The 72,089-nt window shown below is 36.4% G+C and overlaps 4 protein-coding genes across 5 annotated transcripts; 3 read left to right on the top strand and 1 right to left on the bottom strand.

Moving 5' to 3' along the window:
• Positions 1-3,870: 3,870 nt before the first annotated feature.
• LOC110624022 (caffeoyl-CoA O-methyltransferase) lies at positions 3,871-5,729 on the top strand. The gene is made up of 5 exons (XM_021769073.2): positions 3,871-4,049; positions 4,130-4,209; positions 4,314-4,458; positions 4,584-4,715; positions 5,249-5,729. Exons 1-5 carry the CDS (start codon positions 3,960-3,962, stop codon positions 5,540-5,542), a joined length of 741 nt encoding a protein of 246 aa, XP_021624765.1. The 5' UTR covers positions 3,871-3,959; the 3' UTR covers positions 5,543-5,729.
• An 11,323-nt stretch (positions 5,730-17,052) lies between these two features.
• LOC110624108 (40S ribosomal protein S16) lies at positions 17,053-17,734 on the bottom strand. The gene has a single exon (XM_021769198.2). The coding sequence runs from the start codon at positions 17,652-17,654 to the stop codon at positions 17,211-17,213; it is 444 nt and encodes a 147-aa protein (XP_021624890.1). The 5' UTR covers positions 17,655-17,734; the 3' UTR covers positions 17,053-17,210.
• A 2,716-nt stretch (positions 17,735-20,450) lies between these two features.
• LOC110624207 (protein IN CHLOROPLAST ATPASE BIOGENESIS, chloroplastic) lies at positions 20,451-44,860 on the top strand. The gene is made up of 8 exons (XM_043960686.1): positions 20,451-20,556; positions 21,290-21,330; positions 21,811-21,894; positions 23,233-23,307; positions 23,437-23,479; positions 23,613-23,670; positions 41,255-41,306; positions 44,829-44,860. The coding sequence occupies exons 1-8, from the start codon at positions 20,495-20,497 to the stop codon at positions 44,858-44,860; spliced, it is 447 nt and encodes a 148-aa protein (XP_043816621.1). The 5' UTR covers positions 20,451-20,494.
• A 2,744-nt stretch (positions 44,861-47,604) lies between these two features.
• Positions 47,605-55,553, top strand: LOC110625227 (probable E3 ubiquitin ligase SUD1). 2 transcript variants are annotated; one of them, XM_021770825.2, is made up of 9 exons: positions 47,605-48,088; positions 48,807-49,499; positions 50,161-50,928; positions 51,027-51,238; positions 51,335-51,697; positions 52,947-53,107; positions 53,192-53,355; positions 53,469-53,615; positions 54,895-55,553. In XM_021770825.2, exons 1-9 carry the CDS (start codon positions 47,741-47,743, stop codon positions 55,396-55,398), a joined length of 3,360 nt encoding a protein of 1,119 aa, XP_021626517.1. In that variant the 5' UTR covers positions 47,605-47,740; the 3' UTR covers positions 55,399-55,553. The 2 variants fall into 2 exon arrangements, with proteins under 2 accessions (XP_021626517.1, XP_021626518.1); XM_021770826.2 differs by having other exon boundaries at positions 47,606-48,088; positions 52,950-53,107.
• The last annotated feature ends 16,536 nt before the right edge of the window (positions 55,554-72,089 follow it).

The raw sequence follows: 72,089 nt of genomic DNA, 5'->3' as shown, positions 1-72,089 counted from the left end.
GTTATTCAGTATTCTTGTGATTTCATGCTTAAGGACATTATTGCTTTGTTATTTAAGATCTCCATTGATTCTTTGTTGCAAGGTAATATATTGTTGGTTTGAGTGATTTTAAGTCCGAAATTGCTTGATTTATTCAACCATAAGAACACTTGGTGCATCACCAAGGAAATCGCATGATCTAGTGTTGTCTCCATGCATGTGGGTGACTAGAATTGGTTCTCTCTATATCTTTATGCAATTGACTATTGTAAAAGGCCTAAGGCTCAAAGACGTTCTTTGGCAATTGTTAATTAGTAATTAATTGGAGGACTTTCCCTAATTGATTTAATCTTAAAGAGAGACAATGGATGTGAGAAGCTTCTTCAATCTCCATGGCCAATTTATTGAATCAACAAAGGAACATATGAGTCAATGATCAATCCTATCAACTAAAGTGAATCTGAATCTTCAACTAGAGCTTTTATCATTATTGTTTCCTCTTTATTTTTATTTGCTTTATTTATTTGCTTTCACCATTAGATTAATTGAATCAATCCCAAAACCCTTTTTTTTACTTTACTTGCACTTTATTTTCATTGTCTATTTATTTTCTGTTTGTTTATTTGGTCTTGACAAGAAAGATAGGTAAGTATCAATTCCCTGTGGATTCGATCCTTTCACCACTATCTACAGTATTTATATTGTTGATAAATGAATTGATTATTTTGACCGGCTTCGACAACCGCTCTGTCACTAGACCAACAAATAACTAATCTACAATGAATTAGGAAGGTATAATAATGCTATGAATGATCCAAATACTAGTAATAATATATGCAAAAGAACGCTCTCATGTGTTTCTAAACATATTGAGCTCCACATATTTTTGTACAACAAAAAAGGATTGATTTTGTAAAGGTGAGATCAGTAAATGAAATTTCATCTTTGTGAGATTGTCAATATTGCACCAAGGGTTTGTTTCATTGCTTCCTCCTAAATTGCATTGATTCCACCTAAAGATTTCATTTTAATTGGAATTTGGTTATTTACTATGTACAAGGATCTCCACTAAGTATCCATGGCTGAATAGTTAAAGTGTCCAACTCATAAAAAATTGTTTTGAACTTATTCCAAATTGAAAAAAAGGTTAAATATTGATTGATCAAACTATTCCTTTTAAAGTATGATAGATAACTGATTAATCGGACTAGAATAGAGATATAATCTCATTCTACATGTCAATATGGACAACAAGAAAATTTATAGTAAAAGAAAAATTCATGGACTTTAGAAATCGTGAGGGTTTAAGTCTCTTTAGGTCTGCTCGACCCCCTAATTATTTTTATTATACTCTCCCTTTTCCTTAATAGTTCAAATCTCATTATCCTTCTTATTCATTTGATTCTTTCACAAACATATCTAGTTAGATTTTTTTTTTCACAAGTATTGTAATTGATATGATAAACATACAAATGAATATCTTTAAGCAAAATAAGTCTCTAAGCAAAATAAGAATTCCCTATTAGGAATTGGAACGATTAACAATCCAAATTATTATTCAAACTGAAGTCATACTTTTTATTCATTTTATTTTAAAGATACAAAACATTTCAGATTTCAATATAGCTTTTAGAATCCTAGAAAATTTTATTCTAATTGGATTTAAAATTATAACATTAGAATAAATATATGGGGGATAGAGCTTGCTTGGATCTGGCAGAGCTTGCTTGATGGCCAATCTATTCTTCGTCTTAGGGCTCATTTGAATATTGGAGATGGCATGTCTACTTCTCTATGGTCTCATCCTTGGTTCCCTCTACCATCCAATTTTCCTCACTAAGGTGGCCGATCTCATTAATTGCTAACTTTTATCTTGGAATCAACTATTAGTGCACTGTTTGTTTGATGTCTCTCTTGTACTGGTCATCCTTTCCATTCCCGTTGTTCCACTTGTTGTATATGTCCAATGGGCAATATATGTTCCGGTTAGGTTACTATCTTCTTATGAATAAAGATTCTGCTCATGCTAGTTTTCCATACTCAATCTCCTCTTTGAATCCTCCTTTCCATATCTAGAAAAGCATTTGGACTACTCAGGTTATACCGAAGTTGTGTATTTTTCTCTGGCATTGCATTCATGGGGCTCTACTTGTCCTAGCTACTTTAGTTAATCAACGTCTGGTACCTACCTCTACTTGTCTAATATGTCACTCTCAGCTTAAGGCGGTGAAACATATAAGTCTGATGCTTTTGGTTTTTCTAGTTTTGCTTAATGGTGGGAGGATATGTTGGCTTCCTTGCATTCACATTCTCAAGGTTCTTATCTTCTGACCGTGGTTGTTATTAGGCTTTGGCATATTTGGAAGGCTAGGAATAGCTGTGTTTTCAATAATTTACAGCTTGATCCTTTCTTTATCTCTTGCCAAATCTCTCTTGACCTTCAGTAGTTTCAGCTTAGTGGGGTATTTTTATTCCTCTCCTTTAGGTAGTTCCTCTAGAGTGCCTTCTAGTCTGGTTTAGCATCCTCCTTCTTTGGTTTTGTCAAACTCAATTGTGACGTGTCTTGGAAAGATCAATTTCCTTTGGCTGCTATTGTTCTTATCACGTCTGATTGTACGAGTACGATACTTTTTGATTTTACTAAAAAGTTATGGTGTTCTATGTTATTGCTGGTGAGGTTCGAACTGTTCTAGAAGGCATTTTATGGGCTTTCCATACAGGTTATTCTGCCTTAAATGTGAGACAAATTTTTTTATTTTGTATACTATTCTCTGTGGTAATCCTCCCTCTCTACCCTGGACAATTAGTTTATCTGTTTTGACTATTCTTCAATTTCACTCTTGCTTTACATCCCTTATCTTTTCTTGTATTTCTCATGTGATTAATTATTTTATTGATTTAGTTGCTAAACATTGTCTACGTAATTTGTTGCCTTCTAATTAGTTTCTTTCTAACTTTTTAGATTTGTTTTCATTTTTATAATCTTTGCTATCTTTTTAGTTTTATAATGCAGTTTTTGTATGGTAAAACATATGAAAAATAAAATTTTAAAAAAATAGAAAAATAAATTACATCATTTCAATCGAAAATAGTATATATTATTTAAGATAAAATTCTTATGGTTCTCTTGCATTTCATTTTAAATTAAAATATTTATTTAATTTAGGAGATAGATTAGTTCATTTAATTTAAAGGTGGATAGTGATTATTAAAAAGTATTGAAGTTTTAAATTTTCAATTAACTTTTAAAAAATAAAAAAAATACTTTTACGTATCTGACAAATGTCAAAATTAAAGTATATCTATTTTTATTTTTAGTACTTAATAGTTTAATATCTATTTTTTCATTGCATAAAATTATTAATTTTTAATTTTTAAAAATAAAACCTAAAAATACAAGAGCTAATTTTTTATATAATTTAATATTTAAATAATATTATATTTTAAAAATATTTTAATTATAATTAATTAAAAATTAGATAAAAAGATCTTCCATTTGATTACAGGGATTGCCCTGTTAATTTGAAAAATATGAAAATATATACATTAATTTGGATGTAATTCAAAAACCTACAAAATAAATTTAACATTAAAAAAAGTTTCGCACATGGGAGAAGCTGAGCACATATATATTATTATTATTATTATTATTTATTAATTATTACCATAAAATGACGTCACGTTGTCAGTACACCAACCGCGCAAAGGCAAGACGCCAAGAGGACCATGAACCTGTGAAATTGAAAATTCAACGATTGCGCATCGATGAGTGGGCTCCACATACCAACACTATCACTATACCTTACCAACCCCCGATCGGTTGGCAGCCGGTCCAACAACTCTCTACTCCGATTCGAACCGGCCTCTCATCTCCATAAATACATCTCTCCCGTTTCCCATTTCAGAATCAGCTCTCCCTAACCCAGACATTCATCCTCTTCAACTCCAATCGTAGAAACAAGAAACAAAAGCCCACATCAATGGCTTCCAACAATGAACAGCAAAATCAGGCAGGCAGGCACCAAGAAGTTGGCCACAAAAGCCTTCTGCAGAGCGATGAACTTTACCAGGTGAACCTTCGATTTCAAATTATCCTGATTTCTTCTTCTTCTTCTTCGGCTTCTGATCTTTTGTTTTTGCGGTTTTTTAGTATATACTTGAGACTAGCGTGTATCCAAGAGAGCCTGAACCTATGAAGGAGCTCAGGGAGCTAACTGCCAAGCATCCCTGGTTTGTTCTGTTCTTGATCCGGATTCTCAAAAACTTATTGAAATATTTCTGGGTTTTTGTCTTTGGGGTTGCTGATTGTATTTGATGTGTGAATGAATTTATAGGAATATTATGACTACATCAGCTGATGAAGGGCAGTTCTTGAACATGATTTTGAAGCTTATGAATGCCAAGAATACCATGGAAATTGGTGTCTATACTGGATATTCTCTCTTGGCAACTGCTCTTGCTCTTCCTGATGATGGAAAGGTAATTTGGTTTTGTAGAATCAAATCTCACAAACCCAGATGGAGAGATTGATTATATTACAAAAATCTGAAAAAACCACTCATTGAGTTAGTTGATTGATATGTGTGTTGATTTGATTGTTGCAGATCTTGGCCATGGACATAAACAGAGAAAATTATGAGCTGGGTCTGCCTGTTATCCAGAAAGCTGGTGTTGCACACAAGATTGATTTCAAAGAAGGCCCTGCTTTGCCTGTGCTTGATCAAATGATTGCAGAAGTATGATTTTTTAATATATATTTATATAAATTCTGAAAAAAGGAATTATCATATTGTCTTTCTTTTCTTATTTTCAGCAGGATACGAATTTATCAAGGAAAAACTTTTTAAAAAAAATCTAAGATTAATCTTATGGTTTTATATTTTTTTTCTTGAGTCAACTTTAAAGATGGAAATTGAAACTTTTTTGGCAATTTTAGAAGTGCATTTTTCACATAAATATGATATATTTAAGATAAATAACTTTAAAATGAATGTTACATTATATTTTTATAAAAGTAACCATATTTGGCCTAAGTGATATGATTTTTTTTTTCACCTTAAATGAAGAACAGAGGAGGCCAAATTTATTAGAACTTTTTGTAATTTTTTTATTTTGTCATAATTAACTTCAAATAAATTTAAATTTGAGACCTCCATTGGATAAGGCCCTAATATTATTGAATTAGAGTTTATTAGTATTATTCTTTTAGATTTAATTTCAACAATCAATCAATAAAATTGGAGTAATGCTTTGGTGTTGTGAACCACAGGGCAAGTATCATGGAACTTTTGACTTCATATTTGTCGACGCTGATAAGGACAATTATCTGAACTACCACAAGAGATTGATTGAATTAGTGAAAGTTGGAGGAGTGATCGGGTACGACAACACACTGTGGAACGGGTCTGTGGTGGCCCCACCTGATGCACCCCTAAGGAAGTATGTCAAGTACTACAGGGACTTTGTGATGGAGCTCAATAAGGCCCTACCAGCTGATCCAAGGATTGAGATTTGCATGCTACCGGTTGGTGATGGGATCACTCTCTGCCGTCGGATCAAGTGATCAACTCCATTGTGATGTATTTGATGTTAACCCTTGATCGGCAAAGCACAAAACGATTTATATGTATTAACTTTTATTTTTCTTTTTTTTTTAAAAAAGAATATATTTTCTGCTTCAATGTTTGTGCCTGAATGAATGGCCGATGCTTTGACAAATTTCAATTGAACGCATCCCAAATTCTGTGGTTTTTTTTTTTCTTAAATTGCATTATGGCTAAAAGATTAAAAATTTTGCCCGCTAATCATAGTTGAAAAGGCAAAAATTCATATTGTAAATCAAATTTATCATTGACCGTCACTTATAAAAATTTTAAGTGTGAGTTATGCTTTTTCGACCTATTTAGTATCCTTTAGATTTATTTAATATTTTAATAATAATATAGAGATAAATTTAAATTAAAAAATAAATTTTATATTATTTACCTTTATTATATTTTTAATACGTAATTTTGCTATTTTGCTATTGCATTATCATGGCTCAATTGGCTAACAGTAAGGTAGATATAGTGAAAGATATTATAATAAGTTTAAGAGAAAAGCCCAAACCTACTCAATAACCAAAAAATTAGAACCAACCATCAATATATCCAACCCCCACACCAGGAACTCTAAAAACACCACTGATGTGTTGTAACCATGTTACCTAGAGAAAATCTTTAATATGCTACTACCAAACTAGGGATCTAAAGCTATTTTCAAAGAGAACTAGCAACTTAATTGAGACTACATCTTTACAAATCACCAAAATCTCATTTGCAAACTTCTCCATCTCTTCATCATGTGAACACGCAAATAAAAGGGAACAAGTAGAATTTGATTTCTTAGTCTTTTTTAGTTTGAATATTGCGATTAGTAGTGTAACGTCCTAAAAAATCAAACTGTTACTGGCGCTAGAGTTTAAGTCGATTTAAGGTCGTTAGAACTTGTATCAAGTATATTCTATATCCTGGTACATCTGATATAATCCTAATATGATCTTAAAACATATAAAGAATATCATCATGAATCAAACTTTGTATGTGTATAAAAATATAACTTTATAACATAAACATATACTAGATCTCTCATTAAATACTTCGGTATAAATATCATAACATACCACATATATCGATTCAAACATAACATGAAAAAAAATTTAAAACATTTTACATACTAAGATTATTGACAAAGGGATTATAAAATAACTTTGGACAAAGCATAATACTAAACCGTAACAATCTTACATATCCATAACTAAGTATTATATAAAGAACTAAACCCAAAGGATTCTGTTGAACTCCCACGCTAACTCTGATCTTACAAACTTATGTTAGAGAAAAGAGATAAACTATGTTAGCCTAGTAAGTAGAAACATATTATAAAACAGTTTAATATAACATATACTCAAATGTATGCATCGTAACATAAATAATTCACAATAAAATGGACTTGTCACTAGTAATCCTCCATAAAATTTAATATTGTTCGGCCTACAACGGATACTTATTAGGACATTCTCTTAAATATAATATATCCATAGTGTCAAAAGGTATAGAATGGACACCCTAATGTTTCTCTTATATAATGACAGGGGTATAGAATAGGTCTCGACTTGGACTTAATATCGATTATACATAAATATTTCATATCATAACACAAGGACTAGTGGATTATCTAATATCCATCCACAGTGAAAGTTAAATATGCAATAGATCATATTTGTGAATCTAATGCAGAATAGCCTATTCAAATATAAATACTATTCATGATGCATGAGCATACTTAAAAATATTTGATTTGATTAAAATAAAATTTTAGTTTAGTTCTATTCACCTCTTGCAGATACAACTCTTGCTCTCTAACAGTTACCTTATTGTTGGTCTCTGCAATCTTCCAAGTCCAATTCTACACAAATTGACCCAAATGAAGAACCAAACGTAACTTTTAAAAATCTTAAAACTATTCTAAAAAATCCCTAAAAGTATATGGAAAACATGCAGAAAAACGGATTGGGAACAGCTTAACAGGAGACTTATAGCGGTAGGTTCAGCGGCCTAAAGTCTCTGTATAGATCTAAAAGTTTAACTTTCGGAGGTAGGTTAGGTTGCCAAAGGTGGCGCCTACACAAGCAAGTTCGGTGGCTAGATCTGGGTATTTCTGCAATATAAATTTTGATTCTGCCATGGTACATTAGCCCCCAAACTAGACCACACACACATGCAGAAGCTAGAAACTATTTAATATAACTCATAAGGTCTAAGATCACTCAAAGCTGTCCTAATCTTCAACATGCATTTATTAAAACAAGAAATTTTCAAACTATTGAGGCCTCAACACTAGCACACAAAATAACAATCTCACATGTATTGCTCAACTATAAACTAACATAAAATGGTTCAAAAATGATTTATATGCATTTTAAAAGAACTTAAACACTGAAGTCTTTACCTCTTTGAAGAGCCAAACCCCAACAATCCTAAAAGAAGGAAGAGGAAAGTTGTAGAAAAGAAAATTTCAATTCTAGATATGTGCTTCATCAATTTCTAAAGGGTTTATGGAGGAATAAAGCAATATGTATTAAGAATTTAGCATATGCTCACCTTTGCTCGACAATAGAGAAAATCTCTTTCCATTTTCAAGTTGAGCTCAATTTATAGGTGATTAGAAAAGTCACCATCTGCAGCCAAACTTACATTTTTGATAATTGAAGGCGTAATTTTAATTAAAAATTATTTTTAAAAAATATTTTCAAAAATACTTAAAATTCTTTTTATAAAAACTCATTTTACCCTTCTAAAATCTCTAGTTTCAAAATTTCAGATTTCAACATAAATGTATTAAAAATTTAAAATCTCGATACCGAAATTTAGTCGAGTATTATAACTGGCAAACACGACCTATCTAAAAAATGGGTAGATTGATATGCATACAAGCCTCCTAATAAGAAGAAACCCAACCCTTTAGAGATGATTGCAACTTATGATAAATATTGTCTTCTCATATCATCTGCTTAAACTCTCATAAATAAAGCACATATCTAGAAGATGAAAACAAATAGAAAGAAACTTAGACACAATCAATAACACTTAATAACACTTGATACCGGTAGAAGAGAGGAAGATTTCACCACCAAAGAGGCAAAACTATAAAAACTTATAAATATTGAAGTGGGCTTCGGAGGTCACCAAATGTTTAAGATTTAACCATTAACATTTTCCTTTAAGCAAAAAAAAAAAATTATGTAAAGGATAATTAGCTACTAATAATAAATCATTTTTAAAATTATAAATATTAATTTTACTTGAAATTTTAAAAAGGAATGATTAGTTGTTTGATAAATTAAAATTAATGAAAATTTTCAATGCTAAGGGTGTGTTTGTCACAAATTTAAAAATTAGAGATTAAATGTTATCTTATATATTTTAATGGAGTAATTGTTATAGGAGAAAAAAATAATTAATAGAATAACAATTAATAGTGTTTGATAGAAGGTTAATAAGAAAACTTAAATAAAATCATATAAATATCTATTATTATTTTTTTTACAACAAATAGTAAAATTATTATGTATTTATAAATTAATTAAGTTTAAAAATACAATCAACACTATTTTAATTATTAATTATATTTTTTAAACTTAAAAATAATAACAATAAACATACATAAAAATATAACTTGAGATATTATTTTAAAATTTAAAGATGTAATTCAATAATATTAATAAAAAAATTTCATATTAGTATTTGTTAAGTTTTATTAACTAATGACTAATATTTAATAACTGATAATGGATGATTAGTTACAATTGTAACGATTTAAACATTTTGTGATTATTAATATGTAAAATAAGAGTATATATCATATTATTTATTTATTTATTAAATATATCTAAAATTAATAGTTATATAAATATAACATTTAAAAATATGATTTTCAATAAAAATATAATTTATTTTAGATGTATATGCATATTTTTATAATATAAAATATAAACATTATAATTTATACCATTATTATTATTATATTTTATATTTATTTATATTTATAAATAATTTATTAATATATTAAAATTTATTTGAATACTAAAAGAGTTATATGATTCAAATAAAAAAAATAATGCATCATCTGACAAAAAACTTTACAATTAGAGTCGATCGAAAATGTAGTCGATAAGTATTTATTATCTATCATTGCCAAATATTTATCAGTTATCATCCTCTTTGTTTTAAAGAATTCACCAAATAAAAAAATTAATTATTTAAAAATTTATTATTTATCAGTTGGATGCTAAAAGGTAATTTAAACATTATCTAAATTTTAATTTTATCGGATCGGTCCAATAAGAGATGAAGTGCACATAATGAGTATTTGCTCTATTTATAAGGTAAATTCAAATTCTCAATAATATTTAAGGAAAAACAGTGTTAAATATTTCAATATTTATTAGTTATATAAATATTTAATTTACTGAATTTTAAATTAATTATTATGTAAAGTTTAGTTTATATTATATGCATTTGTATCTATTTATTCATTCATTTTTTTTATGTTTGTAATCAAGAGTTAATGCAATTGAGAACATGAAATACAAAGCTAATTGAAATGAAAGATCAAACAATTTTGAATATCGACCTACAAAATTAGTTGAAAATGGTTAAGCTACAGTGGAGATCATATTTGGCAAGTTATAATGAAAAACATTCTTCTTCAACCTCATAGGATTATGTATAGAATGGTGTTGGAGAATTACCTTCTATTTATACAAATTGAGTCTTCTTAAAAGAAATTATTGTTTTTTGGGTTGCATAGTGACTTCCCAAATTGATTACTATATTTAAGTTTAAATAAAGATGAAGATGATGCATATTGACGTTTTGGCTTATTAGTCTTGCTTCTAAAAGATTGAGGCAAGATTTAACCGAGAATGTATAATTCTTTTTTTATGTATTTTTTTAAAAAAAATTTTGTCATAAAAATAAGAATTCATGCACAATAAGACCATAAGACCTAATAAAATTCAAGAACTGATTTTGAAACACCAGCAGAAATTAGGTAACATAATAAAAGACTCGAGGCTCACAGCTAAGAGCCCACCCATCAAGAGGTGAATTCAAAATAGATTATCGAAATATCATTGAATTATCACGATAACCTGACTCCAAACACCCATTACTAAACAACTAAAAGAAATCCGTTTCTTATTTAAAAAAAAAAAAAAAAGAACACAAAGAACACCAATAAAGTACCGAGCCAAAAAAAAAAAATAGTATGAAAACTAAAACTCAATGCCAAAATATTAAAAGAGGACCACTTCATTCCAACTATGCCAAAATTGGTCAAGAACTTATTGAAGGACAAAGAAGTGTCCGCATGCAAGCCGTCTCCTCCACTATTAGATCTATAGCAAGCCAAAACTCCATAAGCAAGTCTCATTTGGTTGAGCATCATTGGGCTACAGTATATCCTTCTAAGTAGAGCCCTTAACATTTTAGTCCTTTAAGAATTAGCCAATTAAGGAAGGCGACAATATGATCTTAGGATTATTAAGGACCTAAAATATTAAAATTCCACCATAGAAAAATAAGATAACTAACCACTTGAAATGTTTATAATTGATGAGGAAAAAATTTATAATTAGAACGCATCTAAATGACAATTCAAAGAGTGTAACCAACAAAAAAAAATAAGTGGCAGTAAAAAAAAGTTAAATATTTTCTTTTTAGGACTTTTTGCAAAATTAGGGGTGGGAGAAGAATTATTTGTGGATTTAGGGTTAGAGAAAAATTATTTGTAGATTTGGGGTTGGACTACTAGGTGGCGGCCGAAAAGAGAGCCTGGCGCCTATTTAACAGACGCCAGCCATTCTTTTTTTTTTAAGAATGGAGTGGCGCCAGGCTATTATTATTTTTTTATTTTTTATTTATTAAAATATTATAATTATATTAATTAATTAATATACGAGTGTATAAATATTTAAAATTATAAAAATTAAATTTATTTTTATTGGACTGCTATTATGCAGTCGTATATAATCACAGAATAATATTAATGTCTTAATATTTTGAAGAGTTATGAAATATATTATTATATAATTTGATAACTGCCGGACTTTTCTCACTTTAGGAGAAGGTAAACCCGAAAAAGTGAAATAGGTCTAAGGTATCAGAAACCCACTTCATTTAGCCGGTCTAGCATTTAGCCGGTCTAGCATTATAAAAAAGATAAATATGTCATTCTTAAAAATACTCTCTCTATTAAATGGCGCCAAGGATTTATTCAAGTAAAAGGGATGAATATATCAATGCATTAGAGGCTAGAGGAGCTATACTATTCGAAGTAGTCAGATAAATTCTTTGCAAGACTTGCCCAAAAATAGGCCTATTGGCTCCTGCTGCAGAAGATTCTAGTGATGTTTCAAATGACCAACTGTTATGGAAATTTAACAATAATTATCAAAACAATAAAAACTCATTGTGTTTCAAAAGACTAGCTGTATGGAAATTTAACAATAATTATTAAAAATAAAAACTTATTGTGCAGAAACTCCACAATTTTCCTTCCATTTTCTTTTTTATAGAAAATTTCCTTCCGATAATTGATTTAATGAGTTTGTGCAAGGAGGTTACGGTTAAGGAAAATATGTTGATAAAGGTGCTTTTAATTGTCATGGGCAAAAAGTTTAAACAAGTCCTAAATTTTTCATTAACATGTAAATAAGTGCAATTTAATTTTTTGACAAATAAATCTAAATTTTACCTTGGATTTAATAAAATATTATGTTTGAATAATAAATACTAATATTGTAATATTAAATATTAAAAAAATTAACTATTTAATTAAAACAAAAATTATGATAAAAATTCAAGTATAAGAATAGTATATATTTTTTAGAGTAAATTATATTTTAGTATCTAAATTTTAGCTTAATTAATAAATTGTTTCTTATATTTTTAAAATCGAATACTTAAATTTCTTTATAATTAACCTGTCCAAACGAGATGTTTTTCGATTCATAATTCTGCTAGTCAACAGATAAAAGGAAAAATAAAAATTTCAAATACTTAAAATACTCTTAATAACACTTGAATCCTTACCAACATAGGTGAAGTATTTTATATTACATAAACTATATTTTAATCCGTAAATTTTAGTATAATTAACATAATAGTCTTTGTATTTTTTAAAATTGAATTTTTAAATACCTTTATATTCAATCCATCCAAAATTACCATTTTTCCATATATTATAGATATTAATTTACAGATAGTAGGTGGTTTAATTTCTGAAAGTATAATTTCTTTTTAAAATATTTTTTATAAAATATTTAAAATTTATTTAAAAATTATTTAGTATCACGTAAAAATGACTAAAATTGTAAATATTTTTTGAATATTTTGAAATTATTAAGTACTAAAATATTTTAATGAAGGAAAATTGAAGAATAAAAGTTAAAATTTAGTTAAATATGATAATCTGAATAAACGTTAATGCAGATTTGAATGTTTTTTTAAATGAAAAAGAAAAGATTGAAAGTTTAAATTTTAATAAATAAGAAAAAAATGAATGAAACGCTAACATTTTAATATTTTTAATTTAAAAAGGAACAATAAATACATTTTTATGTTTTTAATTACAATAAATATATGATAAGATTAAAATCTAAACATACTGATTATAGAAGGATTTAAGTGTTTGATTTTAAAAATATAGAGATCAATCTATTAATTATACTAAAATTTAAGAACTAACGTGTAATTTATCTATTTATAAAGAGTAGTAATAAAGACATTATTAACGGCAAAAATAGATGTCACCTCAAATTTGAACGGATTAATTAGAAAGAGATTTAAATATTTAGTTTTAAAAATATAAATATTGATCCATTAATTATATTAAAATTTAAAAATTAAAGTGTAATTTAATTTTTTTTTAACATTTAAAATTTAAATGAAATCACAATTTATTATAAAAAATAATATTATATTAAATCAAAACTTAAATTCAAACTTAAGTGTAAAATTAAAGGTTAAATTGAACTTATTTGAACTTTTATGAAATGTTAAGGAATTTATCTAGAATTCTATTTTCATCATCTTACATTATCTATTGAATTGATATGGGACTTTAAATCGCTTGATATGGATAAATGGGCACGAGTTCGTAAAGCAGGCACTGGTTGTTAACGATGTTGAAAATTGAGTTGTTTTTAGATTCAATGTGGAAAGAAAATAAAAATAAAAATGTATGATTATAGAAAAATATTTATAAAACTAAGGTGATATAGTCATATTCAACCCTTATAAATAAGTTTCGAACAAATTGATCATGTGGGACGTAATAATGAAGTGACAATTTGATATTTATAATATTAAATATGTCACATCAATTTTTTTTATTTTTTTTATTTTAATTTTCAAATTATATTTTATAATTACTTTTATCGAATTTAAGTGATATCTGTAAAATTTAAAAAATATATACATAATTTCAAAGGATTATTATTGATAAATAATTAATTTTATTTTACCATTTTATACATTTATTATAGCATAAAAATACATTAATAAGAATATACAATTAGCTCCATTTTTATATACATTAATAAAAATATAAAAATAATTTTCAGGAAACAAATCAACATATCTATTTGCTTATATGAGGATGGGAGCTTTTATTAATAAATATATTTATTTGTTTTATAAAAATTATTTTCAATATAAATTTAATTAAATTTTTATATTTTTATTTAAAAACCAAATACGTCTAATTTAAAATTTTAAATTAATTAAATTCATTTATTATTATTTAAGAGTCAAATAAGCTCTCATTTAATATAATATTATATTTTAATAATAAAATATTATTTTAATAATAAAAATATTTTTTATATAATAAAATTTTATTTTTAAATTTTTATAAATTATTTATTATACTATTATTTTTTAAATTTTTATAGTAATTAAAATATTAAAATTTTAATTTTAAAATTATAAAAATAATATTTTATTATTAAAAAAATAATGCTATATTATATTAAAACTTATTAAAATAAAAGAGCTTAATTGGCCTAAAGTTTTAAATTTAATTTATTTAGTAGAGTGTTTACTTGAACTTATGTTTAAATTATTTTTATATTTTTATTAATATATATAAAAATGAAAATAATTGCATATTTTTATTAGTATATTTTTCTGCTAAAATAAATATATAAAAATAGTAAAATAAAAATAATTATTTACTAATAATGATTGCTTGAAATTATTTTATTTTTAAATTTTAAAAATACGGCTTAAATTTGATAAAAATAATTATAAAATAGTCTTAAAAACAAAATAAACAATGTTTAAAAAAATTTGATGTGACGTGTTTAATACTACAGCTGTTTAACATATCACTTCGGTGCTAAACACCCTTGTTTTATAAATACTTTTCCTACAAACCATGAATTTTTAATATTTTTTTCTCGACGTCAATCTAAAAAGCTCTTGAAAATTAGCAACAAATTGATGGAATATATGGGAAACTTGGGAGCAAGAGATACGCACACCGAGCGTTTGACAGAATACTTAAAGGAACTTGGGTTCTTGGCAATTGTTGATAAGCGAGCATGGAATGCATGGCCAAGGCGATAAGAGTCTGTTCATCTGTTGTTTAAAGAGATGGATACCAATGGTGAGTTGCGATTATAAGGAATCCAGTTCCTTCACAAGGTTCGCATTTATATCAGATGTGTTTGTGCTGCAATGGAACAATTAATACAGAAAGAAGTGCTAAAATGGGCAAGCAGCGTGTGACAATGGTAGTAAATGATAAACGTTCCAACAGTTGGGAGTTTTGAAGAAATAAAACGTAAAAGAGGGTGTTGGGATATTAGGGGTGATGTCTTTAAGCTAAGCTCCTGCAATCAAATAATGCTCAGACAAAATCAGTATGAAATGGGGCGAAGACAAAACTTCAGAGTTCCTCGAGGACAAGTAACTTTCAAGGGGAGGATATCAATACGAGATCATTTAGCTTATTGATACTAGTGTCATCTCCAAGGCGAAAAGTTCTTGAGTTTGAACGGCCAATGATACCAAAATAAAAAAGAATAAAAGATTTTAACCAATATCAATCCAATTCCAATCCAGCTACAACACCCTACCAATTCCTAGCCAGGACATCTCAAATTTACACTTTCAATTCATACACTGCTTACTATATGTAGAAAAGATTGTAGAAAAGATTGTGTGCGCGCGCGCATGGATTCAGGCGTGTATAAAATCGTTGCAGCCATAGTTGCTCACAAGTGGCTTACCCAACTTGACCACCATTCCTAGTTTCAAGGTGTTGAAATTCAATCCATCCAAACCCAAACAACCAATTACATATACACACATGCATGCACAGCCAGAAAAACACTAGGCACTATTACACTACTCCAACGCAAGATCCATTGAAAACAACAACCAATAGATGGCAAGAGAATAATGCAGTTTGGAGTTGCACATCTTAAAAAGCGACATCAACCTAGGCTCGGATTACTAATTTACTATATAGAAACACAATTATACTTCCCTCCACTCCACCTCCAACTCAAAATTATCTTGTGGATATACAAACTTCCATAAGAGATGACAATTTCAAGCAACATATCAAATTCAGTACCATCAACAGGCTGATCCACATGAACAAATCACCAGTGCTTGATACTTCATATTTGGACAGCTAAACTTGAATCAACAATTAGCGAATTCATTATATGCTCCATGTAATATACATGTTAAATTCTGTCCAACATTGATGCAAGTTGCAAAATCTAATGTATTAGAATGTGCATCATACAAACCATTTAATATGACACTCAAGAAGTGAGCTTAGATGTGTTGAGTTCATAGAATGAGATTCAAAGAACTCGAAACTACATTAGCAGCTACAGAGAAACCTCTATAACATATCATAGAGCAAAGCAATATGTATGTGCTCAATGATAATCGACCTGAACCAAAGGGCATCACTTGGTTGGTAGACCTGACTCGAATACAAAAAAAACAGAGAAGAAGAGGCATTATATAATATCTTAATGCTGAAAAGGCATTATCGTTCCTTACTAAAGCACAGCATAACACAACAGTTGGCCCCTGTATCACTGGACCAACAAGGTATAGACATAACCAATAAATAAAGCAGATCCCCACTACCCAAAACCAAACAAGTAATACTAAAAGAACCCACCAATATCCTGAATTCGATGTAACCCATCACTTCCGCTAGTGGTATGACAGAGTCAATACTGCAGAAAGCAGCAATAAGGTTACAGTGGAGAACCATTAAATTTAAACATATCAACTTTCCCGAGAAAAATAGAACAGGGCACACTAATATACAAATCTTAGAGGCTGTAGAACCAATTGCAAGGACATCTAAATAACACCAAAAACTAACAGAATCATCAACATTCAACACATGAGAGAATGGGCATAAGGTCTATAAGGAGAAATGGCATTTAAACTCTACTAGCTATGGCGATGAATTATCCTGACAATGAAAATAGGCACTCAAACAATCATACGATCTATTCGTCTATGAGGAGAAATCTCTTCATAAACCAAATCAACAAAAATATCCGTTAACAATTTAGTTCTAAAATATCAAGATCAAAACCTCAAAACAATTCCCAAAATCATAAATGCATAAACATAACCTCCATTTCAACGATAACTCTTCTGAAACCTGGCACGAGCACCACGACCACCAAACTTCTTGGGCTCGCAGCGCCTAGGATCAGCCACAAGCAGAGTCCTGTCGTATCTGACCAAAATATCTTTGATCTCCTTCTTGCTCTGCTCATCCACGTACTTCTGGTAGAAGGCCACAAGGGCTTTGGCTATGCTCTGACGGATGGCATAGATCTGAGAGGTATGCCCGCCGCCCTTGACGCGGATACGCATGTCGACACCGGCGAAACGATGGCGTCCAAGAAGAAGGATGGGCTCATATGCTTTGAAGCGGAGAATCTCCGGCTCCACCAGCTCGATTGGGCAACCATTGATCTTGATTAAGCCTCTCCCACGCTTGCAGTAGGTGACTGCCACCGCCGTCTTCTTCCGCCCGAAGCATTGGACGGACTCTATTGGCGCCGCTGATGCTGCCATTTTTAGGGTTTGAGATAGAGAAAAAGAACAAACCCTAGCTATGAAGAATGACAAGAAAGAAAATGTAGGGGATAGTGAGGGCTAGACTGCTGGGTGTTAGGGTTTTAAGAATGAAATGAAAAAACCATTAAATTTAGACGTAATTACGATACTGCCATAGCCCAAGTCTGGTATATAATGGGTTTCGGCCCTTGATGGGCTTTATACATCTTCGAATGGGCCGGGTTGAAGGTTGGATTCTTTTTAGGGTTCCTATTCCATGATGAGTGCAAAAATTAAATATTTAAGGAAATTTTATTTTTTAACTCCTGAAATACTTCATTCATTATCACCTGTTGGGAGCTCAATCTTTTTGCAGGAAAAAAAATCTATTAATAAAATTCAATTATTTTTATTAATAAAAAAATTATTTGTTTGTAGTATATTTAAGGTAATATAATTTATTAAATTTTTTTATTTCAAATAAATTAATAATAAATTGAAATTAAATTATTTACTTAATCAATCATTTTTATTATTTTTAAATTAAATACAAATATTTATTTTTATAAATAATAACATTTTTATCACATTGAATTGGAAAAACCATTATTAATAATTTTCACATATTTAACATTTAAACTTTACATATTTTTACTATTAAAAAAATATAAATTAAAGTGGATTCTTCTTTTTTAAAATTAATATAATAATATAGTTAATTTCTTAGTATCAATGATAAATACCTTGAATATTAATAATCAATATTAAATAAAATTATTTTAAAAAAGTAATTATTAATTAAAAAGTATAAATAAATTTAAAATTAAAATAAATAAAAAATAAAAAAATTAAGGAAAAGAAAAAAAATCATAAATCTCTTAAAATCCGACAATTTTGACAAGATTTTATTTTGAAACGAGTCATTTCAAATAAGGATTATAAGTAGTTATTTATAATTTCAAGTATTATTCTAATTGTACTTAATCTGTTCATTAAAAATAAAATATTTTTATTAAATATTTATTTAATTTAGAAGAATTGAACTCTTTTTTTTTCTCAATATATATAAGGTTATATTAAGAAAATTGAAACTGAGTCAAAAGTCTTGTAATATTAAGAGGGTGTTTACCTTACTTTCTGAAAATGAGATTTTTTAAAAAAAAAATAGAATCGGAGATTGTGGAGTAAAACCTGACACCTCTTAAATTTACTCAGATGCAGTTATCACTAGATTAAACATATGAGTGTCGAAAATGAACTTATAAATATTAATTGCTATAATTTACTTAAAATTTATAAATATTTAAAATTTTAAATAATTATATTTAATTAAAATAATTATAAGTAATTGATAAATTGAGATGTTCGATAATAATTAACTTATAAATAGTATTTATTATTAAAATTATTTAAATTAATATTAAATAAAATATATGGTGAAATTTTAAAATTAAACAATAACAATATAGTAATTTATTTGATCAAATTAACTTTTAAGCTTAGTATTTATAAATACTAAAATAAAAAGTTGTTTTCCCTATTTATTTTTTTTCATTTTATAAGTTTAAAAAATATTATAAACAAGCTATTCAAATTAATTTTATAACTTATATAAGCTAAGAGAAACAATCCTAAAAAGCTTTTATGACATTTTAAATCTAAAATAATGGACGTAATTGGCCAAAAAATTTAAAATAAATGTATTTGGTTCTCTAATGAAAGCAAATAGAAATAGCTTTGAAGCTCCTAATCACTATGAAAAGTAAATCAACCACACGCAAATCCAACTTTACTCGGTGAGCCCCAATGAAAGCCTCTCCTCAACTAGAAGCTCTTGAATGACAAGAACATCACATTAGTAGGGAATGAGCCAGCAAACACAATATCAAGCATTTTACTGTTGACAAATTTTAGAATACAGTATAATAATTATAGTAATTCATTATATTGTGGAACTTTTTTATGGCATTATATTTGTCATACGGAAAAATTAAAATTTTAAGTTGCAGTCCATATTTTTGTTTCGTAGAGAGCCGAAATCCAAATTCAATCAAAGTCTGGGATTTCAATTCTTTAGAGGCAGAATCTTAGGGTTTCAATCCCTTGGAGATCGACACCCATGTTTTTTAACCTTAAGATTGAAACTTTTGGAAAAACTTATTTGGTTGTATTAACAAGATGGATGTTTTTTTAGTTTCGATTTTTTTTTAATTAATACTTTGATTGTATCAATTACATTTTAATTATTAATCTAAAATTTAAATAAAATTTAAAAGGAGGAGATAAGTAACTTATAAAATTATAAATGTACTAATTTAAAAGTAAATAAAATAATTTTAAGAGTTTGGTTATAATTATAATAAATGTAAAAAATAGAGCTACAAAATTTATTTTCTTTTTGCTATAATAAAGATTAAAGATCAAGTTTTAAAATTTTTTATTTTAATTAAAAATAAATAATAATTGTAATAAATTTAAATGATAAGTTTTGTTATTTAAAACTAAAATATTTAGGTCATAATTATGAATAAACTTTTATCCTAAAAAATTTGATTAAAAAAGAAAAATTTATTATTTAATTCTTAAATATTGTAATTGTTAACAAGTTAATTTCTATATTTTTAGATATTTATTAAAAAATTTTTTCATTAATAAAATGATTCTTTCGTTCTCTTTTGTGTTAAAATTAGACGAAACTGTTGAAAAATTTTTTTAAAATTTAATTTTAAATAAAACCTTTTATTTAGCCTCATAATGTTATCATGGTTCTAGTTGAGCCGTATGGGTTGTGGTCTTATCCCACGTGTTAAAGAAACCAAAAAACCAATTGGCAGGCAAAAATTACTGGGCGAAGCAAAATGAAGATAGGAGCAGCGTTTGGAGTGGTGCACGCAACCCCTCCCATTACCGCACTCTCTCTTCCCCACCTAGGGGTGTAAATGAGTCAAGCCGTTCGTGAGCTATTCGAGATTTGATTCGATAAAAACTCGACCGAGCTCGACTCGATTTCTAAACGAGCCAAGCTCGAGCTTAATTTTTAGGCTCGTTTGGTAAACGAGCCAAGCTTGAGCTCCATAGTATTCGGCTCGTTAAGGCTCGTGAGCTCGACTCGTTTCTGAGTTTATGAGCAGGCTCGCGAATAGGCTCGTGAACAGTCTCGTTAAGTAAACTGAAATTACTATCATAAGAGAAATAAACTAAACCCTGCATATACTTTCATGAGCCAAATCTGAATTTTTTAAAATTCATCTCTATATAGTTTAGTTACACTCTTAAACTTGCATATATTTAGATCATTAAGATTTAAAAACTCATTTTTATAAGTTTACATGCTAATTTGTAGATATACTTATTTATCTAAAATTATTTTAGTTTTAAACTTATTAGTTTTAAACTAAAACTCATTATACATTTAAATAAATTAAATTATTCGTGAACTATTTGAGATTCAGCTCGATAAAAGCTCGACTCAGCTCGATAAAAGCTCGACTCGTCTAAGCTCGTTTGCTAAACGAGCCAAGCTTGAGCTTCTTAATACTCGGCTCGAGTTCGATATGAGTAAAGCTCGAATTCGGCTCGATCTCGAAAAAATTTTAACGAACCAAGCTTGAGCTCTTCAAAGCTCGGCTCGGCTCGGTTCGTTTACACCCCTATCCCCACCCAAGGCCCAGGGTTAGATGCTTCTCCTCTACTGGTGATCAATACTCTTCACTCCCCTTCTTTTTCCTTTTCTCTAACGCTCTTGCTAGAATTTGAATTTCAGTGCTATGGCTCCATCCCCATTTCATTAGGAATCTTTCCTTGTTGTTGAATTTGGTTTTAACATAATGGTACGGTGGGTTGGATTGTTTGAGATTTAAATGCTGGGTAATGTTTTGATTAATTAATACCTATTTATTAATTCAACTGATTAAGAACCTAAAACTACCAATTGAGTTGTTTCATGATTCTTTGAATGAAGTTTGGTGTAAATGAATTGAATTTCATTCAATTTAGTTATATTACTTGTCATATTAATGAAATGATACTGAAGAGAGAAAACCATAAATAGGAAATTGATTTAGTATCCCAACAGCCACCTCTAACTTGACTTTAGACTAGGATTAGTTGAATTCAACTAGTCTTGAGTATTTATAGTTTGGAGGCGTTGAACAGTTTGTGAACTGAAATGCAGGCCATGTATCATTCATCAAGGATGTAGCTGCAACTCAGCCTCCTGAGCATCTTCCTTCCTTGCTCAAAATCCTTCAAACTAAAGGTATTTGTTATCCAACTTCATCAATTCTTCAATGATCTTTAATGTTTCAACAATGTGATACTTTGTAAATTCTAATGGTTTTGACCATATGTAATTGTGAATTGATCATGATATGTTATCATTTGTTTAATGCCAGTTGTAGAGCTTTTTATTGTAGTGTTTTTGTTTTACATTCTGAATTATGTGATTATGAGTGGTTTTTGAAAGGTAACCAATATAAGATACACACATTTACACACAAGACCAGAATAACAAACATAGAACATAGAAAAATAAAAGAATAAGAAATTTGATGTTGTTTGATTATGTGTTTATATCCGTAGAAAGCCACTTGCTATTTTTCACCATGAAGGAAATGTTACAAGGACCAATTTAACTGGAGTAGCTTTTTCCTTTCCAAATCACGGATAAGAGAAACCCAAAATACAACAATAACCTTCCATACTTAGAACTACCCTAGCTAACAGTACATACCATTTTATTGGGGGAACACCCCTCTCCCTCTCCCGGAGCTTTCAATTTGCAGTATATTCTCTGAATGGGATCTACACTTTCAAAATAGTATTGTTTCTACTTATTGTTCAGGATGAACCTTTTTAGCATGCTTGTCATTTCTTTGATGTAAATGCTTGATGAAATTTGGTCTTTTGTATGAATCTTTGAATGCTCATTTGGGCCTCTTGTCCCTCTGGTTTTTGTTATTCTTGCTACCTTGCCTGTAAATCACTATACTAAAAAGGGGCTGGTTTTAAATAACTAGATTTCTTATGTGGTTGGCATAAATTTCCAAGTATCATCTAGGAAATGTTTGTTTCCTCATTCTATCTGCAATTTTGGGGTTTGATTGAACTAACATAACATTCTATTATGGCAGAAGGCTCTGTTTCTTATGGAATGCTCCCTTGTCCTCTATTTATAGCACACTGAATTTTGTTTATTGTTGATGGAGTAATTTTTCTTTTTGAAAGTTTGGTTATTTTAATAATAATATTGTTTTAGTCTCTTTATGTGGTGTCACCTGTAAAAACTGTGAGGTAACCATGGAACAAGTATTTTCTTATCAGGCTTTGCAATTTATTGATTTCTCATCGTCTCCAATTGAGAAAGAATTTTATTCATTTCAAAAATGCTAAACCTGTCCTCAAAAATTTATTTGGAACTGCAAGTTTACTTAACACTAGTTAAATCACTAACTCTTGGCTTTGAACTGGATTATGTGTTATCTTCTAATGTTATTTTGCTCTGCGATTATTTAACCTCACAAGTCACAACCTGCTTGTGCTTTTTACACTCAATTGATTTATGAATTGCTATGGTATGTTAAATTTTTTATTACAGGTGAAACAATTATCTCTCCTGGATCTAGGCAAGGAATAGTCCCCCTTGTAATTCTCCTATCAGAAAATTTGTCAGGTTAGATGAATATCATGAAGTGTTGACAAGTAGAGAGCAATTCTATGACAGACTCTATCATAATATGCAACTTAGTCATGGGCATTCATTTGAAAACTTTCTATTTATCATTTTTATCTTTGCCACTAGGTTCTTTAACTGCACTACTGCGCTGGCCAACAGCTCCACCTGGGTAAGTTATATATTTGAATGCATGCCAATATTGTACATTGAAGAGCTCTCTCTCTCCCTGCCTCTGTTTGCTTGTGTGTGTGTTTTGTTTTTTGCCCTTTATTTATCTCCTACCACTATTTCTATTGACACAGAATGGAGATGCCTATTGTGGAAGTTTGCAAGCTTGGGGTGTGGCTTTTAGCCAAGAATGTAATACATTAAACTGAAGCATGCCTTGATGTGCATAATTTGATGGCCATATTATACAATTATGTGCATAATTTTATGATGTACTTGGCATTTCCATTATACTTTTTCCCATTTATTTTCTCTTATTTACTTATGTATTTTTGCTATTCTTGGTTGAGAAACTTTTAAACATGGGATAAAGTATGTGTTTTACTTGCATGAAGCTGACTGGTACTTCACAGTTTTGGCAACACAGGTAGATCAATAATAAGTTTTGAAACAGGTTGAAGTCTAGTATGAGAATGGATAGTGGTTCAAGATTTGGTTCAGATAGCTTTGGATGTGTGAGGTGCGGTAAGCCGCATAAAGGGCTTTGTCGGTTTAGGACTACAGCTTGTTACAGATATGGTCAAGAGGGGCACATGGCACATGAGTGTCCCAATGCAGCTAGAATGACACAGTCCCAACATACAGCTTCTGGCAGCGTGACTCAGCCAGCAGCTTTAGCCACATCACAGGGCAGAGGGCGAGGTAGAGGGAGAGGGACAACCTCTTCTTAACAGGTTCCCAAGGGGAAGGTCCTTCAGTTCCATCACAGATCTTCACTATGACACAGTAGGAGGCCAACACATCGAACACAGTGGTGTTAGGTAAACCCCACTATTGAGTGTTCTAATGTGTATACTCTTATGGACCTTAGTGCCTCTCATTCTTTTGTTTCTCCAAAAGCCGTAGATAGTTTGGGTTTGATAGCTTCCAGGTTAGAGTGTCCTCTTTGGGTCAGTGGGCTCAAGTGTGATCCATCTGTGACAGAGATAGTCTGCCAGTTTAGCCCAATTATAGTTGAGGATAAGTGCCTTCCAACCGACCTTGTGGTTCTAGATTTGACTGATTTTGACGTCATTCTAGGGATGGATTGGCTCTCTACTCATGGTGCTACCTTGAACTATAGAGATAAGGTAGTTAAATTTAGAGAACAAGATGGATTGGAGGTCGTCTTTCGAGAAGACAAAGCAGGTATGCCTAGAGGTTTGATATTGGCTCTACAGGCTCATATGTTGCTTGGAAGGGGTTTTCAGGGGTTTCTTACTCATGTTAGAGAGTATAATGGTCAGGTTAGGGAACCAGTTTCAGTGTCCGTAGTCAGAGATTTTCTCACTATTTTTCCAAACGAGCTACTAGGTTTACCACCTGCTAGTGAAATAGAGTTTGAAAATAAAGTAATGCCAGGAACCAGACCCATCTCTATTCCTCCCTACAGGAAGCACCTGCCAAGTTGAAAGAGTTAAAAGAACAGTTGCAAAAATTAGTATATAAGGGTTTCATCCGACCTAATACCTCACCTTGGGGTGCTCCGATTTTGTTTTTGAAAAAGAAGGATGGATCCCTAAGACTTTGTATCAACTACAGGCAGTTGAACAAAGTCACTACCAAGAATAAGTATCTGTTACCCAAGATTGATGATCTGTTTGACAAGCTAGCACGAGCCGGTTGTTTCTCCAAGATAGATTTGAGATTCAGATACCATCAGTTGAGAGTCAGAGAAGAAGACATGCCTAAGACAACTTTTAGGACCAGATATGGGCATTATGAGTTCCTAGTGATGCCATTCGGGCTGACAAATACCCCTGCAGCATTCGTGGATCTCATGAACAGAGTTTTCAGTTAGTTTTTTGTTCACTTTATTATTGTTTTCGTTAACGATATCTTGGTATATTCCAGAAATGCAGAGAAGCATGCCCACCATCTGAGGAGAGTGTTGCAAACCTTGAGAGATCACGGCTTGTACGCCAAGTTCCATAAATGTGAGTTCTAGTTGAGGAGTATATCTTTCTTGGGGCATGTAGTGTCAAAAAAAGGAATCGAGGTGGACCCTAAGAAAGTAGAAGCTGTAGGTAATTAGTCCAAACCCACTACAGTGACAAAAATCAAAAGCTTTTTGGATTTGGCAGGTTACTACAGGAGATTCGTCTAGGATTTCTCCAAAATAGCTGCTCCCATGATTAGGTTGACCAAGAAAAATTAGAAGTTTGTCTGGTCAGATCAGTGTGAGAAAAGTTTTGAAGAGCTAAAGAGAAGACTGACGTCAGCACCAGTGTTGGCTCTACCTACAAGTAATAAGGATTTCACAGTGTTTTGTAATGCATCTCGAGTGGGACTAGGTTGTGTGTTGATGCAGAATGAGAGAGTAATTACTTATGTTTCTAGACACTTGAAGAAGCATGAATTAAATGATCCTTCACACGATCTAGAGATGGCAGCCATGATCTTTGCACTTAAGATGTCGAGGCATTATTTGAATGGGGTAAAGTGTGAGATATTTATAGATCATAAGAGTTTGCAATACATCTTGAGTAAGAAAGAGTTAAACTTGAGGCAGAGGAGATGGGTAGAACTGCTTAGTGATTATGATTGCAAAATCCAATATCATCCGGGTAAAGCAAATGTGGTGGCAGATGCTCTTAGCTGGAAATCAATTGGCATTCTATTCCACATCACAGTGGAAACAAGACCAATAGTGAAAGAATTTTACAGGCTTGTTAGCGAAGGCTTGCAGTTGAAGCTGTCTGGTACAAGTGCATTAGTAGCACAGATGAAGGTGACACCCGTGTTTCTAGAGCAAGTGGCATAGAAGCAGTACGAAGTCCCCGAGTTGGTGAAAATAGCGAGAGCTATTTAGAAAGGCAAGAATGGTGATTTTAGATTCGACAACAACGAGAATATTCGTTACGGGAATAGATTATGTGTAATACCCGGCTAGACTCCAGTATCGGAATTCCTACCGTCTGGTGGAATCTCGGATGTCGGAAGCCTCTAGTAGAGTAGAATCATGTTTTCATAAAATGTTTTAAGGTATTTCATGGTTTTAAGTAAAATGGAAATGAGTTTTTGCATAAAAACAACCTTGGAGGAAAACTTAGGTTCGGCCGCCGAACCTGAGGTTCGGCGGCCGAACATGCATGCCTTCGGGAGCGCCTTTAGGCCCCCGAAAGCATAAGTGAGGGAAGTCCAGGTTCGGCCGCCGAACCTCAAGTTCGGCCGCCGAACATGGCATGCATGCGGAGGCACATTCGGCCCCCGAACGTGGCCTGGCCAGCCACTATAAAAGGGTCCCTTAGCCGAAAACGGGCGAGCTTTTCCCCATTTTCGGCCAAGGTGAGCTTTCCGCCGCCCCTCACCGATCTTTGATGTTTTTCCTCTAGATCTTTCAAGTTTTTCACTTGTTTTAACTTCGTTTTGAAGATTTGAGCTTTTGAGCAAAGTTTTGGAGCTTTGAAGTTCAAGAACTCAAATCTCTCCCAACTCCAAGTTTGGTCGCCTCTACTCTCGATCTTCAAGAGGTAAGAGTCGATCTCTAGCTTACATTATGTTTTAAGTAAGTTTTATGAAGTTCATGGGGGTAAATGCATGTTTAGGTCATAGTTATGTTTATGGGGTTTTGAGGTGATTTTGAACAATGTGAGTTGCTTGTGTGTTGTAGTTGGGGTTTTGATGGTTTGATGCCCCCTAGGAACTTGTATGTTTGCTTGTGTATGGTTGGGAATGTTGTAGAATAGGTTTATGTATGTTTGGATGAGATTGGAGGCATAAATGCATAAGGGAGCTGAGTTTCTGCCATTCTGGGCGAAACCAGGTTCGGCAGCCGAAGGAACTTTCGGCCGCCGAACATGCTTGTGGAGGCAGCCTTCGGCTGTCGAAGCTTGCCCCCGAAAGGAGACTTTCGTCTTTGTCTGGGACTTTCGGCCGCCGAAGGTGCCGCCGAACATGCATGAGTTTCGCCTCTGTCTGGGAGTTTCGGCCGCCGAAGGTGCCGCCGAACCTGCCTGACTTTCGGCTCTAGAGGGACTTTCGGCCGCCGAACCTGCCGCCGAAAGTGCCCTGTTCAGCCATTTCTTGTATGTTTTTCTATGATTGTTTCATGATGCTTTAGGGGGTTTTTGGGGAATAGTTTAGAGTTATGTTCAGGTATGTTTGGTCCCTCATTTGAGTCCACCTGTGTAGGTTCGGACCCGAGGAACCGAGATCCCCAGCAGTGAGTCTGTTGCCCCAGTGTCTGGTCAGAGCTATCCAGAGGTGAGTGGAATAACTTATTATGTTTTAAAGCAAAGAATGAACTTTTCAGCATGTTCCACGCATCATGAATGCCATGTGATGAATTAGGTTGCTTGCATTAGAATTCACGAATATATTGCATTGCATATTTTTATGTTGATGTGGATGAATGTTGGATGATCCATAGCCCTCGATCTATGATATGACGATGTGATATGTACGGTACGGAAAGTAAGACCAGTGGGACCCATTCTACGTTCGCTGGCACTATGTAAGGGAAAGACCAGGACCCATTCTACGTTCTGGCACAGTTGGACCATGTAGAGGGCTATTGGTGACAAATTCATCCTTGACGTGATTAGCTGTGATGTGATGCATTCCATGATCCATATGATTTAAATGTTTTTATTATTTTGCTCACTGGGCTCTAGTAGCTCATCCCTCTCCCATTTTCCCCAGGATTGCAGGTACAGGGTAGACCAGGAGATCCATAAGAGTAATGAAGTCTGGTATATGTAATAGATAGTGTGGACATGATAAATGTATTAATGTTATGTAAAAGTACAGTTTCAGTCATGTAATGATATTGAGGTTTAGAGATTGTGCTTGACATTGTGTATGAGGTATCCCTTTTATTACATGATCAAAAATGTTTTATAATGTTCATGAAAGCCAACTCATCTCATGTTGTATCGCCCGTTGGGGCATTGATGAGATCCCACAGAGGGATCACGATTATGATCATGACTATGTACATGTATGTTCAGGTTGAGTTGGATGTTTGAAGGAAAAGTTTTAAATTTTTATGTATGTTGTTGATCATGTATGGGATTAAACAGGTTTTCAGGATGAATGTCAGGCTTGCTACGGGTCTTGGCGGCCTTAAGCCGACCCGGATCCTAGTGCCGGTAGTGGTCCGATTTTCGGGTCATTACAGAATGGTATCAGAGCCCTAGGTTCATAGGATCGGACCTAGAGTGTCGGGCTCATAGATGTTCTAGAAGGTCAAGCACAATAGGAAAGATCATGTCCACTAGGATAGGATGTGGAGTCCTGTCTTGTATGATGATGTGAAATGCCATGATTATATACATGTGCATTGATGCTATGATATGAATGATGAATATGTGATGAGGGTTCATGTGTGCCCACATGAACCATATGATGCTAATGTTGTATGATGTGTACTGTTTTTTAGAAAACAGGATGAGAGGAACCCGTCGATCGGCAAGATTGACTGGAGTACCACCTGAGGATGAGGGCACGAGCGCCCGTCCTCCTACATTGCCTAGGGCAATGTCTTGTAGAGCCAACAGAGAAAGAGTGTCAAGGGACCCTAGAAGGTCTTTTGATGCTAGCAGAAGGGGGACAGATAGAGGAGGAAGTTCTTCAGATGTGAGGGAGGTTATGGAAGAGGATCAGAGGAGGGATGGGAACCTGGATGTGAGCATGGAGGAAGAAGGGACAGGGGAGTCTCAGGGAGGCGTTCAGGCCTCGGGGTATGGTTTTCCACCCCATTATCCACCCTTCCCACAGGGTTCAGGGTATCCGATAGGAGGTACATCGGATTACTCCAGCTTTAACCCCTACCCTACCTACATGCCTTATCCACCTTTCTATCCACCTTACACACAGTACCCAGCTTATCCACCCTCACCCTTCTATCCAAACCCGGCAAACCCCACCTCGGGGAATGCTGCACCCCCACCTCGGGGAATGCTGCACCCCCACCTCCACCACCTACAGAACCAGCAGCCCCAGTTACTCAACCTCCCAGACCTAGCTCAGCCGATGGGAGCAAAGTAAAGATGACAGATTACCTTAAGCTGGATGCTCCCAAATACAAGTCAGGGGATGACCCCTTTGAGTATCTGAGAGTGGTGAAGACAATAACTGATGAGCTAGGGGCGAATGATAGCAGGGCCATTCAGATGGCAGGGTTCACCTTAAAGTGCAAGAAGGCACGGGAATGGTTCAAGTGTTATATGGACCCGAGACTAGACGGCATGACATGGGAGGAATTTGCGAATGAGTTCGCTGGATGGGCTTTTCCAGACAGTTCCAGAGAACTGAAAATGATTGAGTTTGAGCAACTGAGGCAGTCAGAGCACATAGGTGTAGAGGAGTTCACGGATAAATTCTTGGAGCTATTGCCTTTTTCAGGGCAAGCTCTAGATACAGATACGAAGAAAGCCAAGAGGTATGTTATGAAGCTGCATTCCAGGTACTCCTCGTTGATTCAGTCAGCTGAGAGAGAAAGTTTCCACACTGTGGTGGATATGGCTCGAAGAATGGAGGCAAGTGCTATAGTTGAGGGGTCAGTGAAGCAGTCAGTGACCCAGTCTTCAGGGGTTAAGACCCCAGGCAGAGGAGGGCCAGGTCTCTCTTCTCAGAGCTCAGGTAAGAAGAGGTGGGATAACACCACCAAGAAGTCGAAGAAGAATAAGTTTTGGAATAAGTTGAAATCCGGTCTGGGATTTGGCGGTGGCTCGAGCTCAGGCTCAGATGGTACAGAATGCCAGAGATGTGGAAGACCGCACAGGGGAGTGTGTCGAGCTGGGACTAATACATGTTTCAGATGTGGACAGGAGGGACACATAGCTCGGGAGTGTCCTAGAGCGCCTTTTATGGGCCAGCCCCAGCAGACAGCTTCTGGTAGTGTGGCACAGCCAGCAGTTCCAGCCACAACTCAGGGCAGTGGCAGAGGTAGAGGGAGAGGGGCAGCCTCTTCTTCTGGTTCCCGAGGTGAAGGTCCACCAGCTCCAGCCAGGATCTTCACCATGACTCAGCAGGAGGCTAACACATCCAACACCGTGGTGTCAGGTAATCTTGTCATTGGGTGTTCTGATGTGTATGCATTAATGGACCCGGGTGCATCTCATTCATTTATTGCTCCGAAAGCCGTCGAGAGGTTGGGTCTGATAGTCTCTGGGTTAGAGTGTCCCCTATGGGTCAGTGGACCCAAGTGTGACCCATCAGTGGCAGTGTCAGTCTGCCAGTACAGTCCAGTTTTTGTTGAGGGAAGATGCCTCTCCGCCGACCTTGTGGTTCTAGATTTGACAGACTTTGACGTCATTCTAGGGATGGATTGGCTATCTACCCATGGTGCTACCTTGGACTGCAGGGACAAGGTAGTCAGGTTCAGAGATCAGAACGGGTCAGAGGTCGTCTTCAGAGGAGACAAGAGGGGCACACCTAGAGGTCTGATATCAGCTCTTCAGGCTCGTAGGTTGCTTAGGAAGGGATGTCAGGGGTACTTAGCTCATGTGAGAGAGCTAGACAGTCAGGTCAGGGAGCCAGCCTCGGTGCCAGTTGTCAGAGAGTTTCAGGATGTCTTTCCTGATGAGCTTCCAGGTTTACCACCTGCTAGAGAGATAGAGTTCGAGATAGAGTTGGTGCCTGGAACTAGACCGATCTCTATCCCTCCCTACAGGATGGCCCCAGCCGAGTTGAAGGAGTTGAAAGAGCAATTGCAAGAGCTGGTAGAAAAGGGCTTCATCCGACAGAGTACCTCACCTTGGGGTGCTCCGGTCTTGTTTGTGAGAAAGAAGGATGGGTCCCTCAGACTTTGTATCGACTACAGGCAGTTGAACAAAGTCACTACCAAAAATAGGTACCCTTTGCCAAGGATCGATGATCTATTCGACCAGCTAGCAGGAGCAAGTTGTTTCTCCAAAATAGATCTGAGATCGGGGTACCATCAGGTAAGGATAAGGGATGAAGACGTGCCAAAGACAGCTTTCAGGACCAGATATGGGCATTTTGAGTTCCTTGTAATGCCGTTCGGGTTAACCAACGCCCCTGCAGCATTCATGGATCTCATGAACAGAGTGTTCAGTCAATACCTGGATCACTTTGTTATTGTCTTCATAGATGATATCTTAGTGTATTCCAGGAATGCAGGGGAGCATGCCCATCATCTGCGGTTGGTCTTGCAGACTTTGAGGGAACATGGCTTGTATGCCAAGTTCTCTAAATGTGAGTTCTGGCTGAGGAGCATTTCGTTCTTGGGGCATGTAGTGTCAGAGAATGGGATTGAGGTGGACCCCAAGAAGACAGAAACTGTGGCTAACTGGCCTAGACCCACTTCAGTGACAGAGATTAGAAGTTTCTTGGGTTTGGCAGGTTACTACAGGAGGTTCGTTCAGGACTTCTCAAAGATAGCAGCTCCTCTGACCAGGTTAACTAGGAAGAATCAGAAGTTTGTGTGGACCGACCAATGCGAAGAGAGTTTTGAAGAGCTTAAGAAGAGGTTGACTTCAGCACCAGTTTTAGCTCTGCCATCTAGTGATGAAGACTTTACAATCTTTTGTGATGCGTCCCGTGTGGGACTGGGTTGTGTACTGATGCAGAATGAGAGGGTGATTGCTTATGCTTCTAGGCAGCTGAAGAAGCATGAGTTGAATTACCCCACACATGACCTAGAGATGGCAGCAGTAATCTTTGCACTCAAGATGTGGAGGCACTACCTCTATGGGGTAAAATGTGAGATCTTCACAGATCATAAAAGCCTGCAGTACATCCTGAGTCAAAGAGATTTGAATTTGAGACAGAGGAGATGGGTGGAGCTGCTGAGTGACTATGATTGCAAGATTCAGTACCATCCGGGTAAGGCGAATGTTGTGGCAGACGCCTTAAGCCGGAAATCACTCGGTGGCTTATCCCACATATCGGCAGAGAGGAGGCCAGTGGTGAAGGAGCTCTACAAGCTCATTGAGGAAGGTCTACAGATGGAGTTGTCTGGTACAGGTGCCTTAGTGGTCCAGATGAGAGTGGCACCCGTGTTTCTGGAGCAGGTAGCTCAGAAACAGCATGAGGACCCGGAGTTAGTGAAGATTGCCAAGACTGTTCAGTCAGGCAATGATAGTGAGTTCAGATTCGACAGCAAGGGGATCCTCCGCTATGGGAGCAGACTATGTGTACCAGATGACATAGGGCTCAAAGGAGACATTATGAGAGAGGCTCATAATGCAAGATACAGCGTTCACCCCGGAGCCACCAAGATGTATCAAGATCTAAAGAAGGTTTATTGGTGGCCAGCTATGAAGAAAGAAGTGGCATAGTTTGTGTCAGCCTACGAAGTGTGTCAGAGGGTGAAGCTGGAACATCAGAAGCCGGCTGGAATGCTTAACCAGCTACCTATTCCAGAATGGAAATGGGAAAATATAGCTATGAACTTCGTAGTGGGGTTACCGGCGATGTCCAACAGATTGGACTCCATATGGGTGATCGTGGACAGACTCACCAAATCTGCTCACTTCATTCCTGTCAGGAGTGGCTATTATGTGGACAAGTTGGCGCAGGTGTATGTTGACGAGATCGTCAGGCTGCATGGGGTTCCTGTTTCTATAGTGTCAGATAGAGGGCCCCAGTTCACCTCCAGATTTTGGAGGAGTTTGCAGAATGCCATGGGTACTAGGTTGGATTTCAGTACTGCCTTCCACCCACAGACGGACGGACAATCAGAAAGGACCATCCAGACCATAGAGGATATGCTCAGAATGTGTGTGCTGGACTTTGGGGGTTCTTGGAGGCAGCATCTACCTTTGGTGGAGTTTGCCTACAATAACAGCCATCATGCTAGCATCGGGATGGCTCCATATGAAGCTTTATATGGAAGGAAGTGCAGATCAACTGTTTACTGGGAAGAGGTTGGAGAAAAGGCCTTGGCAGGGCCTGAGCTTGTTGAGATCACCAGCAGGGTGGTACCCATAATCAGAGAAAGAATCAAGACTGCTGCAAGCAGACAGAAGAGTTATGCAGACATCCGCAGACGGCAGTTAGAGTTTCAGGAGGGGGATCTGGTATTGCTCAAGGTGTCTCCTATGAAAGGAGTGGTTCGCTTCGGAAAGAAAGGTAAACTAGCCCCACGATACATCGGACCCTTTGAAATATTGCAAAAGATTGGGAATGTGTCGTACAAGCTGGATTTACCTGCTTCAATGGAAAGAATCCATCCGGTTTTCCATGTTTCAATGTTGAGGAAGTTTGTGTCAGATCCGAGCAAGGTTCTTAGTGAGCCTAATGTGGAGGTCCAAGAGGATCTCACCTATGTTGAACAGCCAGTACGGATCATAGACACCCAGATCAGAAAGTTAAGGAACAAGGAAATCCCGATGGTGAAAGTCTTGTGGAACCACCACAATTTGGAGGAATGCACTTGGGAGACACGGGAGTCTATGCTCCAGCAGTACCTTCATCTCTTTTAAGGTTAGATCTCTATGTGTTTATGTGCTATGTATGTATGTTATGTTTTATGCCATGCTATATGCTAGTTGAGGAACATTCGGGGACGAATGTTCTTAAGGGGGGGAGATTGTAATACCCGGCTAGACTCCGGTATTGGAATTCCTACCGTCTGGTGGAATCTCGGATGTCGGAAGCCTCTAGTAGGGTAGAATCATGTTTTCATAAAATGTTTTAAGGTATTTCATGGTTTTAAGTAAAATGGAAATGAGTTTTTGCATAAAAACAACCTTGGAGGAAAACTTAAGTTTGGCCGCCGAACATGCATGCCTTCGGGAGCGCCTTTAGGCCCCCGAAAGCATAAGTGAGGGAAGTCCAGGTTCGGCCGCCGAACCTCAAGTTCGGCCGCCGAACATGGCATGCATGCGGAGGCACATTCGGCCCCCGAACGTGGCCTGGCCAGCCACTATAAAAGGGTCCCTTAGCCGAAAACGGACGAGCTTTTCCCCATTTTCGGCCAAGGTGAGCTTTCCGCCGCCCCTCACCGATCTTTGATGTTTTTCCTCTAGATCTTTCAAGTTTTTCACTTGTTTTAACTTCGTTTTGAAGATTTGAGCTTTTGAGCAAAGTTTTGGAGCTTTGAAGTTCAAGAACTCAAATCTCTCCCATTATGTTTTAAGTAAGTTTTATGAAGTTCATGGGGGTAAATGCATGTTTAGGTCATAGTTATGTTTATGGGGTTTTGAGGTGATTTTGAACAATGTGAGTTGCTTGTGTGTTGTAGTTGGGGTTTTGATGGTTTGATGCCCCCTAGGAACTTGTATGTTTGCTTGTGTATGGTTGGGAATGTTGTAGAATAGGTTTATGTATGTTTGGATGAGATTGGAGGCATAAATGCATAAGGGAGCTGAGTTTCTGCCATTCTGGGCGAAACCAGGTTCGGCAGCCGAAGGAACTTTCGGCAGCCGAAGGAACTTTCGGCCGCCGAACATGCTTGTGGAGGCAGCCTTCGGCTGCCGAAGCTTGCCCCCGAAAGGAGACTTTCGTCTCTGTCTGGGACTTTCGGCCGCCGAAGGTGCCGCCGAACATGCATGAGTTTCGCCTCTGTCTGGGAGTTTCGGCCGCCGAAGGTGCCGCCGAACCTGCCTGACTTTCGGCTCTGGAGGGACTTTCGGCCGCCGAACCTGCCGCCGAAAGTGCCCTGTTCAGCCATTTCTTGCATGTTTTTCTATGATTGTTTCATGATGCTTTAGGGGGTTTTTGGGGAATAGTTTAGAGTTATGTTCAGGTATGTTTGGTCCCTCATTTGAGTCCACCTGTGTAGGTTCGGACCCGAGGAACCGAGGACCCCAGCAGTGAGTCTGTTGCCCCAGTGTCTGGTCAGAGCTATCCAGAGGTGAGTGGAATAACTTATTATGTTTTAAAGCAAAGAATGAACTTTTCAGCATGTTCCACGCATCATGAATGCCATGTGATGAATTAGGTTGCTTGCATTAGAATTCACGAATATGTTGCATTGCATATTTTTATGTTGATGTGGATGAATGTTGGATGATCCATAGCCCTCGATCTATGATATGACGATGTGATATGTACGGTACGGAAAGTAAGACCAGTGGGACCCATTCTACGTTCGCTGGCACCATGTAAGGGAAAGACCAGGACCCATTCTACGTTCTGGCACAGTTGGACACTGTTATGTTATGATATGTTATGTAAGGGAAAGACCAGAACCCATTCTACGTTCTGGCACAGTTGGACCATGTAGAGGGCTATTGGTGACAAATTCATCCTTGACGTGATTAGCTGTGATGTGATGCATTCCATGATCCATATGATTTAAATGTTTTTATTATTCTGCTCACTGGGCTCTAGTAGCTCATCCCTCTCCCATTTTCCCCAGGATTGCAGGTACAGGGTAGACCAGGAGATCCATAAGAGTAATGAAGTCTGGTATATGTAATAGATAGTGTGGACATGATAAATGTATTAATGTTATGTAAAAGTACAGTTTCAGTCATGTAATGATATTGAGGTTTAGAGATTGTGCTTGACATTGTGTATGAGGTATCCCTTTTATTACATGATCAAAAATGTTTTATAATGTTCATGAAAGCCAACTCATCTCATGTTGTATCGCCTGTTGGGGCATTGATGAGATCCCACAGAGGGATCACGATTATGATCATGACTATGTACATGTATGTTCAGGTTGAGTTGGATGTTTGAAGGAAAAGTTTTAAATTTTTATGTATGTTGTTGATCATGTATGGGATTAAACAGGTTTTCAGGATGAATGTCAGGCTTGCTACGGGTCTTGGCGGCCTTAAGCCGACCCGGATCCTAGCGCCGGTAGCGGTCCGATTTTCGGGTCGTTACATTATGTGTACCAGATGATATAAGCTTGAAAGGAGAAATTATGAGAGAGGCTCATAATGACAGGTACAGTATCCACCCGGGAGCCACCAAAATGTATCAGGATTTGAAAAGAGTGTATTGGTGGCCTTTGATGAAGAGAGAAATGGCTCAATTTGTGTCCGTTTATGAGGTATGTCAGAGGGTGAAGTTAGAACACTAGAAGCCAGTTGGGATGCTCAACCCACTACCGATTCCAAAGTAGAAATAGGAACACATGGCGATGGATTTTGTGGTGGGATTACTAGCAACGTCCAACAGGCATGACTCTATATGGGTAATAATGGACAGATTGACCAAATCTGCTCACTTTATTCCTGTCAGGAGCGGTTACTCTGTGGACAAATTGATGCAACTCTATGTGGAAGAAATTATTAAGCTGCATGGGGCTCCAGTTTCTATAGTATCGGATAGAGGACCCCAGTTTACCTTTAGGTTTTGGCGGAGTCTACAAAATGCTATGGGCACAAGTATAGACTTTAGCACTGCTTTCCATCCACAGACTGACGGACAGTCGAAGAGGACCATCCAAACTATAGAAGACATGCTAAGGATGTGTGTGCTAGACTTTAGTGGTTCTTGGAGGCAACATCTACCATTGGTAGAGTTTGCCTACAATAACAGTTACCATGCTAGCATAGGGATGGCTCCTTATGAAGCTTCATATGGGAGGAAGTGCAGGTCACCTGTCTGTTGGAAAGGAGTAGGAGAAAGAGTTTTAGCAGGGCTAGAATTAGTAGAGATCACCAACAGTGTAATACCCGGCTAGATTCCGGCATCGGAATCCCTACCTTCCGGCGGAATTCCCGTTGGAATCTGAAATTCTGAAGATGCCAGAGTCTTCTAGAGGGGTAAAATGTGTTTCTAAAATGTTTTTACTTGATTTTATGGTAAAGAAATGAGTTTTGAAAAGAATAGGCTAAGGAGGAAGGACCCAGGTTCGGCCGCCGAACCTCAAGATCTGCCGCCGAACATGGGGCTGTTTCGGGAGTGCTTTAGGCCTCCGAAGGCTTAGAGGGCAGAAACCAGGTTCGGCCGCCGAACATGGGATAGTTTAGGAGGCACGTTAGACTTCCGAAGGTGGCTTCCTTTCGGCCGCCGAACGGGGTGAAGTTTTGGCAGCAGCTTTGGCCGCCGAAGGAGGTTTAGCCGGCCACCTATAAAAGGCCCTCAGACCGAAAATGGGCGAGTTTTCTCCCCATTCTCGAGCTCAGGTGTGTTCATGTCCTCCTTAGGTTGATTTCATGTTCTTTCTTCAAATTCTTCACGTTTTTATGAGTTTCCTTTTGGGTTTTGAAGTTTTTAAGCTTAAATTAAGTTTTGGGAGCTTGGAGACCCAAGGAGTTTGTTTCCTCCCATCTCCAAGTTAGGATCGCACCAACCCTCGATCTTCAAGAGGTAAGTGTAGATCCTTGCCACCTTTTATGTTTCTAATGAGTTTTAAGTAAGTTTAAGGAAGTTTTAATGCTTGAGTATGGGTAGATATGCATGTTAGGGTTTATGTAGGTTTTGTAACGACCCGGAAACCGGACCGCTATCGGCGCTAGGATCCAGATCGGTTTAAGGCCGCCGGGACCCGTAGCAAGCCAAACATTCATCCTGAAAACCTGTTTAATCCCATACATGATCAACAACATACATAAAAATTTTAAACTTTTCTTTTCATTCAATCACCAAACTCAACCTGTGCATGCACTATTCAACATACATTGCTCATAAACACACATTTAACAAAAAACTCATCATAAACCTACACATTCATTTCTACCCCAAGAAACTTCATAAAACTTGCTTAAAACATGAAATGAACTATGGATCTACTCTTACCTCTTGAAGAACGAGAGGAGAGACGATCCTAGCTCGGAGATAGGAGAGATCTCAACTCTTTGGTCTCCAAGCTCCAAAACTAGCTCCTTTGCTCAAAAATCTTCAAACCAAGATAAAACTTGTTAAAACATGAAAGATCGGAGGAAAAATATCAAAGATCGACCGTGGGAGAGCAGGAATTCACCGTGGCCGAAAATGGGGAGAAAACTCGCCCGTTTCGGCCATGGAGCCCTTATATAGGGGCTGCCAGACCACCTTTCGGCAGCCTAAGGTGCCTCCAAAAATCATGCAAGTTCAGCGGCCGAACCTTTGAAACTTTCAGAAGCCTAACATGCCCCCCTAAACCGTTGACTCGCGGTTGTCGAAGCCGGTCAAAAATAACCTTTCTGGTTATCAACAATTTACAACTGCAGATAGTGGTGAAAGGATCGAATCCACAGGGAATTGAAGACTTACCTATTTTCCTTATCAAGACCAATAAAATAAACTGAAACAAAAATAAACTGCAAAAGAAGAAAACTGAAAACGAGATAAACTGAAACGAGATAAAACTGAAACGAGATAAAACTGAAATAAGATAAAACTGAAACGAGATAAAACTGAAAACGAGATAAACTAAAACTGAAATGAGATAAAACTGAAAGGAGATAAAACTGAAAGAGAAATAAACGGAAAGCAAAATAAACTAAAACGAGATAAAACTGAAACCAACTAAACTGTAAGTAAAATGGGGGGTTTTGAGATTGATTTAATTAATCTAAAACTGAAAGCAATAAAAATAAGGCAAATAATAAAAATAAAGAGAAATGAATAATAAGAAAGATCTAGTTGAAGAATTGGATCCACTTTAGTTGTTGGGATTGATCATTGACACTTAGTTTCCTTTGGGTTGATTCAATAGATTAGTTATGGAGATGGAAGACGCTTCTCACCACCATTATCTCTCCTTATGATTAAACCAATTAGGGAACGTCCTCTAATTAATTACTAATTAACAAATTGCCAAGGAATGTCCTTGGGTCTTAGGCATCAAAACAATTGTCAATTGCATTAAGAAATAGAGAGATCCAATCCTAGCTATCCAAACGTATGGAGATAACGCTAGATCATACAATTTCCTTGGATTTTATCCCAGGTGTTCTTATGTAAGAATAATCTAAGCAATTACGGACTTAAATCATCCAAACTAACATATTATTACTTTGCAATCAAGAATCAACGTAGATCTAAACAACAAAGCAATATTAAAATCAAGCATGAAATTGCATAAATATTGAACAACCAAAAGTTAAACAATGTTTGATCAAGTCTCCCAATCCATAAAGCAACCAAAGTATCACCTAATCTTCAACTAGAATAAAAGATTTCAGCCTCTCATGGCTGAAACAAAACTAAAAATAAAAGAAAAGAAGAAAGGTAGAAGAAGAGATGTGAATTTCGTAGGTGTCTCCTAAGGAGAGCTTAAGGGTCCTGTAGAGGCTCCTTATGTGGCTTTTTATAGTTGAAAAGTATTGCCCTAGGTCATACTTACTGCCCAAGAGGTATTTTCTACCCAAGTTGTGTCTGAAAAGGAAAGAATCGCGCTTTTCGGCTTTAGAAGGAAGGCTGCGCGAAAATGCACTGTGGGAGGAAGTTGGTGCGCGCGGTTTGGACTCAGAAAGGGAAGGAGGCGCAGATTGTGCTTCCTAAATAAGTTTAGATGCTGACCTTGCTTCCTAATTAGTGTAGAGGCTGCCCAAGATGCTGCCCATGTGCAACTTGCTGCCCAAGTTGTTGCAAAAGAGGAAAGAATCGCACTGCAAGCTCACCGGATGGAAGGAGGTGGCGCGCGCATGGATTGCAGAAGAGGCAGGAGAATGCAGTCATTAATGTGCAGAAGGGGAAAGATATCTGTCCAGTCTTTCCTTTTTAGGTGGAGCCTTTGTTTGAATTTTGAATGCTGAACGCAGAAGAGGCAAGTGTGTCTTCATGAGATCTTGCTTCCTAAATAGGAAGATATGACTGCTGCAGTGTGTGCACATCTTTGAACAAGGAAAGAAAGATTTGCGATTTGAATTTCAAATAATCTTCTGACTGAGCTTTCCTTGTTTGCTTTTGCTTCTGCACTTTCCTCATTTGAAAACTTTCCTTTTCTGAAAACTTTCCTTATTTGGAAACTTTCCTTTTTTGGCACTTTCCATATATGACACTTTTTAGCAGTTTTAAGAGCATTTTCTCCAGATTGTCTCTTTACACCTAATATCTGCAAAACATAATTAAAACCACAAAATTAAGCAGAAAAGATGTAAATAAACATCAAGAACATAATGATAAAATGGACTAAAATATGCTCTATCAACCATCCCATGTTCGGTGGCCGAACCTGAGGTTCGGCGGCCGAACCTGGAAATGTCTCCTTGGTCTTTTTCATTCAAAACTCAATTTCTTTCTTACTTAAAATCATAAAATACTTTAAAACATTTTACAAAAACATGGTTTTACCCTTCTAGAGGTTTCCGACATTCGAGATTCCACCGAACGGTAGGAATTCTGATACCGGAGTCTAGCCGGGTATTACAGGTTTTATGCCCAATGTATGTTTATGTGATGTTTGTGTTGGGGTTTGAGTTAGTTTATGCCCCTATATGCTTGTGGGAGTGTGTTTGCATGTTTGGGAGAGAGCATGTGAGGTTTTGGGTGGTTTGGAGTTTGGTTTTGCTTGTTACAGATTCGGACCTGCTGTTCAGAGGGGACCAGGTTCGGCCGCTGAAGGTATGTTCGGCCACCGAAACCTGCATGGAAGGCAACTTTGGCTGCCTAACGTGCCCCCGAAGGCCAGGACTTTCGGATCTGTGTGAGGCTTCGGCCGCCGAAGGTACCAGACTTTCGGCTCTGGAAGGACTTTTGGCCGCCGAAAGGACTTTTGGCCGCCGAAAGTGCCCCCGAACCTGCATGGCTTTCGGCTCTAGACGGGACATTCGGCAGCCGAAGGTGCAGCCGAAGGTGCCGCCGAAAGTGCCCTATCCAGCCCTTTCTTGGGTATTTTCTATGCATGTTTTGAGGATGTTTTAGGGGGGGTTTTTGGGGAGTTGTTTATGAGTTGTTTAGAGTGTGTTTGGCACCTCATTCGAGTCCACTTGTGTAGGATTGGAGCCGAGGGATCGAGGAGGCCAGCAGTGCTAGCTGTTGCAGAGTCAGTCCAGTGTCTGCCAGAGGTGAGTAGAACTAACTCAAATGTTTTAAGCATGTTTCACGCATCATGAATACAATGTATATGTAGTAGGTTGCTTGCATTAGAAATCACGAATATGTTGCATTGCATAATTTATTGTTGATGTGGATGGACCAAGGCGACCCCAATAGCCCTAGATATGATATGTTAATGAAGTCCTGAGGAGCCCGAAGGGCCGGGCATAATGAAGTCCTGAGGAGCCCCTTGAGGGCTGGGCACCATGATATGTTACAGACAGAGGGAGTTTTGGTGGTTATGTCTATCCGTTATGTGAAATGTTTGTGCTGTAACGCATTCCATGATAGCATATGATTTATTAAATTGTTTATTGTTCTGCTCACTAGGCTTTTTAGCTCATCCCTTTCCCCTAACCCCTAGGTTTGCAGGTCAGAAGTAGTCCAGGAAGACGTCAAGGGTAAAGGTTATTGCTTATGTAATAGATTAGTGCTTTAGTGTGGACATGTAAAGTAAATTGATATAATGTATTGTAAGATAATGTGATGTAATGTAACGTGAAGTAGAATTATGTTTATGGATTAGTATTGTGCTTGGCCCTAAGGCTTGGTTAGTCCCTTTTTAGTACATGATGTATGTAATGTTTTAGTGTTGAGTTGTGGATGAACCAAACTTGTGGCATGTGATGTTTACCACGCTAGAGTACTTGATGAGGACTCCAGTGGAGGTTTTATGTTTATGGTTTTGATGCATGCACAGCTTAGGTTTTGGTTCATCGGATGTGATCCAAGCTTGATGTATGTAATGTTGACCCAGCTAAAGTGTTTGATGAGGGCTCTAGTATGTGGTTCTTTTATGTTTAAAGTTATGTAGCATACAGGTCAAGCTCGGTGTATACATCAGATGTTTAAGTTTTTATGTTTATGTTTGATCATGTACGGGATTTTACCAGGCAACAGGATGTATGTTAGGCTTGCTACGGGTCCCGGCGGCCTTAAGCCGATCTGGATCCTAGCGCCGGTAGCGGTCCGGTTTCTGGGTCCTTACAAACAGGGTAGTGCCTATCATTAGAGAGAGACTCAGAATGGCCGTGAGTAGACAGAAGAGCTATGCAGATATTCGTAAAAAGCAAGTTGTTTTTCAGGAGGGGGGATATAGTATTACTTAAGGTGTCTCCTATGAAGGAAGTGATTTGTTTTAGAAAGAAAGGTAAACTAGCTCTAGCTCTAAGGTACATCGGGCCCTTTGAAATCCTGCAAAGGATTGGGAATGTATCTTACAAGTTAGATTTACCTGCTTCTATGGAGCTGATCCATCCGGTTTTTCATGTTTCTATGTTACAGAAATTTGTGTCGGATCCGGGCAAGGTTCTTAGTGAACCTGATATGGAGATCCTAGGAGATCTCACCTATGTCGAGTAGCTAGTTCAGATCATAGACAAGTTGATCAAAAAGTTGAGGAACAAGGAAATTACGATGGTGAAAGTTCTTTGGAATCACCACAATACAGAAGAGTACACCTGGGAGACTCGAGAATCGATACTTCAGCAGTACCCCTATCTCTTTTGAAGTAAGCGTTATATGTTGTTTTCTTGTGTCTTTTAATATATATGTTGTGTTTGTTGGCTTTGTTGAACATTTGAGGACGAATGTTCTTAAGGGGGGAAGAATGTAACACCCGGCTAAACTCCGGCGTCGAAATTTTCGCTTTCTGATGGAAATCTCCATCGAAATCCGGAATCTCGAAGCCGGAATGTTTAGAAGGGTAAAATAGGGTTTTCATAAAAATGAATTTGAATCTTTTTTTTTTTAAAAAAGGGGTTTTAAAGGTTCGACTGCCGAAGGTGGTTCCTCCAGCCAACTATAAAAGGCCTCTAGCCCGAAAATCGAGAGAGTTTTCTCCATCTTCGAGCAGAGGTAAGCCTTTTCTCTATTCTTGATGTTCTTGTTGTTTTGTGCTTCAATTTTTTTGGAGAATAGCCCTCGAGTATGATGTGTTATGATGTATACAGAAGTCCAGGTTGAGACCCATTCTACACCCCTAGCAATATGTAAGAGAAAGTCCAGGTCGAGGCCCGTTCTAAGCCCCTGACACTATGGATTTATTATGTTATGTTATGTTTAAGAGGAAGTCTCGAGGAGCACCCGTCATGGGCCTGACACTATTGGAATTTGTAGAGAATTACTGGTGACAAATCCATCTTGATGTGAATTGTTTGTTGTGAAGCATTTCATTCGATTATATGTTTATTGAATTATTTTTATGTTTTGCTCACTAGACTCTTGTAGTTTATCCATTTCCCCTAACCCCAGGTTTGCAGGGTCAGAGTTAGCTCGGGGAAGTCGGCTGAGTTGCTGGTATAGCCTTTTGTAATAGTATAGATGTGGACATGTTATATTTTATGGTTTTAGAATTGTGCTTTGCCTTAATGTTTGTTCTTGTAATCCCTGTTAGTATGATCCTTATGTAAAAGTTTTAATTATGAGTTATGTTCGAATAAAACTTGAAGCATGTGATGTTTACCATACTGGAGCATTTGATGAGTGCTCTAGTATGAGTTTTATATTTTCAATTTTGATATATATACAGGTTGAGTATTGGTTCATGGAATGTTTATGTTTATATTTATGTTTTCATGTGATAATGTATGGGATTTTATTAGGTGTATTAGGATATATAATTGACTTGCTACGGGTTTCGGCGATCTTAAATCGATCTAAACCCTAGCGCAGGTAGCGGTCCAGTCCCCGGATCGTTACACATGCAACCTTATAAAAAAATAATCTAGCTCGTAGCAAGCAAGGACTACCAGATCGAAGAAGGACCAATAACAAGTAAATAAAACTCTAAAGATGTTACCCTAGAATCCAATCAAGTCATCATCAAATCGATATAAGTACCGACAAAAGGGGAAGGTAAAATACTATTCGGCAATCCATTCGTGTCTTTCAATATTTATCTCCATGAATCATCACCATCAAATAATTATCGGATCAAGTGAAAAAAATGAGCCATCATCGATATAGGTAAAAACACACTTACATGCAATCAAATAGATAACTAAGGAATACGATAAAAAAAAAAAATACCTATTTCATTTTATACAATTTTATCGATTAAAAAAAAGTAAATAAAAATAAATTCAAAACATCATCCGAAAGTGGAGAGAGAATCCACTTTTCGGACAGGAAGAAATGGGGCTCCTCTACCCAAACGGAGTAGAGAAAAGTTGACGAGGGAATAAGTAAAGGGACTTGCTTTTAGTTATTAATGGTAAATAGTTGTTGTGCAGATATCTAACTGCTATATGTATATATATATAATAATAATAATTTTATATAATAATTTTTTTAGATAGACAACGAAATTTTACCATGGAAATGTTGTAGTCAAAATTTTTTATTGATGGGTCTAGTCAGCCAGTCATTAAAGCCTCTCAAGGCTCGGTTTCTCCTTACGTAATCAAAAGTTTAATTCAGAACGTTTGTTCTTTGACTGCTTTATTCAATCTTATTGGTTTTAACTTTATTAGATGAGCTAGATATTCCACTGTCCGTTTTCTAGCAAAGAAAGTTTTGACCCGTTGTGTAAAAGAAATATTTTATAAGAAAATCGCATTTTTATTAATTTTCTTTTTTAAATAGAATATTTTATTTCTGATTTAATTTATAAAATTTCATTTTTAAATAAATAAAAACTTGCATAATTTTACAAAAATTTATTTAATTTTTTAAAAATAAATCATATTAAATAAAGAGCTAGATTTTTTTATATATAATTTGATGGTTAAATATAATTTATATTTTTTCATTCTCCTATTTGGGATTTAATTAAATATCTTATCTTCAATCTAAAAAAATTACTTTAACGAATTGTAAGGATTTAGCATTATAAAATTTTCTACTAATATTACTAAGTAATTTTTTTAACTGTATTAACACATATATACTCCTGTCAAATATGATTTATTATTTTAAATATAGAAAAATATTTTCTGTATTTATAATTTTAAAATATTTAGAGCAATTAATTAGTAGAAAATATTTATGTAATAAAAAAATTAAATCATTTAAATCATTTTTTAAATTTTAAAAATATTACTAATATCATTATATATAAATTTATTAATATTTCTTATTTTTTTAAATCAAACTAGCATTGCAAAATAAATTATTTTATTAAAAAATATTTTCTATTGCAAAAAATAATTTTTATACAGATGATTCCTTTTCAGAAAATAAATTACTTTTATTTAGAATTAAATAAGTCTAATTTAATTTTTTTTACTAAATTAAATTCCTATACTTTCACTTAAAAATTAAATAAGTTCTAATATAATATAATAATATTTTTAATAATAAAATACTCTCTTCATTCTATAATTTTTATCCATTTTAATTTTTTTAAAAATAATTTTTTAATTAATTTTTCAATTATACATATTTTAAATATATTAAATTTTATTAAATATTAAAAAATATTTTGATAATTAATAAGAATTTATTTTAAAAATAAGATAATTATTAAGGATTATAATAATTAATTTAATAATTTTAATATAAAATAAAAAGTAAATAAAAATTATAGAAATAAGGGAGTATTATTTTTTTTAAATTTTAAAATATAACTAGTGGTTAAAAAAAGCTTTACGTTTAATCAGAATTATAACTATAGTTTTTCAATTTTGAAAGACAATCTCAACTTTTAAAATTTGTTGGAATTATAATCAATTTTTAAAATAATTTATTAAATTCAGCGAAAAAACCTTTGGGTTTAATCACAATTATAGCCACATTTTCTATATTATATTTAAATTTTTTAATTTTTTTATAATTATAAACGATTCTTAAAATAATTTTAATTAATTTTAAATTAATTTCAATGCCATATTATTTGTTATTTATTTACCTTTTTAAAATTAATCAAAATTATTTTAAGAATTAACTATAATTATAAAAAATTAAAAAATTTAAATATAATATTAAAAATTATTATTATAATTGTGATTAAATGTGAATTTTTAAATTTTTTTATTTGTTTTAATAAATTATTTAATAAATTAATTATAATTATAATAAATTTAGAAGGTGAAATTTTATAATCTAAAGTTTTAATTATAATTATAATAAATTTAGAAGGTGAAATTTTATAATCTAAAGTTTTAATTATAATTATAATAAATTTAGAAGGTGAGATTTTGTAATCTAAAATTAAAAATTTCAGCTACAGTCATATTATACATAAAATTATAAAATTGAAAATTTTAGGTATAATCATATTAAACGTTAAAATTATAATTTTTTCTATCCAACCATCTTTTAAAATATTAAAATGTAGTATTTTAATTAACATAAAAATTAAAATTTTTTTTAATAAAAGATAATATTTTATTATAAAAAATATTTTACAATTAAAATAATATTCTATTGTATATTAAATTAAATTTATTTAAATTTTTAAAAAATAATATTTATTTAAAAAATTAAATTTATTCGACTTTTTTAAAAATAAAATTTAAACTCTGTTTATTTTACAAATTTTTTTAAAAAAAATATAAAATTAAAACTATTTATTTCACAAAAAATATTCTTTTTAAAAAATATTTTATACTTTTTATAGTGTTTCAAAAAATTTAACTAATAAAAAATATTTTTTAATTAAAAAAATTAATTATTTTTTGAAAAATAATTTTCTCTTTTAAAAAAATTATTTTTCCTATTTTTTAAAATTTTTATTAATACTTTTATATAAATTTTATTTTTTAAATTAAAATTAAATCATATTTCCATCATTTCATCATTTTTATTCATTTTATTATTTTATATATTAAAAAATATAACTTTTTTATTATATCTATTTTAAATATATTAATTTTTATTAAATACTAAAAAAATATTTAAAATTTTTTAAAAAATAAAATAAAATAAAGTTCTAATATTTAATTTATATATTATTATAATTAAAAATATAAAATAATAATTTTAAAATAATTAAAAAAATAAATAAAAATAAGTTATTTAAATAAAAAATATTTTTTATAAAATATATTTTTTAAATGTAAATTATTTCCTGCAAAGAAAGAACCCTGATCGCATTTAAATCCATTCTTTTTAAAACAGACTATAATTTTAATTATATATTATATTTTTATTGGGAAAAATATATTCACTGTAAAGCACCAGTAGAAAATATTCACATCGTCCATCGTCCCCGCTGAAACCGACCGCCTCGTTATCATCACAAGAAGCCAACTGTCCCAATAAAACCTTATACGCCCGCGGGCCCATGTGCGCAAACTCCAAAAAAAAAAAGAAAAAACACAAAGAACAAAGACAAACAAAATCCTTAACGCGTTTCACTCCGCTACTTCCGTCTTCAAATTCCCAATTCGTTCCCTGAACTCGCCGAGCCAATCCCATCCCTGACTCGCCATCCTCTTTCCTCATGGAGATCTCCTCTGCGGCGGCGCCACCACCCCCCAATCAACGATATTCTAACGACACCATGGGGCCGTCGTCTCCATCCTCGTCTTCCTCGAGTTCTACAGCATCGAATCGCGATTTGATTGAAAAGGAGGAGAGTAATGGAGCTTCCTCGGCGCCTGCAGCGGTGTCGGCGTCGAGGTCGTACGAGGACGATGAGGAGGAGGAGGATGTATGCCGCATCTGTAGGAACCCGGGAGAGGCGGAGAATCCTTTACGTTATCCTTGCGCGTGTAGCGGAAGTATCAAGTTTGTGCATCAGGACTGTCTTCTGCAGTGGCTTAATCACAGCAACGCTCGTCAATGCGAGGTAACTTCACTTTCTTTACTATGAATCGAATATTCTGGATTTGTTTATTTGGAGATTTTACGACTTTTACTGGAAATGATGCTGTGAATTGGTTAGTGTTGTAAGAACAAGATTTAATTAGGGATTTAGACATTGTTTTGTGTTCTCCTCCTTTAACTAGGCTGTTTTGTACTTGGGGAGAATTTCGATTGTATCAAGGTCCGTTGTAACTAAGATAGGATAATGTGGTAGGTGCGAAAAGATGTGTTGTACATGCTCTTCTACCTTCACAGCAATTTCAAAGTTCAAGTTCATATTTTTGGGATGACAGTTTTAATAGAACAGATGAAGTGCATGACTTTTGTTAATAAAAGGGATGAAATGAATTATTGAAGCCAAATGAAGCTGCTCCTATTCTAATGTTGAAGAAAGCAGCAGGTGGACCGGAAATGTGAAACCCAGGGTTTTGTCCAGTGTTTTTACGGGTTTTTATTTGTACTATGTTGTATAAGGAAAGATACTGGTGCAGACAAAGAAATAATCTTGTTGCTTTTATGTCAGTAATTGGGTTCTTCTTTTCTTTTTTATTTTTACTTTTAATTATGAAATATGAGGCAGTCATATTTATCTATTGAGTTGCAGTTTATAGCATTGGGGTGCTTTGAACTTTTTCAGTTGTGCTTAACATTATTTACTAATATATTTATATAAAGTTTATGGTATTTTCTTTCCTTTTCAGGTTTGCAAGCATGCATTCTCGTTCTCTCCTGTTTATGCTGAGAATGCCCCATCAAGGCTTCCTTTTCAGGAGTTTGTAATTGGAATGGCAATGAAGACTTGTCATGTTTTGCAATTCTTTTTGCGCCTTAGTTTTGTACTTTCTGTTTGGCTCCTCATTATACCCTTCATAACTTTCTGGATATGGCGTTTGGCTTTTGTGAGGAGTTTTGGTGAAGCCCAGAGATTATTTTTAAGTCATATCTCTACTACAGTTATTCTTACTGATTGTCTGCATGGCTTCCTACTTTCTGCCAGCATTGTTTTCATATTTCTTGGGGCCACTTCATTAAGAGATTACTTTAGGCATTTAAGGGAGATCGGAGGTCAGGATGCCGAGAGAGAAGACGAAGGTGACAGAAATGGTGCTCGTGGAGCAAGACGGCCACCAGGACAAGCTAATAGAAATTTTGCTGGTGAATTAAATGCTGATGATGCTGGTGGAGGACAAGGAATTGCAGGGGCTGGTCAAATAATCCGAAGAAATGCTGAAAATGTAGCTGCTCGGTGGGAGATGCAGGCAGCTCGTCTTGAGGCCCATGTTGAACAGATATTTGATGGTTTAGATGATGGTGATGGTGCAGAGGATGTACCTTTCGATGAGCTTGTTGGCATGCAGGGTCCTGTATTCCATTTAGTTGAAAATGCATTTACGGCAAGTCTAATTTCTTTCCTGTTATCTTTTGCTGGAATTCTTGTGGTATAATTTTGAAAATTTTATCAGATATCTGTTTTGTCAATAATTTTGGTAACATTTTAGGCATTTGACCTTCATTTATATCATTATTTATATCTGCGTAATCTTATGGTGCCGTGCTTTTTCTTTTTCCCTTCTTTTTCAGCGTTGGACTGTACATGCACTCTCTTCATTTGATCTTTTTTTTTATTATAGTTATGTCCAACGCATTTCCCTTTGCTACCTGTTTTTTTCAACTGGATGGTTGATCATTTCCATCTCCAACCACTTTGACATCAATTTGACTTGGTAAATGACATTGTTGACTTAAAACATTTAAAAAATATTAATCTTAATTCTTAAATTTTTTAAGTTTTGGTTTTTCCTTAAAAAAAAAACCAAGTTGGACTGGACTAAACCATTGACTTGTCCTTCTGGTCTGGTCCATTTTACAGAGAACTAGATGCTATTAATTTATGTTCTTCCCCTCTCTGTGTTTTTTCCCCCTTTTTTGGGTGTGGTGTGTGGCTTCTTTGGCTATTTTTGTTTTTGGTCCATTGATGTGAAAGGATTAATAAAATTGAGACTTCTGCTTACATCTGTTTGAGAGTTCTTTCATTGTTGCTTTATTAATCTGCAGGTTCTGGCTAGTAATATGATATTCCTTGGTGTTGTTATTTTTGTGCCCTTTTCATTGGGACGGATTATACTCCATTATGTATCATGGCTTTTCTCTTCGGCAAGTGGTCCTTTATTGTCTGCAGTTACGCCGGTCATAGATTCCGAGCTTTCCATAGCAAATTGGACAATGAAGAGTGCATTGAATGCTGTTACAAATTTGACATCTGAAGGTCAAGATGGTGGACTTCTTGGTCAGGTTGCAGATGCATTAAAAGTAAATGCTAGTGGACTAAATGAAGTCTCAAAGAATATAAGCACTCCACTGTCAGCAGATCTCTTAAAAGAGGCAAATATTGGCACATCAAGGCTTTCTGATGTTACAACTCTTGCTATTGGATATATGTTTATATTCTCTTTGGTCTTCTTCTACCTTGGTATTATTGCTTTGATTCGATACACAAAGGGTGAGCCTTTGACCTTGGGGAGATTTTATGGCATTGCTTCTATAGCAGAAACAATTCCATCTCTTTTCAGGCAGTTCTTGGCGGCAATGAGGCATTTGATGACTATGATTAAGGTTGCCTTCCTTCTGGTTATTGAACTTGGTGTATTTCCTTTGATGTGTGGATGGTGGCTGGATGTTTGTACTATAAGAATGTTTGGGAAGTCTATGGCTCAAAGACTTCAGTTCTTCTCAGTTTCTCCTTTAGCAAGCTCACTGGTTCATTGGGTTGTGGGAATCGTATACATGCTACAGATAAGCATCTTTGTTAGTCTTCTTCGAGGGGTATCTTTCTTAGCTATCTTACCATAATGGAAATTCCTTTAAATTGTAATGCAAATAATTTAATATTTTATCTTTTCCTTTCTGTCCGTGCTCTGTAGGTTTTACGCAAGGGGGTTCTGTATTTTCTTCGAGATCCAGCTGATCCAAACTATAATCCATTCCGTGATTTAATTGATGATCCTGTGCACAAGCATGCTCGCAGGGTATTGCTGTCTGTTGCTGTTTATGGAAGTTTAATTGTGATGCTGGTATTTTTACCAGTCAAACTAGCAATGAGGATGGCGCCCTCCATTTTCCCTCTTGACATATCGTAAGTATTGACCTTATACTTCTGCGATTCTTATGATAATTGATTACCTTTTTTTTCTGACCTCTGTTGTATGGTATGGATATACATTTCTCTCAGGGTGTCTGATCCATTTACTGAAATACCAGCTGACATGCTTCTTTTCCAAATCTGCATTCCATTTGCCATTGAGCATTTTAAGTTGCGGACCACAATCAAATCCCTTCTCCGCTATTGGTTTACAGCAGTTGGCTGGGCACTTGGTTTAACAGATTATTTATTGCCCAAACCTGAAGACAATGGCGGCCAGGAGAATGTAAATCAAGAGCCAGGAAGACAGGACAGACTTCCAGCAATACAACCAGGTGCACAGGATCGTGCTTTGGTGGCACTTGCAGCTGCTGATGATTCTAACAGAAGTCTTCTTGACAGAGGAAGCTCTAATGCAGCTGAGCACGAAAGTGATGAACAATCTGATTCAGAGTATGTATAACTTATTAACCTTTTCAGTTCTTGCTCTGAATTACATCATTATCTATTTTTCCCTTTTTTTTTTTTATAAAAAATTTGTGTGTGTCCACGGTTGGAGGGTGGGTGGTAGGGCAAAGCATTATTCATTAATAGCACCTTTTATCATAACAGTAATGTTTATTAGATTCTGTTTCATCAATAGCTTTCTAGTCCACCTTTTAGCTGAAGATGGAAGAAGGAAGTCTAAAATCCTAGCGATCCTTGGAATCTTTTCAATGCCACTGCCTAATTGTTGCTCACTCTTCTATATCCCCAATCCCCACGTCCTACTATCAGCATGTATTGTTCAATTCAATTGAATTCATCTCTCAGTTTCAATTTAGTTAGAACTTCCATATCTATTTTTCTCTGCCATTCAACTTTGTGTAGGTCATGCTTTCTTGTAAAGGTTGAGATATTTAAACTCTCTCTTGTCACTTCAATGCATGGCATTTTAGTTTTTAGGCATTTTTTCCCCTTCCTTTTACTACTTAAAATCCTGCTTTTTGCTTTGGAGCATTTATAAGTATACATTGGGCAAGGAGAAAGCATATCAGCTCTTCATCCAATTTGTCTTTAATGTATACTGCCTCCACCTTCTTCCTGAATGTAATAAGTTTTTTTTTTGGTTAATTCTGTTATGTCCACATATATGCATTAATATTCTTATTCAAATTCAGCATTTCTCATTTTATGAACTTGCTGGCTTTTGACGCACATCGACTGCCACAGCAACTGGTCTAATCACAGTTCCATAGAATTTTCCTTGTGACAAGAACTTTTTCATCATAGAGCATTTATTGTCTTTATGCCAGCTGGTAGGATGGCTAACATAAAGATGATTTTTGAAGTTAAATCTTAAACACAATTACGAAAGATATGAAATGTTCTTGTAATATTTTGTTTTATATTAGATTCCAGTTTTATTAATCTTAAACATTTTATATCTGGTGATTTTATTATGTTGGTTTTACTCTTCATGATAATTTATTGCAAAGTTTATAAAATGATGCTTCTCCAACTCCTATATTTCTTTTAGTACAAAAAAGATATGAACTTGGAAAGAGGAGACGACTTTGCATGATGTTATTATTTATCATTGTCGGTTGAAATTATATTTTGTTGTTATTCATTTTTATTTATTAGTTAGTTGCTGCTCTTAGTTATTGTTACTGCTTCAAGACTGTACTTTCCACCTAATATTCTAGAATTGGTGTTTTAGCAGGTGCAGCTTTGTTCTTCGCATTGTCCTCTTGCTGGTTGTAGCTTGGATGACTCTCCTTATCTTCAACTCTGCCTTGATAGTTGTACCAATATCACTTGGGCGTGCCCTTTTCAATGCCATCCCTCTTCTCCCAATAACTCATGGCATCAAGTGCAATGGTAAGGTTAATTTGTCTAGTGCTTCTTAAGCAGCATGCGAGATTAGAAAGTGATGATTAATTTTTGTTTTATATCTTTCTCTAGATCTTTATGCCTTCATAATTGGAAGCTATGTCATTTGGACTGCATTAGCTGGAGCCAGATATTCCACTGAGCATGTTAGAACAAATAGGGCGACTGTTTTGCTTAGCCAAATCTGGAAGTGGTGTGGCATTGTTCTCAAGAGCTCTGCACTACTGGCAATATGGGTATGAGTCATTATGTTTATTATTTCTTTTGTAGGTCTCTATTTGTTAATCCTACTTGTCATTTCTTGTTGCAGCAACTTCCTAACTTTCTCCTCATTGTTGTTTTGGTCTAGATTTTTGTCATTCCAGTATTGATTGGGCTTCTCTTTGAGCTTCTAGTGATTGTGCCTCTGCGTGTGCCTGTGGATGAAAGCCCAGTGTTCCTCCTGTATCAGGACTGGGCATTAGGACTTATCTTTCTTAAGATCTGGACCAGGCTGGTGAGTATTTTAGCTTGATTAATAAGTTCAACAAAATATTGTGTGAATGCCCACAGCCAACTTAGCTATTTAATAACATATAACATTTTTTTTAAAAAAGAACAACATCTAATGATCCTTACTTGATAAGAAATGGTGACTTATTATGAAAGTATCAGGCTCCTGAAAGAGTATTGCTGTTGCACTGGAATTTGCTTTCTAGAATGAGCCAAATGATAAAAAAAAAAAAAAGAAAATGTCATTGTTGAATTTTCTCCACCTTTTCAATTTTTGCCAACCTTTTTAATTCTATAAACTAGGGCTGTGGTATTTGATGGTAAAAATTATGGTCAATTTTTCGAAGAAGTTCAGTAATGCAGGAAGAAGCCCATATAATAAGCAATTGTTGAAGAATATATTTGTTAATTTATTTGCTCTCTTGATAAGTATAAAATAAAAATTCATATTTAGTACTACTAAAAAATAATGATTGTAAAAGAAAGGAAAAGAAAACGAAAACAATAAAATGTACTATTATCATTGTAAAGTAATTCTAAAAATGAGCAATTTTTTTAAAAAAAATTTTGCGAATTCTGATTGTTATTTAGCTCCCCATGTATGTTGTCAAACTCTGCTCAATTTGCCTGAATGGTTACCAAGATTGAAGTCCATAGCTATAATCAATAAAATTGAAATGGTTGGGCAATTGAAATAGCGTAGAATTGCACATTCATTTGCCCTTCTAGAATGCAAATGTGAAGTTTGATGTGCAGAAAATTATTATTCACAGGAAACTGTTGATAGCATATAGCATGTTGGCTATTTTCTGATTTTCATTGGAATATGCACAGCTTGTATTGATTTTATTGACATGCAGTAAGTATCAGACCCATTAATTTTGAATAGAGAAAGAAAGTTGGTTTGAGCTTATAATAATGTAGCATAGGAACAACGTGCACAAGATTCCATATGCTGATCCTGTAGAACATTTGTGATACAACATTATTGTTTTCCTACCATTTAGATGATGAATTGTAAGGACGCTGCTCTAGGTGGAGATTGTTTTGGTATTTATATGCTACTGCAGGGACACAACAGTATAAAAATATAAAATATGCTGAATTTTCAGCATACACATTGTTCATATTTGTTTTAATTTTGATTTGCTTGTTTTAATTTTGATTTGCTTGTACAGTTGTTGAAAAGATTAAAAGATAATATTCTCCATGGAAGAGGGTTCATCTCTCCCTCTCTCTCTTTAAAAAAATTGATATAGTGTTGTGTTTTTGTTCTTGAACAGGTTATGTTGGACCACATGATGCCGCTTGTGGATGAAAGTTGGCGAGTAAAATTTGAGAGGGTGAGAGAAGATGGTTTCTCAAGGCTACAAGGCCTCTGGGTCCTACGAGAGATCGTGTTCCCCATAATAATGAAGCTGCTAACTGCCCTGTGTGTGCCTTATGTCTTGGCAAGAGGGTTGTTTCCTGTGCTTGGGTACCCATTAGTAGTAAACTCCGCCGTTTACCGTTTTGCATGGTTGGGATGTCTCTCCTTCAGTGCACTGTGCTTCTGTGCTAAAAGATTCCATATTTGGTTCACCAATCTTCACAACTCCATACGTGACGATCGCTATCTCGTCGGTCGTAGGCTTCATAACTACGGAGAAGATAGAGAAGAAAGGCAAAGTGAGGCACTTTCCTCAGAATTGCAAAATTCTAACCTGATAGGCAGTGGTTTAATTCAAAATGCTGGAGAAGCTGATGTAGGGATGAGGCAAAGGCGAGTTCATCAACAGGATGCATAACAGGGGAGGCAGGTATGTAATAGTTGTAATCTAATGGAGGCTGTGAGCCCATGTTAAAGTGCCAATAGGACAATTATTTTGTGCATATATATTATACTATACATCATGTTAAATTAGAAGTTATAATGGAAAAAACTAAAGTTGGTTGGTTGTAAGAATACATCTTTGTCACTTGATTTTCATGCTTCCTTCAGAAGACTTCCACCAATTCTGCTCACGTAGCTTGATGGGTGATTGGTTAGGTAAAAGCTTGATAGGAAATTATTAAAACCACAAATTTTGAGTTTGAATTGTAAATGGGGAACACGTACTCCAATTAATGTGCTTGACACATAATGCTAATCTTTTCACCTTTAGATTTATTTTTAAATATGATCTATGCATAATAGTGCAACTAACTTAGGGGGAGTTTGTTCAACCACAATGTCATCCTTAGGCAACCAGACAAGTTTTTATTTGAAGCCGGCTTATTAGAAAGGAAAGGTCAAAACTTCATGTTTAATTATAAAAGTCAGAATAAAATTTTATATTTAATTGTAATTATACTCAAAATTTTTAATTTTTAAATTTTGTTACGGTTGTAATACTCTTAATTTACGTAATAGGAATTTTTTGGTTCTGACTATTTTAGAAATTATGATTATAATTGTGGATAAATAATTTTGATTATGATTATAATTTAATCTAAAGCTTTAATTTTTTAAATTCAACTAATCCATATATTTTTTTATTGGTTAATCATTAATTAATCATTACTAATAAATAAAATATAATAAAAAATGATTTAGATCTCAACTATAAATTTACTACTAATATAATAAAAGTATAACGAAAAATATAAATTAGAAAATATTATAAAAAATTAAATAAAAATAAAATAATTAAATTTAGATATTATATTTAAAATAATAAAAAAATATCTAATTAATTTATAAATTATACCTGTTAAATTTTGTAAGCTAGAAAACCTTGATTTTAAAATAAAAATTATAACTTTAACTTTAATTTTTCAAAAATTAAAAAATATTGAAAATTAAAAATTAAAATAATTTCTGTATATTACGGATCCGCATTTTGACACTCATTTGGGACCGTGCAACATTTGATTTGAACACTTTCAACCTAAATCAGTTTTAAAAATCACCCGATACTTGTGAACATGAACAACCTAATTAGTCAAGATTATATAAGCGAACAATGAAATTAACATGCAGTAATCAAACAGAAGCCTCACAATAGGCATAAGAGATAAGAACTGAATATGAGAATTTATGAACATGCCATTTATTTTATTTCAGGGGTAAAATAGTATTATACATTATTATCGACATAATTGTTATAGTAATTTTCATTTCCCTTGTTGACAGGGGGCAGTGTACAAGAAGTGAATGCACAGCTCAGAAACTCCGTAGGCCTACGGTAGCCAATTGAGCCCAGCTCCTACTGGTGGCCAACTAATCACTCCCCCTAAAGAGTTTTAGGAACAATGTGGCTTATGGCAAGAGGAGACATCTATATGTCTCAGATGACACACCCCCTAAATAAATAATCTAAAAGGAATTACAGATATCTGATACGGCACTTAACTTACTTTTATTTTATACTAATTTATCCAAATATTATTTCTCAAAAACTCTACTGTTGAAAAATTATAGTTTTGATCCCTGAAATTCTAGGACCCTAACACTCTCCCCCACTTAAACGGTTGATGTCCTCGTCGACTAAACTTCTCGGAGGTCTTCAATCTTCTGCTTGAACACTTGGAGTTGCTGTTATAAGTTCCCTTATATGTTGTACAAAATTTGTATGTGATTGAACACTTTGTCTTGAATGCTCTGTCCTTTGGTGTCGCAATCTTCTGCAAATGTGTTAGGAGGTGGGTACTTCAATCCTCTGTGTGAAATTATGCAATAAACTCTGTTGACTGCTGGATCTAAGTGACGACTAGGCTGTGATATCTCCATTGCAAGATGTTCTTATCTCATCTACACGCACTGCTCTATAACAAATCTGTTTAGCTGGATTTGACATTGATTTTCCTCCTTTCCTCCTTCAAACTTCCCGCTATGCCTATTTATTAAGTGTTGATAGTCTTCATTCTTTATATCTATTGTTTGAAACAATCATACAATAACATATCAATTGGCATAAACTCATGCCTCACATAACACTATGATTTACCTATAATAGTCTCATAATAAATGTCATTAGTCTCATAAGATAATAATTACTTAAGCATGTCATCCAAAACAAATAGTAACATTGTTTTAACTCAACAGTCATAAATTGATAAGAGAGACTCCCTTTGTTCTGCCAATGGCTACACCATAGCCATTGTCTCAATTTACGAGAATGTTTCTCAATCCTCTTTGACATTCTTCTTTGTTGGCGCCCTTCTTTTATCTCCGTTGGTCTTATGGGTTCTATTAGGGGTGAGCATTCGGTCGGTTCGGTTCAAAACCGAACCGAACCGAAATAACCGAAAATCGAATTGCAGAATTTTACACAAACCGAACCGAACCGAATAAGAGGAATAACCGAATCGAACCGAACTGATTTAGATCGGTTCGGTTCGGTCGGTTCGATCGGTTCGATTCGATTTTTAAACTTTTTTTTTTCACATTCATTCTAAAATCCAATTAAAATATTTTAATTTTAATTTTTACAAATAAAAAATCAATACTGAGGACTGAGGACTGAGGACTGAGGACTGAGGACGGGGACGGGGACGGAGGAGGACGGAGGAGGAGCGAGGAGCGAGGAGCGAAGAGCGAGGAGCGAGGAGGGAGGAGCGAGGAGCGAGGAGGGAGGAGCGAGGAGCGAGGAGGGAGGAGCGAGGAGGGAGGAGCGAGGAGGGAGGAGCGAGGAGGAGCGAGGAGGACCGAGGAGGACCGAGGAAGACCGAGGAAGACCGAGGGCAACCAAGTTGTTGACGGTGCGGAGAGCCGATAGACTGGAGAGCGATGGCCGATGATTCCGTGGAGAGTGACGACCGACGCCGACGATTCCGTGGAGAGAGAGACCAGAGAGCGACAGCGAGGTGAGGAGTCGTCAACGTTGCTAATTCGCGCATCCGCAACGTAGTGAAGATCGATGACCCAAGTTAGCCGCGACAGTTAATCGGTCGATGTCGGGAGGAGAGTGGAGGTCGGACGGTGGACTGTGGAACTGCTGGAAGTGGTGGAGCTCAATGCTCAGAGAAAGGCACAGGCATGTGTGATCTGTGATGTGAGGCGGCGTGGAATGGAGATTGGTAGCGTGACTCAGGCTTTTAGATTTAGGGCAAATATAAGGGTACATTTCAAAACGACGTAGTTTAGTGATTTCGGTTCGGTTCGGTCTAATCGAAATTTTTGAATCTAAAACCGAACCGAACCGAAATCACCGATTTTTCAGAAAATTAAACCCGAACCGAACCGAATTAAAAATAAAACCGAACCAAATTTTTAATTCGGTTCGGTTCGGTCGGTTATTTCGGTTTAAACCGAATAGTGCTCACCCCTAGGTTCTATACCTTATCTAAACACATGACTGAAATCTAACTAAATTCTAACAAAATCATGTTATACTCCATTTTCTTGCTTACAAATAGCTAAACACTATATGTGATTAATATCGGTTAGTTTAAATTTGCCTGAGTCCCTCACAAGGAGAACTCGACTAAAAACAATTACCAAAATATTCAAAAATAATTTATCTAAAAGAAATGTGTCAAGAAATTTAAGAAACATTGTACTAGATTAGAGGTTGAGGGTCTCTTCGCATTTTATAACTCCAAATTATCTCTAGGACGTCACCTATAATCATCATCTTGGACACCGCACTCTTTTTGTATGGCTCTGAGGTCTTTTTTTATGTTGTTCTCTAATTATCTTCCATTTTTACTTTGTTATTGATCGCGTGATTTCTTAGCTTCATTACAATTGTGGTTTCCATTGACACTTGATGCATCTGTAACTCCCTTAACATTTTCCATAGGTAGCGCCCCAAGTATAAATCAAACTCTAATCGGCATGATGATCCACATATCTTCTGTCTCCCTAGATTTACACGAGCTTCTTTCCACTATGATGATTGCTTTGTCACTGACACACACCATTCGTCACTCCTTCATCTTTAATCGCCTCTTACCCCTTCACAGTACTTTTCTACACCGGTATTCTTAAATTCTTCTTGTACTTGATTATGAATTTCAATAAGTTGATTTACGCATAAACAATAGTAGCATTCTCTTCTTTGTTTATCTAAGGGACACAAACTAATCCCACTCTTGGGATTTTGCACTCGTTGTGCTTCTCGGTTCACTTTGGTTAAATAGAAAACTTTATCTCTGATTGTCATCATATAATACCATTCTACCATAAGGAAACAACTTTATTCACAAGTTAATTATCAAGCTTATATTCACAAGTTAAGTATCAAGCTTATATTGTTTTCCAAAAGGAAATTATAAGAGGAAAATAATAAATTTACTCAATAAATAATAATACCAATGTTCAGCCTTACATGTTGATAATGGATGTTAAGTTTACTCTTAATCCACTTGTATTGGATAGCCACTAAGCTCTTCTTACACCATGTCAAACTCTCTCTCTAGTAATAGGGGGCCTTCACAAATTGAAATAAAGATCACCTTTGTAGTTCTTGCGAAAATCCACCATTGTTAAAAATTATTTTTAACAAAATTATTTTGTTTAAAAATATGCCTATTTTTAAATTTTGTATGAATTAAAAATTAAAATAATTTATATATTATTTTAATTTTTTCATCAACGTGACTAATTTTAATTTTATAGAAATTAAAAAATTACTACACTTGAAAAATTAAACACGAAAATAAGAAAAGATAAAAGTTAAAATTTAAGATATGTAATTAAATATAATATTATTATTTGTTGGTTAACCAATAAAAATTATTATTAAATGTGGGATCTATTCTTCACTTATGCAAACCTTACAATACATAGATAATAAAGTATTTTTAATTAATTGAAAAATATTTTTAATCTTTCTTTCTTTACTCTCTCTTTGATAAATTAAATAATTTTAATTAATTAAAAAACTGAATCATCCTCCACTTTATTAAAATAATAGCCTTTATATTTTAAAAATTTGTAATATGTGAAAAATGGAAGGAGATCAAGAGATGTAGAGTGAGCGAGGAATGGAAGGAGACAAATTAAAAATATATTTTACTTGATTAAAATAACTTTAGCTAATATTTATGTGTTGGCATGATTTATTTAGATATAAAATGGGTCTTACATTTAAGAATAAAAAAAGTCATATATCATATTACATATATAAAATTGCACTTCTTAGATATAATTTAAATTTAGATTAAATTATCAAAATTGAAAGGTTGGGATAAAATTTCTAAAATATGTAAACATTTGAAGTGTCAAATGAGACCATATTTAATAGGCCAATTGTCTTGAAAAAAATTAAATTTTTGCAAAGTTTGACGATTTAATACTAATGTTTAATTTTGATAATTTAAGCCAAAATTAAAAGTTTTGCAACAATTTTATCTTAAATTAAAATTCCAATTTAAGGATGTGTTTTTGCTGACATGTAATGCCAAATATCTTTTTTTTTGGTTAGGAGTGGATTTCATTATGATTCATAAACAAATCTTAATTACAGATTAATCATAAGATACATATGTAATTTTCATTCTAAATAAAACAAACCCTAAATTGAATTAATTTAAAATGAAATTTCATATACTAATTGAATCAATCTGATTGTGGTATGATCTAGTATAGTTCTCCTTGAACTAACTTTAGAAGACTAAACCGGAGATGCTCTTCTTAGCTCAATTAAATTATTACTTGCCATCCTCTGCATTTCAAAAGTCAAAGGTCTCCTGTTGGCATTCTTCATGCTGCTCTCGCTTCAAGCAAGCAAACTCGAACTCCTACCTTTGTTTTGGATCTGTATATTACATTCAATCTCCGGTCTCTCACATCTTGGACTCATTGCCTGCAATGTTTAGCTGGAAAGATTTGAGTCTCGACGAGCAGTAGGCTTAGCTCTGAAATTTAAAGGAGGCCGAATCGTTAGTGTTTAAGTATAACTCTGCTTCTTATTCTTCTATAAATTTTATTGCGTCCACGTTTGATTTCAGAATGTAGAGTTCAAATTGGATTTTTCTCTTGTTATTATCCAACTCTTGTTTAACCTATCAAGGTAACAAAATTTAAACAAATCAACCTGTTTTAAACAAAATCAAACTCAATATCTAAGTATTTTAGAATATTAAAACTACATAAATATGCATACTATCAAGCCAACTCCAAGTTAGTCTCAATAGGGCCCCGAAGAGGTAGAGCCCTAGTCAGCTCAGGCTCATTTCCGAAAATCTCTACCACCACCACCACGTCCATGGTCTTTTGCGTCTGAAAAGCCTCAACAACTTATCGCATAACATCTCTGTTTAAGGAAAAGTTTTGTGCTATAAAAACCTTGTCCATTGGAATTATGGAAACTGAAACAAAAAAAATTAAAGAAGTTAAAACATGAGTGTAACGACCCGAAAATCGGACCGTTACCGGCGCTAGGATCCGGGTCGGCTTAAGGCCGCCAAGACCCGTAGCAAGCCTGACATTCATCCTGAAAACCTGTTTAATCCCATACATGATCAACAACATACATAAAAATTCAAAACTTTTCTTCAAACATCCAACTCAACCTGAACATACATGTACATAGTCATGATCATAATCGTGATCCCTCTGTGGGATCTCATCAATACCCCAACGGGCGATACAACATGAGATGAGTTGGCTTTCATGAACATTATAAAACATTTTAATCATGTAATAAAAGGGATACCTCATACACAATGTCAAGCACAATATCTAATCCTCAATATCAATACATGACTGAAACTGTACTTTTACATAACATTCATACATCTATCATGTCCACACTAACTATTACATACACGTGACTTCATTACTCTTGTAAACCTCCTGGTCTACCCTGTACCTGCAAACCTGGGGAAATGGGAGAGGGGTGAGCTACTAGAGCCCAGTGAGCAGAATAATAAAACATTTAAATCATATGGATCATGGAATGCATCACATCACAGCTAATCACATCAAGGATGAATTTGTCACCAATAGCCCTCTACATGGTCCAACTGTGCCAGAACGTAGAATGGGTCCTGGTCTTTCCCTTACATATCATAACATAACAGTGTCCAACTGTGCCAGAACGTAGAATGGGTCCTGGTCTTTCCCTTACATAGTGCCAGCGAACGTAGAATGGGTCCCACTGGTCTTACTTTCCGTACCGTACATATCACATCGTCATATCATAGATCGAGGGCTATGGATCATCCAACATTCATCCACATCAACATAAAAATATGCAATGCAACATATTCGTGAATTCTAATGCAAGCAACCTAATTCATCACATGGCATTCATGATGCGTGAAACATGCTAAAAAGTTCATTCTTTGCTTAAAACATAATAAGTTATTCCACTCACCTCTGGATAGCTCTGACCAGACACTGGGGCAACAGACTTACTGCTGGGGTCCTCGGTTCCTCGGGTCCGAACCTACACAGGTGGACTCAAATGAGGGACCAAACATACATGAACATAACTCTAAACTATCCCCCAAAACCCCCTAAAACATCATGGAATAATCATAGAAAAACATGCAAGAAATGGCTGAACAGGGCACTTTCGGCGGCAGGTTCGGCGGCCGAAAGTCCCTTCAGAGCCGAAAGTCAGGCAGGTTCGGCGGCACCTTCGGCGGCCGAAACTCCCAGACAGAGGCCAAACTCATGCATGTTCGGCGGCACCTTCGGCGGCCGAAAGTCCCAGACAGAGACGAAAGTCTCCTTTCGGGGGCAACTTCGGCAGCCGAAAGGCCTGCCTCCCCAGCCATGTTCGGCAGCCGAAAGTTCCTTCGGCTGCCGAACCTGGTTTCTGCCAAAGGGCAGAAACTTGTCTCCCTTATGCATTTGTGCCTCCAAAACTAACCAATCATGCATAAACCTATTCTACAACATTCCCAAGCATTCACAAGCAAACATACAAGTTCCTAGGGGCATCAAACCATCAAAAACCCCAACTACAACACACAAGCAACTCACATTGCTCAAAAACACATATAAAACCCATAAACCTAACTATGAGCTAAACATGCATTTTACTCCATAGATCTTGCATAAAACTTACTTTAAACATAAAATGAGCTTAAGATCGGCCCTTACCTCTTGTAGATCGAGGGAGAGACGTCCTAAACTCGGAGGTGGGAGGTTTTGAGTTCTTGAACCTCAAAGCTCCAAAACTTTGCTCAAAGCTTGAAAATCTTCAAAACCAAGTAAAAACTCATGAAAATCGAGTAAGATGGGAAGGAAAGAACTCAAGATCGGTGAGGGGCGGCGGAGAGCTCACCTTGGCCGGAAATGGGGAGAAAGCTCGCCCATTTTCGGCTAAGGGACCCTTTTATAGTGGCTGGCCAGGCCACGTTCGGGGGCTGAACGTGCCTCCGCATGCATGCCATGTTCGGCGGCCGAACTTGAGGTTCGGCGGCCGAACCTGGACTTTCCTCACTTATGCTTTCGGGGGCCTAAAGGCGCTCCCGAAGGCATGCATGTTCGGCGGCCGAACCTGAGTTTTCCTTCAAGGTTGTTTTTGTGCAAAAACTCATTTCCATTTTACTTAAAACCATGAAATACCTTAAAACATTTTATGAAAACATGATTCTACCCTACTAGAGGCTTCCGATATCCAAGATTCCACCGGACGGTAGGAATTCCGATACCGGAGTCTAGCCGGGTATTACATTCTCCCCCCCTTAAGAACACTCGTCCCCGAATGTACCTCAACTAGCACATAACATGGCATAAAACATAACATACATACATAACACATAAACACATAGAGATCTAACCTTAAAAGAGATGAGGGTACTGCTGGAGCATAGACTCCCGTGTCTCCCAAGTGCATTCCTCCAAGTTGTGGTGGTTCCACAGAACTTTCACCATCGGGATTTCCTTATTTCTTAGCTTTCTGATCTGGGTGTCTATGATCCGTACTGGCTGTTCAACATAGGTGAGATCCTCTTGGACCTCCACATCAGGCTCACTAAGAACCTTGCTCGGATCTGACACAAACTTCCTCAACATCGAAACATGGAAAACCGGATGGATTCTTTCCGTTGAAGCAGGTAAACCCAGCTTGTACGACACATTCCCTATCTTTTGCAAGATTTCAAAGGGTCTGATGTATCGCGGGGCTAGTTTACCTTTCTTCCCGAAGCGAACCACTCCTCTCATAGGAGACACCTTGAGCAATACCAGATCCCCCTCCTGAAACTCTAACTGCCTTCTGCGGATGTTTGCATAACTCTTCTGTCTGCTGGCAGCAGTCTTGATCCTTTCTCTGATTATGGGTACCACCCTGCTGGTAATCTCTACTAGCTCAGGCCCTGCCAAGGCCTTTTCTCCAACCTCTTCCCAGCAAACAGGTGATCTGCACTTCCTTCCATATAAAGCTTCATATGGAGCCATCCCGATGCTAGCATGATGGCTGTTATTGTAGGCAAACTCCACCAAAGGTAGATGCTGCCTCCAAGAACCGCCAAAGTCCAGCACACACATCCTGAGCATATCCTCGATGGTCTGGATGGTCCTTTCTGACTGTCCGTCCGTCTGTGGATGGAAAGCAGTGCTAAAATCCAACCTAGTACCCATGGCGTTCTGCAGACTCCGCTAAAATCTGGAGGTGAACTGGGGCCCTCTATCTGACACTATAGAAATAGGAACCCCATGCAGTCTGACGATTTCATCCACATACACCTGCGCTAACTTGTCCACAGAATAGCCACTCCTGACAGGAATGAAGTGAGCAGATTTAGTGAGTCTGTCCACAATCATCCATATAGAGTCCAATCTGTTGGACGCCGCCGGTAACCCCACTACGAAGTCCATAGCTATATTTTCCCATTTCCATTCTGGAATAGGTAGCGGGTTAAGCATTCCAACCGGCTTCTGATGTTCCAGCTTCACCCTCTGACACACTTCGCAGGCTGACACAAACTGTGCCACTTCTTTCTTCATAGCTGGCCACCAATAAACCTTCTTTAGATCTTGATACATCTTGGTGGCCCCGGGGTGAATGTTGTATCTTGCATTATGAGCCTCTCTCATAATGTCTCCTTTTAGCCCTATGTCGTCTGGTACACATAGTCTGCTCCCATAGCGGAGGATCCCCTTGCTGTCGAATCTGAACTCACTATCATTGCCTGACTGAACAGTCCTGGCAATCTTCACTAACTCCGGGTCCTCATGTTGTTTCTGAGCTACCTGCTCCGGAAACACGGGTGCCACTCTCATCTGGGCCACCAAGGCACCTGTACCAGATAACTCCATCTGTAGACCTTCCTCAATGAGCTTGTAAAACTCCTTCACCACTGGCCTCCTCTCTGCCGATATGTGGGATAAACTGCCGAGTGATTTCCGGCTTAAGGCGTCTGCCACAACATTCGCCTTACCCGGATGGTACTGAATCTTGCAATCATAGTCACTCAGCAGCTCTACCCATCTCCTCTGTCTCAAATTCAAATCTCTTTGACTCAGGATGTACTGCAGGCTTTTATGATCTGTAAAGATCTCACATTTAACCCCATAGAGGTAGTGCCTCCACATCTTGAGTGCAAAGATTACTGCTGCCATCTCCAGGTCATGTGTGGGGTAATTCAACTCATGCTTCTTCAGCTGCCTAGAAGCATAAGCAATCACCTTCTCATTTTGCATTAGTACACAACCCAGTCCCACACGGGACGCATCACAAAAGACTGTAAAGTCCTCATCACTAGATGGCAGAGCTAAAACTGGTGCTGAAGTCAACCTCTTCTTAAGCTCTTCAAAACTCTCTTTGCACTGGTCGGTCCACACAAACTTCTGATTCTTCCTGGTTAGTCTGGTCAGAGGAGCTGCTATCTTTGAGAAGTCCTGAACGAACCTCCTGTAGTAACCTGCCAAACCCAAGAAACTTCTGATCTCCGTCACTGAAGTGGGTCTAGGCCAGTTAGCCACAGTTTCTGTCTTCTTGGGGTCCACCTCAATCCCATTCTCTGACACTACATGCCCCAAGAACGAAATGCTCCTCAGCCAGAACTCACATTTAGAGAACTTGGCATACAAGCCATGTTCCCTCAAAGTCTGCAGAACCAACCTCAGATGATGGGCATGCTCCTCTGCGTTCCTAGAATACACTAAGATATCATCTATGAAGACAATAACAAAGTGATCCAGGTATTGGCTAAATACTCTGTTCATGAGGTCCATGAATGCTGCAGGGGCGTTGGTTAACCCGAACGGCATCACAAGGAACTCAAAATGCCCATATCTGGTCCTGAAAGCTGTCTTCGGCACATCTTCATCCCTTATCCTTAGCTGATGGTACCCCGATCTCAGATCTATTTTGGAGAAACAACCCGCTCCTGCTAGCTGGTCGAATAGATCATCGATCCTTGGCAAAGGGTACCTATTTTTGGTAGTGACTTTGTTCAACTGCCTGTAGTCGATACAAAGTCTAAGGGATCCATCCTTCTTCCTTATAAACAAGACCGGAGCACCCCAAGGTGAGGTACTCTATCGGATGAAGCCCTTCTCTACCAGCTCTTGCAACTGTTCTTTCAACTCCTTCAACTCGGCTGGGGCCATCCTGTAGGGAGGGATAGAGATCGGTCTAGTTCCAGGCACCAATTCTATTTCGAACTCTATCTCCCTAGCAGGTGGTAAACCTGAAAGCTCATCAGGAAAGACATCCTGAAACTCTCTGACAACTGGCACTGAGGCTGGCTCCCTGACCTGACTGTCTAGCTCTCTCACATGAGCTAAGTACCCCTGACATCCCTTCCTAAGCAACCTACGAGCCTGAAGAGCTGATATCAGACCTCTAGGTGTGCCCCTCTTGTCTCCTCTGAAGACGACCTCTAACCCGTCCTGATCTCTGAACTTGACTACCTTGTCTCTGCAGTCCAAGGTAACACCATGGGTAGATAGCCAATCCATCCCTAGAATGACGTCAAAGTCTGTCAAATCTAGAACCACAAGGTCGGCGGAGAGGCATCTTCCCTCAACAAAAACTGGACTGTACTGGCAGACTGACACTGCCACTGACGGGTCACACTTGGGTCCACTGACCCATAGGGGACACTCTAACCCAGAGACTATCAGACCCAACCTCTCAACGGCTCTCGGAGCAATAAATGAATGAGATGCACCCGGGTCCATTAAAGCATACACATCAGAACACCCAATGACGAGATTACCTGACACCACGGTGTTGGATGTGTTAGCCTCCTGCTGAGTCATGGTGAAGATCCTGGCTGGAGCTGATGGACCTTCACCTTGGGAACCAGAAGAAGAGGCTGCCCCTCTCCCTCTACCTCTGCCACTGCCCTGAGTTGTGGCTGGAGCTGCTGGCTGTGCCACACTACCGGAGGCTGTCTGCTGGGGCTGGCCCATAAAAGGTGCTCTAGGACAATCCCGAGCCATGTGTCCCTCCTGTCCACATCTGAAACATGAATTAGTCCCAGCTCGACACACTCCCCTGTGCGGTCTTCCACATCTCTGGCATTCTGTACCATCTGAGCCTGAGCTCGAGCCACCGCCAAATCCCAGACCGGACTTCAACTTACTCCAAAACTTATTCTTCTTCGGCTTCTTGGTGGTGTTATCCCACCTCTTCTTACTTGAGCTCTGAGAAGAGAGACCTGGCCCTCCTCTGCCTGGGGTCTTAACCCCTGAAAACTGGGTCACTGACTGCTTCACTGACCCCTCAACTATAGCACTCGCCTCCATCCTTCGAGCCATATCCACCACAGTGTGGAAACTTTCTCTCTCAGCTGACTGAATCAACGAGGAGTACCTAGAATGCAACTTCATAACATATCTCTTGGCTTTCTTCGTATCTGTATCTAGAGCTTGCCCTGAAAAAGGCAATAGCTCCAAGAATTTATCCGTGAACTCCTCTACACCCATGTGCTCTGACTGCCTCAGTTGCTCAAACTCAATCATTTTCAGTTCTCTGGAACTGTCTGGAAAAGCCCATCCAGCGAACTCATTCGCAAATTCCTCCCATGTCATGCCGTCTAGTCTCGGGTCCACATAACACTTGAACCATTCCCGTGCCTTCTTGCACTTTAAGGTGAACCCTGCCATCTGAATGGCCCTGCTATCATCCGCCCCTAGCTCATCAGTTATTGTCTTCACCACTCTCAGATACTCAAAGGGGTCATCCCCTGACTTGTATTTGGGAGCATCCAGCTTGAGGTAATCTGTCATCTTTACTTTGCTCCCACCGGCTGAGCTAGGTCTGGGAGGTTGAGTAACTGGGGCTGCTGGTTCTGTAGGTGGAGGAGGTGGAGGTGCAGCATTCCCCGAGGTGGGGTTTGCCGGGTTTGGATAAAAGGGTGAGGGTGGATAAGCTGGGTACTGTGTGTAAGGTGGATAGAAAGGTGGATAAGGCATGTAGGTAGGGTAGGGGTTAAAGCTGGAGAAATCCGATGTACCTCCCATCGGGTACCCTGAACCCTGTGGGAAGGGTGGATAGTGGGGTGGAAAACCATACCCCGAGGCCTGAACGCCTCCCTGAGACTCCTCTGTCCCTTCTTCCTCCATGCTCACATCCAGGTTCCCATCCCTTCTCTGCTCCTCTTCCATAACCTCCCTCACATCAGAAGAATTTCCTCCTCTATCAGTCCCCCTTCTGCTAGCATCAAAAGACCTTCTAGGGTCCCTTGACACTCTTTCTCTGTTTGGTCTACAAGACATTGCCCTAGGCAATGTAGGAGGACGGGCACTCGTGCCCTCCTCCTGAGGTGGCACTCCAGTCAATCTTGCCGATCGACGGGTTCCTCTCATCATGTTTTCTGAAAAACAGTACACATCATACAAACATTAGCATCACATGGTTCATGTGGGCACACATGAACCCTCATCACATATACATCATTCATATCATAGCATCAATGCACATGTATATAATCACGGCATTTCACATCATCATACAAGACATGACTCCACATCCTATCCTAGTGGACATGATCTTTCCTATTGTGCTTGACCTTCTAGAACATCTATGAGCCCGACACTCTAGGTCCGATCCTATGAACCTAGGGCTCTGATACCATTCTGTAATGACCCGAAAATCGGACCGTTACCGGCGCTAGGATCCGGGTCGGCTTAAGGCCGCCAAGACCCGTAGCAAGCCTAACATTCATCCTGAAAACCTGTTTAATCCCATACATGATCAACAACATACATAAAAATTCAAAACTTTTCTTCAAACATCCAACTCAACCTGAACATACATGTACATAGTCATTATCATAATCGTGATCCCTCTGTGGGATCTCATCAATACCCCAACGGGCGATACAACATGAGATGAGTTGGCTTTCATGAACATTATAAAACATTTTGATCATGTAATAAAAGGGATACCTCATACACAATGTCAAGCACAATATCTAATCCTCAATATCAATACATGACTGAAACTGTACTTTTACATAACATTCATACATCTATCATGTCCACACTAACTATTACATACACGTGACTTCATTACTCTTGTAAACCTCCTGGTCTACCCTGTACCTGCAAACCTGGGGAAATGGGAGAGGGGTGAGCTACTAGAGCCCAGTGAGCAGAATAATAAAACATTTAAATCATATGGATCATGGAATGCATCACATCACAGCTAATCACATCAAGGATGAATTTGTCACCAATAGCCCTCTACATGGTCCAACTGTGCCAGAACGTAGAATGGGTCCTGGTCTTTCCCTTACATATCATAACATAACAGTGTCCAACTGTGCCAGAACGTAGAATGGGTCCTGGTCTTTCCCTTACATAGTGCCAGCGAACGTAGAATGGGTCCCACTGGTCTTACTTTCCGTACCGTACATATCACATCGTCATATCATAGATCGAGGGCTATGGATCATCCAACATTCATCCACATCAACATAAAAATATGCAATGCAACATATTCGTGAATTCTAATGCAAGCAACCTAATTCATCACATGGCATTCATGATGCGTGAAACATGCTAAAAAGTTCATTCTTTGCTTAAAACATAATAAGTTATTCCACTCACCTCTGGATAGCTCTGACCAGACACTGGGGCACAGACTCACTGCTGGGGTCCTCGGTTCCTCGGGTCCGAACCTACACAGGTGGACTCAAATGAGGGACCAAACATACATGAACATAACTCTAAACTATCCCCCAAAACCCCCTAAAACATCATGGAATAATCATAGAAAAACATGCAAGAAATGGCTGAACAGGGCACTTTCGGCGGCAGGTTCGGCGGCCGAAAGTCCCTCCAGAGCCGAAAGTCAGGCAGGTTCGGCGGCACCTTCGGCGGCCGAAACTCCCAGACAGAGGCGAAACTCATGCATGTTCGCGGCACCTTCGGCGGCCGAAAGTCCCAGACAGAGACGAAAGTCTCCTTTCAGGGGCTACTTCGGCAGCCGAAAGGCCTGCCTCCCCAGCCATGTTCGGCGGCCGAAAGTTCCTTCGGCTGCCGAACCTGGTTTCTGCCAAAGGGCAGAAACTTGGCTCCCTTATGCATTTGTGCCTCCAAAACTAACCAATCATGCATAAACCTATTCTACAACATTCCCAAGCATTCACAAGCAAACATACAAGTTCCTAGGGGCATCAAACCATCAAAAACCCCAACTACAACACACAAGCAACTCACATTGCTCAAAAACACATATAAAACCCATAAACCTAACTATGAGCTAAACATGCATTTCACTCCATAGATCTTGCATAAAACTTACTTTAAACATAAAATGAGCTTAAGATCGGCCCTTACCTCTTGTAGATCGAGGGAGAGACGTCCTAAACTCGGAGGTGGGAGGTTTTGAGTTCTTGAACCTCAAAGCTCCAAAACTTTGCTCAAAGCTTGAAAATCTTCAAAACCAAGTAAAAACTCATGAAAATCGAGTAAGATGGGAAGGAAAGAACTCAAGATCGGTGAGGGGCGGCGGAGAGCTCACCTTGGCCGGAAATGGGGAGAAAGCTCGCCCATTTTCGGCTAAGGGACCCTTTTATAGTGGCTGGCCAGGCCACATTCGGGGGCCGAACGTGCCTCCGCATGCATGCCATGTTCGGCGGCCGAACTTGAGGTTCGGCGGCCGAACCTGGACTTTCCTCACTTATGCTTTCGGGGGCCTAAAGGCGCTCCCGAAGGCATGCATGTTCGGCGGCCGAACTTGAGGTTCGGCGGCCGAACTTGAGTTTTCCTTCAAGGTTGTTTTTGTGCAAAAACTCATTTCCATTTTACTTAAAACCATGAAATACCTTAAAACATTTTATGAAAACATGATTCTACCCTACTAGAGGCTTCCGACATCTGAGATTCCACCGGACGGTAGGAATTCCGATACCGGAGTCTAGCCGGGTATTACAATGAGAGCTGACAAAAGAAAGGAAAGTATAGAGAAGTGCACAGTACCAGGGGAGTAACAGTCCTCTCCGAATCAGATGTCCAAACATTTAAAAACGTTGTATTTGAAAGGAAGGGAGGTTATTCGGGCAAAATACAATTGTTCTCACTCGGAGAGTAGGAGAAAGGTATTACCGAAATAATCGACAACCCCCCATCCTAACTTTAAGTTCCAGTCATAGT

The sequence above is a fragment of the Manihot esculenta genome, chromosome 10 (genome assembly GCF_001659605.2).
Source record: "Manihot esculenta cultivar AM560-2 chromosome 10, M.esculenta_v8, whole genome shotgun sequence".
NCBI lineage: Eukaryota > Viridiplantae > Streptophyta > Magnoliopsida > Malpighiales > Euphorbiaceae > Manihot > Manihot esculenta.
This window is presented reverse-complemented; position numbering and strand designations above follow the sequence as displayed.

Excerpts from the sequence above, each read along its gene's own strand:
- LOC110625227 (XM_021770825.2), top strand. The coding sequence starts at position 47,741 with ATGGAGATCTCCTCTGCGGCGGCGCCACCACCCCCCAATCAACGATAT. Across the intron at positions 49,500-50,160 it reads TAGTTGAAAATGCATTTACG|GTTCTGGCTAGTAATATGAT; the intron begins GCAAGTCTAATT and ends ATTAATCTGCAG. Across the intron at positions 53,616-54,894 it reads TTAAGATCTGGACCAGGCTG|GTTATGTTGGACCACATGAT; the intron begins GTGAGTATTTTA and ends GTTCTTGAACAG.
- LOC110624108 (XM_021769198.2), bottom strand. The coding sequence starts at position 17,654 with ATGGCAGCATCAGCGGCGCCAATAGAGTCCGTCCAATGCTTCGGGCGG.
- LOC110624022 (XM_021769073.2), top strand. The coding sequence starts at position 3,960 with ATGGCTTCCAACAATGAACAGCAAAATCAGGCAGGCAGGCACCAAGAA. Across the intron at positions 4,459-4,583 it reads CTCTTCCTGATGATGGAAAG|ATCTTGGCCATGGACATAAA; the intron begins GTAATTTGGTTT and ends TGATTGTTGCAG. Across the intron at positions 4,716-5,248 it reads TTGATCAAATGATTGCAGAA|GGCAAGTATCATGGAACTTT; the intron begins GTATGATTTTTT and ends TGTGAACCACAG.
- LOC110624207 (XM_043960686.1), top strand. The coding sequence starts at position 20,495 with ATGAAGATAGGAGCAGCGTTTGGAGTGGTGCACGCAACCCCTCCCATT. Across the intron at positions 23,308-23,436 it reads CCTATCAGAAAATTTGTCAG|GTTCTTTAACTGCACTACTG; the intron begins GTTAGATGAATA and ends CTTTGCCACTAG. Across the intron at positions 41,307-44,828 it reads TGCTAGCTGTTGCAGAGTCA|ATGAGCTAGATATTCCACTG; the intron begins GTCCAGTGTCTG and ends TAACTTTATTAG.